Genomic DNA, 72,089 nt, shown 5'->3' on the forward strand with positions numbered 1-72,089 from the left:
TTTTACCCTTTCTCTTGCTCTCTCCCCTTCCCATTCCCACACATAAGTTGTATAGTTCATTTTCAACATAGTGTCCCATGAGTCTTTGTGCCTTTTATTATATATAATGTTATTAATATATACTTATGTAATATATACTAATATAATATATAACATATACTAATATGATATATTATATAATAATATATATATAATATTATATATTCCCCCCCCCCAAGGAATTTCCTTAGAAGAAATAGTTTGTGGTCTCAAAAGAAAAGAAGTGTCTGGAAGGTGGCTTTGGCTGCCTCTGGCTGCTCTTCCTCTCGGTGAGTGATGGCAAACCTCTCCCTCCCTCCAGATGACCAAGGCAGCCTGGAGGAGGTGGGGGGCAGAAGGCAGAGTCAGCTGCCAACCTGGTGTTGATTTGGTTTGCAGAGTGTTGCATTTGGGGCAGTTTCTTTTCTTTGCAACTTTCCCCCCCTAGAAAACGCATAGTACCAAGAAATCCAATGGAACCTTCTCCTTTCTTTCCCCCAGTGGCGCATCTGTAGTGCAGTATGGTGACAGGTTGTTTTTCTGAGTTAGTTCCCCAAATGAATACGATCCAAGTAAACATCACTAACCAAAGCATAAGGCCTTCGTGGGGAACGTGGAGGAGCGGGTGATGTGATTGCAGGACAGCTGATTAATGGCTGCCCGTGGTCAGCAGGCCAGAGCGGTCCACATCAGTTCTGGTCCTGCCATGGTGGTGGTGGGTGGGCCTTGGCCCAAACTCTGGGAGGCCGAGTTTGCGTCTGCGGATGCGTTCATGGTACTCTCCAGAAGGGGAAGTTCTGAATGACCTTGGGGTACCTCTGAGTGACCTTGAGGATACCTCTCCAGCACCTCCTCTTGAGTGTGCAAGTACATGGCGTCACCTCTACACACAGCTCGAGGCCCAACCACAAATGGGATTCTGAACAAAGTGCAGATCCCTCTTGTGTGGGATTCAGTGACTCCAAACCTCTGGCAACTTCCAGTCTTTCCGAAGTGCTGGGAAACTGTTGCGTCTCTCTGACCCTGGGAAATTGCAACAGTTTCCTATTATTTTATTACTGTGCATTTTCTCCTCTGTGGTTCACCTCGAACCTTCCCCACACCTTGTTCTTCAACTTCCTTGATCTTTTCTTAGTTCCATGAAGGAAAGAACATTTATTCCTTCCCTGCCCTCTGCTGTTCCTCTCCACTCCCTTCTCATTTTGATCTGATTGCGGCGAACTAGATTCCTAGTTCTCCATTCCCTGATGACCCAAGATCTGCAGCACGCCCATCACCTCTGCTTAAATGGAACAGATAGACACTGGAAAGGAAATTAAGGCTGAAGAGAGACTACTAACAAATGAACTAGGAAGCCAACAACCCATCCATTTTAAAACCTGGATGTCTTCTCTTCTCTCTGAGTTAGAGCCAGACCATGGTACAAGTTTCCTTCTCCCCTTTTCTTCCTGCAAGAGAGAATCTTAAAATCTACTATCAGCACAGATCTGAGCAGTTGATTGAAGCCAAATAGACATCAAAGGAAAAAGCCAGGGTACTTTGGGATTAAGGGTTCAGGGATTAAGAGAGGGAATAAGAACAACATGTTGAGGGAAAGCTTTCCTTGTAAGGAAAGGGAGCCCCAAATATTTAAAGTGACCCCCATACTACTAAGAGGTTGTGGGTTGCCAGGCACTGGTGGCTCATGCCTGTCACCCTAGCTCCTCAGGAGGCTGAGATCTGAGGATTGTGGTTCAAAGCCAGCCTGGGCAGGAAGGTCCATGAGAATCTTTCTCCAATGAACTGCCAGAAGTGGAGCTGTGGCTCAAAGTGGTAGAATGCTAGCTAGCCTTGAGCAAAAAAGCTCAGGGACAGCGTCCAGGCCCTGAGTTTAAGCCCCACCACCAACCCAGAAAAAAAAAAAGAGAGAGATTGTGTGCAAGTTCATAGATTATGGGAGTATTCCACAGAGCCTGAGAACTGGCTTCTATTTGTACATGAAGGCCCTCAGAACATACTTCCTCCCCCCACATTAACTCAGCCTCCAGCCGCATTTCATCTCCTCTTAGCCCCAGCTGGTAAATCCCTGAGATCACTGCTCTTCTAATAGAGAGTCTAGAAGGTCAGGGAGGCAGCCCCGGCTCCCAGCTGGGCCTTTCACAGCTGACCTTTTGTTTCCACAGTGTCTCTGTGCCAAAAGCAAATCCTTATTTCCCAAGGATGTCCTTGGAATTGGGTTTAACACAATGCTGGCAAGATGGAAACCCAGACTCAACTTTTGAGGAGTTTCCAGAAGCTGCCCAAAGCCACGGTTCATCCCAGTGTCTGCTAGTTTTCTTTACATTAAAAATGTACTGTTATTCCCCCCACATTCCAAGTACTTTGCACCAGAAAGACAAGCTTTCCTGGAGAGAACCCTTTCCTGTAACCCTCTCAGGCTTCTTCCTGACTCCCAATCAGGGTCAGAATAAATAGGACCAATTGATTGACGGCTCAGTAGTTCTTCCCCACCCCTTCTCTCCCTTTCCCTTCCTCTTCTCTTCCTTTCCCTTCCCTTCCTCCCCTCCCCTTCTTTCTTTTCCCCTTTCCCTTCCTTTTTTCCTCTCCCCTCCCCTTCCTTTCCTTCCCTTGCCCTCTTCTTTCCTCTCTTCCCCTTCCTTCTTCCCCTTCCCTTATCTTTCTTTCACTCTCTTCCCCTCTGCCTTTCCTCCTCCTCTTCCCTTCTTTTCCTTTTCTATCCTCTTCTTCCCATCTGCTCTCCACTCAGGCGACTAAGACAGTGGCAGGGGTTGAGTCTGTGAGTTCACAATCAATTTGGACAGCATAGAGGGGAAAAAAACCCATCTCAAAAAAAGTATAAAGATTACTCTCTTAGCAAATTTCAAATACATACTGCACTACAATGCTATAGTTGCATGGTAAGCACTAGCTCCCTAACTTGCTCATGTTCAACTCAGAGTCTGCCCATTTCTGCCATTCCTGAGCCCGGACTACATTTCTAAACCCAGCTACCACTTGTCACAGTCTGAGACCAGGCTGAGCGAAAAACAGTTCTATCTGACACACAAAGCAAAAGGGGCTGGGGGTGTAACTCAAGGGGTAGAGCTCCTGCCTGGCCAGTGGAAGGCCCTGAGTCTAAATACTTCCCTCCCTTCCTCCCTTCCTCCTTCCCTCCCTCCCTCCCCCCTCTCCCTCTCTCTCTCCCTCCCTCTCTCTCTCTCTCCCTCCCTCCCTCTCTCTCTCCCTCCCTCCCTCCCTCTCTTCTATCTCTCCACTTTCTCTTCCTCCCTCTCTTTCCCTCTCCCTCCCTCTCCCTCCCTCTCTCTCCCTTTCTCTTCCCCTCTCTCCCTCCCTTCCCCTTTCTCCCTAACACCCCCCCTCTGTCTCTCACTCACTCTCTCTCTCTCTCTCTCTCTCTCTCTCTCTCTCTCTCTCTCACACACACACACACACACACACACACACACATACACACACACACACAGCATTTCCCTCTGTACTATCTGTCTATCTGTGTCTGGTTTCTATCACTTAGTACAAGGGCCCTCTGATGTGTCCACACAGAGCAGGATTTTAAGTGTTTGCTTTCTGAAGTCAGATGTCCCAGGAATGACCCACATTTCCGTTGCTTTCTTTTAAAGAAATCATCTTTGGTTTTCTCATTAGCGAGTTAGGGGTGATGGAGGTGGTAGAGGGCACCTCATTTTGTGGAGCAACGAAGACAGTAATTAAGTTGGCGTTTAGTCTTTTCTTTCCTAGGCTAACTAATCCCAATTATTTTTAACCTTTTCACATGGACCTCCCCCTTCCCCCCGACTTTTAATGAATTTTCAGTGCTTCTGTTCAGTCCTCTAAGGTTGTACACATTTCACAATTTGCAAAAGTTTCTCAATAGCAATAATGAAATGATTACTATTTTCTCCTAGCTGTAACAGCATACTTCTCTACATATTTTTTTTGAGAAACATCTAATAACAATGATACACCTAATTTCCAGCTACATTTCTACAGTACATTTCCACCCAAAGCATCAGCTATTTCCTCTCCTTTTGCAGCTTTAGGGCTTTATCTACAAAACACACTGAATATTTAAGATTTGTTCAAATAGCTTTTGTGGTTCTTCCCTAGATGAGAGCATGCTGGTTATTGTAAGAGATTAGAAAATAGATTCTCTCCTGTCCTTGTGATAGAAACACTGTAATAGTGAGCCGGATGTAACTGGTTTCTCTCTTTTCAGAAGCTACTTTGTGCCTAACACATACTTAATCTCTTTGAATCCTCCCAGGGTCTGCAAAAATTACCATTTCCACTTCCTCCCTGAGTGAAGAGACAGAGGGCCTTAAAGAACAACTTCACACTTAATTAAATGGTAGAAAAGGTGCTATCAACCCAGACATGTCTTCTTTTAAAAACCAGTGCAGTCAGTGGCCATGGATACTGGTTCCAAGGTACCCACAGACAGGAAATTCTGAGCCCCCTCTGTCCCTTCTATAAAATGGGGTTGTGTTTCCATATAACCATCACATAACTTTCTATAGACTTGAAATCATTGCTAGATGGTTTAGATGTAAATCATTTTTCTATTATATTGCCTAGAAGAATCATGACATGTAAAAAAAGTCTATATCATTTTTCCCCCAAAATACTTTTTTTTGGTCAGTTGTGGGGCCTGAACTCTGGGCCTGGGTACTGTCCCTCAGCTCTTCACTCAAAGCTAACACTCTACCACTTGAGCCACAGCACCACTTCTGGCTTTTTCTGCTTATGTGGTGCTGAGGAAATCAAACCCAGGGCCTCATGCATGCAAGGCAAGCACTCTACCACTGAGCCACCTTCCAAGCCCCTCCCCCAAAATATTTTTGATCCCTGGGCCTCACATGGAGTTTCCATTCTTCTAATCTCAGTTATTCACCAAGGCAGAAATGGGAACATTGTAGTCCAGTGCTAGCCCAGTAAGATACTAGTTCAAACAACAACCACCTAGCTAGGTATCATCCCTGCTGCATAGGAGGTGGAGGTAGAAAGATTGTAGTCAGAGGCCAAAACAAAAGAGGAAAAGACCCCCTCCCCTTGAAAAATAAAGGCATAAAGGTCTAAAAGCGTGGTTCAAATGGCAGAGCGCTTGCCTGGTAAGCATGAGACCCTGAGCTTTAAATCCATACCACTACCATAAAAGAAAAGAAAACAGTTTTTTAAAAAAATCTGGGGCTGGTTGAAGCTGAATATGGGGAGCCTATAGACACTCGGGGGGTGCGGGCTAAACAAATTAGCAATGCTGAAGGCTTTGTTCACAGACATAACCCTGCATCCCTTTCCCCTCTGAGCCAAGAATCACTTGACAAAGACCAGGCTGATATTTGACCCAACTTCACACATGCTGTGTCTCCCGGTAGCCAGTGGAGATGTGCAGGGAAGCCCATCAAAACCCATCCAGATCTGAGCAGGTCAGTTGCTAGGACCCTGTTCAATAGGGCTCTTGGGGTAAAAGTGTGGAAGGGGATGGGGAGCCCCTGGGCCAGTGGTGCAGCCTTTCACCAACAACATACTCTGCTTTCCATTCCTTGCTCATTGAGTCCCTGGAGCTCTTGATAATGCCCCCCTTCCCCCTGCCTCCATGCTAGATGACTGAGTGTCTTGATAATAACCCCTCTCCCCTTCCTCCCCGTTAGATGGCTGAGTGTCCAGTTATGTTTAAAGTGCTTCCAATTGAGTCTGGACCAGATAGATGCTGAGTGATCCGTGTACACATCCTGCTGGAGCAGGACAAGGAGGCCGGTTAAAGTCCACCTCTGGGCTGCCCAGCGGTTCGTCCAGTAACCATAGCAAACAACATCTCCAGATGTTACCATGGCATTCGCTTTTCCTTGAGCGGAAAACAAAGGTATCAGAAAAAAATTTCTTTTTCCCCTCCACCAGAGATTATCCAGGTTTCAATCAGAGCTGAGGCAAGGCCTTTAAGCAAGCCTAGGAAGGATTAGCCCAGATGTCCCAAAGCAATTAACTACACAAATGGGCCAGACAAAAGGCCTCTCCGTCACAAGTTCAAGGTCATTGTCAGCAAGACTAGAAACTGACACGGCAATGGGAAAGCAGACAGAATTCTAAAGTGTCCTTGCTGATCTCTTCTTTCTGTTTTTTTCCCCCTCCCTTTAATATCAAATTCATATTGAAGTATAACAATACAACAAAGCCACTGACTGAAATGAATTTTTACAAATATGCACACAGGTGTGCTGGGAGATGCAGGCTGGGCAGAGATTTATCACTTAAGTTTTGCTTTCCATTCGCTTTCCAACTCACTGCCCCTGATGAAGAGTGACAATATCTAAATGTTTAAAAATAAACCATCTGGGCTTTGAAGAGTCAGGGAGGAGGGGGCATGTGGGATTTTGTCTTCATATTTGACCATGTTCCCCCAGAGTCAGGGTAGCTGGTGTATTAAACCACTCACTGGCATCTACCGTTTTCAACTATGTGGCAATGAACACGAAATGTTTAGGGACTTAGAGCTGGTGGCTCACCCCCGTAATCCTAGCCATTCAGGAGGCTGAGATTGGAGGATTGTGGTTCAAAGCTAGCCTGGGCAGAAAGCCCATGAGATGCTTAACCTCCAATTAACTACCCCAAACAAGAAAGTAGAGGTATAGATTGAGTGGTAGAGGGCCCAGCCTTGACAGAAAAAGCTAAGGAACACCACTCAAGCCCTGAGTTCAAGCCTCAGTACTGGTACGCATGTGCACGTGTGCACACACACAGCATCTCATGATGGACTAGATATCACTGGCTACCAATTAGAGCTGTCAGACATAGCTTTCCACCCTTCCTTGTGACATCCTTTGCTGGCATTTGCCTGGTGCTTTGTTGAGGAACGTGGCTGTGTGAGTCTGTTTTATCTTCCTGAGCACATTTCAGATTCCTTGAGGGGAAGAGTTCTTGTTGAACTCCTTTGAAGTGTTTTCAGTTCTCCTGGTCTCATGATATATTCTTATCTCAATTATTGATTCAAAGAATGGGTCTATATCTCTCTTCGCAGGCAGTAAATATTGTTAGAATAATAGAAGCTTCACTACAGAAAACAAAAACAAAAGCTTGGTATGTGTCTGCAAGCGGGTGTTTTCATTAATTACCATAATGAATCCGGTAAATAGAAAAAAGAAATTATGTTTGAAAAAAAGAACAAATACCTACAGGGCTGAAATCTTGTCTCACAACACATGTGCAGTTTTAATGCTTTTTTTTTTCATTTTAAAGAGGGATTATTAATGAAGCCCCAAAGGCATTCTGTGCTTACAGTATATTTTGAAAAATACCAAACTCTTCCCAAATGGAGGAGAGTCGGACTTCTTTGAAATCACATGAGTGGCTTAAAGGGCTGGTTCCGTGCTACTTAGAGGTACGTAGGTGATACTCTGCTTAGAACCCAGAATGGTGATTCCTCTTCCCCTTTTTTTCTTTGAGACAGCATCTCCCTTGGTAGCTTAGGCTTGCCCAGAACTCCAGATCCTCTTACTCTAGTAAGAGGATCTGTGTACTGGGACTACAAGCATATACACCACACCCAACCTGGCAACCAGTTCATTAACTCAAAAACCACAAATGGTGCTGTGGCTCAAAGTGGTAGAGCCACAGCACCATTTGTGGGTTTTGAGTGGTTAATTGGAGATAAGAGTCACACCAGGATTTTCCTGCCCAGGTTGGCTTCAAACCATGATCCTCAGATCTCAACCTCTTGAGTAGTTAGGATTATAGATGTGAGCCACCAGTGCCTAGTGTCCTTATAATCTTGTTTTTCTTCCTTACTTTCACATATCCAGAAACACAAACCTTGTTCTGTTTGCTTTCCCTCTCATGCACGCACTAGGTCCATCATCTTTGTTTGTTGGCTTCAAATGCCTTTCTTAAAACCATCAGCAAACAAACAAAAAAGCCCTGATCTAAGAGACCGAGTATGTTAGATTGTTGGATCCTGTCCATCTGAGGGGGAGGGAAAAGAAATGTCTTTTTCGTGTCCCTCGAGCCTTGTGCAGAATGCAGATTCTAGAATGTCGCCCTCCATGCCAAACATTTCACAGCAGCTCAGCCCCCAATTTCCTTCTTCCTCGCTCAACCCCCCCTCGCCATAAGCCATTCTTGGAAAATAATTCTCACTTTCCATTCCAGATGTGCAACATCTGTATATTTGCAAACTTGCAAAGAGTCACCTGTCCACTTGGCCCAGGGGAACAGCTGCTGTGCTTAGTTTAACAACAATATGGGTGTCCAACATTGTCAGGGCAAAGAAGAGGAAGGGGGAGGTCAATGCTTTTTTGTCATTATTTGTGCCACTTTGTGTCCTTTCAGAGACTATGAAATAGATTCCTAGCATGAGACTTCACAGAAGTGGGTGCATTGTGAAGACAAGTTGTTATTTTGACTTGGTTGTTTGAGTCGGTACCTATTTCCCGACAAGGCTTGATGTTCAAAGATGCTGCCTGTGCGCTCAGTGTGGAAAGACGGGTAGCTGAGTTGGTTGGGAAGCCGTGGTTTAAGATGATGGGCTCTCAGATGGGCCGATCAGTGGGCAAAACCCAGTCTGCCCATCAAGTGAGCCAGTGAGCATTGCATTGAAAAGCAAAAACAAACCCAAACCCTGGGAACTGAACGTCAGGGTTTTGCTGCTGTTTCTCTCTCCCTTGCTTGCTTCAAGCTGTTGCTTTGAAGCTGGTTGTTTGTCCTGATGAGGCCTGGGTAAAAATGAGTTGCTTACTGGAAAATAGCACAAAAGAAATTACATATTTGAGTTGGTGAACATTTATAGATGAGCAAATTCAACTCCTTTCCCCACAATCTCAAATCTCTCTCTCTCTCTAAGTTTTTAAATGAGACTTGTTTGCACTATCATTTGTTTTTATGTTTTGTGTGTGTGTTTTTTTCTATCAAGACTGGCACTCTACCATTTGAGCGACGGCTTCATTTTTGGCTTTTTGGTGGCTCATTGGAGATAAGAATCTGATGGACTTTCCTACCCAGGCTGGCTTCAAATTACAATCCTCAAATCTCAGCCTCCTGAACAGCTAAGCTTTACAGGCATGAGCCACCAATGCCAGATCTTTTTTTAAAAAATTGAATTATTACTATTTTCTCCATTTGATATCTGAGTATTTGCTCTAATCCTGGCATTAGCAAACAAAATAAAATATTTACCACCTCCTTTCCAGGGGTTCCTGTGTTAACCTAACTACTTTTCATTATGACTTTTACCCTTTAAACAATTTTTTTGAGATAGTAGATTTGTTTGTTTTTAACTCCATTTCACAGATAAGAAAATGCAGACTCAGCAAAGGCTTACCCGCCCAAGTAACAGTAATGAATGGCTCTTTGGGAATTGTCCCTAGCAGAGCTCCACTCCCTCCCCTTTGCCCGGCATTCTAAAGTCTCAGGAAAAGGCATGCTTAAGTGATGACGATGCCAACTGCTAAATAATCATTCCCTAGATTTTCAGAACCCACAGTTGGTGACCTTTTGCTAAGATAAGGACCAGTGAACCTCTCTCCCTCTTCTTTAGTTCTGTGCATCCACAGACAGAAAGCCGGCCAGCAGATCCAGGGCACAACTTCGCAGAAAAGTCATGTTTGTGATCAGCCTGGGGTGGGGGGAAATGAGGTCAGTGGTGCTGATCCAGCCAGAATTAACAACAACAACAAAAGAGAGACCCACATCCTGGGTGATGAAGTCCCCACTCAGTGTGTAGACATCCTGCTCATTGTTTCCCACTTTCCCTCCCTCTCTCTTACCCCATAAGGTCGCCCCAAGTTATAGAAGATGGGGTGCTGTGGTTGTAGCATCTTCTCAGGATGCTGGTCCTTGAATTATTTTGACTTCCTTCCCATTCATGCTCATCTTCCAAGTATTGACTTTTTTGGAATAGAGAACAGTGGAATCTGGGTCTAGTAAAAAATGCCTCTGTGACATCTGGATTTGCAAATGATATATATATATATATATATATATATATATATATATATATGCACACACACACATATATATGTATATATATTATTGTTAAGGTATTGTACAGAGGGGTTGTTGCCATTTCCTAATTCAAGTAGTGAGTACATTTCTTTTTTGGACAATGTTACCTCTTCCTTCACTTTCACACAGGTGCTAGATTTTTTTTTAATTGGTCTTGGGCTTGAACTCAAGGCCTAGGTGCTGTCCCTGAGCTAGCATTCTACTGCTTTGAGTTCCTGCCTGGGCTGGCTTTAAACCAGAATCCTCAGATCTCAGCCTCCTGAGAAGCTTAGGATAACAGGTGTGAGCCACTGGCACCCAGCCCAGATGCTGGATTTTTTTTAACAGTTTATTATTACTTCCTTTCTTACTGCTCTTGTTAAAAAGTTCCCTGACAAAAAAACTTAGGATAGCTTTGGCCGGTTTTTCACGGAGGCAAAGCATTACACCCAAGTAGTAGGAAGCACTGGAACCCATTAAGAAGACAAGAAGGGAACCCTATTACAACTCTATTTGGCTCCCATGCTCCACATTCCAAGGAGGGAAGAAATATTTTGACTAGAAGAACTGTGATGTAATTGATGCACACCTGTGGAATCAAAAAGTGTGAAGCGTCAGATCACAGTTGGATCTGCATGTGATCCACAGGGCACATGGTGTGCCAAACAACCCCAGCCACCTCTGTCCAAGCCAGTCCCCCCAAATGGCGCCCTCCCCCTATGGCAGAGACCATGCCTCCACTCCTGGCTCCCAGTATGTAGATGTCATTAGGTTTCCCTTCACCTTCTCCCTTCCCTTCTGTGAAATCAACATGAATAGTTGCATCTCTTAGGAGGAATCATTCCATAGAAGGTAGATACCTTTGTCCTTGGGTAGAACATGGCTTCTGTCTGGAGACATCTGGATGCTGTAGACACCTGCCCAGCAGAGGCCAGGGGCACTGTGAGACACCCTGACAAGGCAGCTGTGCTGAGGCTGAGATCATCCCCATCTTCTCCTTCCCCCACCTTCCACCCCATCGAAGTACCTCTCCTCTATCCATCTTCTTTCCCTTCTTGATGACAGAGAGAAATGACACGTGGATCTCCTCAGTAGAGCACGCATGACATCGACACTCCTGAAAGGGCAAATTGCCAGACACCAAAGCCCACAGTGACATTTCAGATGCCAGGACTGGCTCAGGGGAGGTTCTCTACCCATACTTCCTCTGAGCTCGGGGCCACCTGGAGCTTGAAAACCAACACATCATAGAAAGGGGCACCAGCTGTGGCCTTAGATAGAATAAAACTCCATTACAGGGAAACGCTCCGTGTCCCCCATTCCCAAAGTGTTGGCTCCTGGCCCGGTCTCTCCTAGTGCTTTAGATAACTGACCATCATTCCGTTATTACAGGGCTGTATTCGTCTGTTGGGACTGCTGTGACAACTTCCCATAAACAACGGAAATGTTGATGATGGAGATGCCATCTAGGTGTGGCAGGATTGATTTTCCTGAGGTCTGTCTACTTGGCTTGTGGGTAGAGTCTCATCTTAATCTCTTTTTCTAAAGACACAAGTCATCTTGGATTAGGGCCTATGAGAATGATCTTAATGATAGCTCTAACAACACTATCTCTAAATACCATGGTCAGGGTACTGGGGTTTAGACTTCAGAATATGGATTTAGAATGAGAGAGGACACAGAAATTCTATAACTGTTTTTGGAATTAAACGAAGATCTATATTAGCTCAAAATTTCTACAATAGAAATCCTCCCTTTCCCCCCTCCTCCACCACGCCCTCTCTGTCTCTCTTGCCTTTCTTAATTTTTTGGAGATACTGGATTCGAACTCAGGGCCTTATCCATACCTGTTAGGCAAGCGTTCTACCACTGATGCTTCGCTTTGTAGTTTGCTCTTTAGATAAGGTCTCACACTTTGACCCAAGCTGTCCTTGAACCATATCTTTCTACTCTGCTCCCCAAAGTAGCTGGGATCACAGCCACGTGATCACAACCACACTCTGCCATCTCTCTCTTTGCTGACAATTCTAGGAAGAAATAATTGGCTTCATCCTGCTAGGTTAGGAGATGTGCTAGCACCAAAAATTACTCATATCAAATAAAAACAGTTCCATATGGCAGACTCGTTCTCCACAAGACAAGCCCAACCTTGACCGCGCTGTTGGCACAAGTATTCTATCTGATTTCTTCTTGGCTGTTTGCCAGCACATTGGTGTTGTTTGCCTGCAGTGACAAAATTCAATCTAGAAGATTCTTGTACTTAAGATTTCAAGTAGTTCTTCCCATTTTGTCCTCGGGGTAAATGCTTAAACTTCTTCATATACACTCCTCCTGGAATTCATTCAATACAAAAATAAATATTTATTAAACACCTACAGCGTGCCAAGCACCCCATTAAAACTCCAGAAATGCTATAATTCCATCAAAGATGAGGCTTTTGACTCATTATTGAGTGGGTTTGTGCCTTCAGTGGTATGAATAATAGCCTTATGTTGGGAGAATAAAAATCATAGTTTGCTGCCAGCCTGGTAGTTGCCTCTGCTCCTTTCTTATCCCTGCTGACTTCCAAATTCCCTAGTTCAGCCGAGCCATCTTATGAATCTGATGTATCCTGCTGTCCCCTGTCTCTCTGCTTTTACATGTTTTTGTTGTTGTTGTATAAGAACTGGATCTTGAACTCAGGGCAGGGTCACTGTCCCTGACCTGAGGGTTGTTGCTGTGTGTTTTGCTCAAAGCTGGTGCTCTACCACCTGAACCACACCTCCACTGCCAGCTTTTTGCCGGTTAATTAGCAATAAGAATTTCTTGCCTGGGCTAGCTTCTTGGAACCTCAATCTTCAGATATAGGTGTGAGCCACTGGTACCTGACATTTATGCTTTTATTCCTGGGTTGTCTTTTTGTATCTTAAAAAAAAAATGAATTCAAGCTATCTCTCTTTGTGTGGGAGGGTGGGGTTGGGTGTGAAATATCTACCTTTCCAATTTGAATTATTCATTCCTTACAATTCTTTTGAGTGCTTGTCGTTGTTGTTTATGCTGCAACTGCTTCTTAATCTATTTTGCATTATAGTAAAACCTGCTTACACGCCTATCATAAAGTCAAATCTTGGCTCAACATTTATCTCGCTGTATAAGTTCGGATAAGCTCCTCACGTCTCTTTCCCCTTTTGTACGGGGAAAGGATAATAACATTTGCCTTCTAGCAAATATTTCATTTCTTTCCCTTTTGTATGTGAATCTGGCGGGTAAGTTTGTATAAAAACAATATGTGACAAGGTTTCAAGTTCCAACCAGACAGGGAGAGCAGACAGAATATTCCAGAAAGTTACAGAATGTTCTATCCTGCTGCTCCCAGAGTAACAGCTAACTATAATAAGACTTGTAACATGAACAAAAAAAAACAATCTTTCCAAGATTCCAGGAGGCAGGGTTGCTTGTTACTGCAGCAATGCCTGGACTGCCCAAGGTAATGCGGACATTATTGTGATAATTCATCATAATCATGTCGGGTGACATTATGTCATGCCTGGCAGATGGGAAGTGTTCATCAAGCAGGCAACGAGGCAGAGATGATGTCAGGCCAGACTGGCCGACGCACAGCCTTCCGATTTCAGTGTTATATTTTGATGTGGTCTGAGAGGTCCCACAAGCAAAAAAGTAAAAGGCTTTATTAAATTCCCAGTGTGGCACTTATGTCCTGCTGATAGGTTGTTCTGTCTGAAAGGAAGCCCTCCAGCCCGTCATGAACTTATTTACTAGAGACAATCGATAGCAGTACTTTATTAAGTGGCTTTGGGTCTTGTGAGAAGGTCAAAGCGTTTGGTGGCGTCCTTTATGAGTGAGGGTCTTTTCCTCCAATTGCCTTGTGGAGGGGTGGTGGACAGAGACAATGCATGTGGACGGAGAATCAGAGGAGAGGAGCTGAGTCTCTGGGGTGCAGAGGCCCTGGGGTGCCAGGTTTAGAAGGACTCTCCCCATCGAGTCCAGATCCTGTCACTCTCTGAACCCAAGGGAGCCCATTAACCTCTCGACAGGGTCATACGCCATGCATAAGATGGCACAGGGAACAGTAGAGCCTCTGTCAGAACAGTGGTGAACATTAAATTGAGGTGACATGTATAAAACGCTTGGCAAAGCACCTGGCGTGTAGTAAGCTCTCAATAAATGGTGGCTGTTATTGTGACAGCAAGTTTCATTTTCTGCCAAGAAAACCCACAGCTCAACAGAACCCATTAGCCGGTGACATGCTCGCTCTAACAGAAAGGGAGAAAAGGAAGCAGGGACTTTTGGTGTTGGCTCGCCAAAGGAGGACCATTGTGGAGTGTGCTCTGCGTCCTAACCGCTAGCTTTCTCCTAAAGCACGGCTGGTAGAATGCAAGGCGTGACTGACTCGACTTTACAAAGGGCAGGACTCCACTACAGGACCAATACAGCAACAAATAACAACTTTCATTTCACTAGCAAACCGGATGTCGAGTGTGCTTCTCCACCATAATGGACGACCCAGGATGATGACCAGGTTCAGGGTAGCGGGGGACTAAGCGGGTCCACGTGAATGTGATGGACAGGGCCCTTTGGAACACAGAATTTATTTGGATGTTACCTTATTTTTATCCTTTTCCTTTGCTGGCCTGGGATGGGAGTCCCCTTGAATTTGGAGACAGGAGCAAGAGATCCAGTTGTCAAAAGAGTCTAAGCCATCAGCTAGTACTGTCTTAGAGATCAGCCATCAGCTAGTATTGTCTTAGAGAACTGGGGTTACCCCATCTGCTTCAAGCAATATGGGGTTGGAAAGCCAAGAAAGGGACAACATTGGAATAGCAAACACCAAGGGAGTGGGTTTCTTTCAGTAACTTCATTAATTGCTGGAGTGTTTTTGGTTGATCACACCTAGCTCTTGAGAACTTAGGGGTGATTTAAGTAAGGGATGCATTCTACTCAGAGATCCTAAAGACAATTCTAAACATGTGTCTTTGGAAGATAAAGTAAATTAATTATAGGTGTTATTTCTTCCTCCCCCTCTTCCTTCTTCTTCCTTTTTCCTTCTTTCCTCCTCCATCTCTTCCTCTTCCTCCTCCTCCTTCTCCTCCTCCTCCTCTCCTTCTTTTACTTTACTCTCCCTTCAGACTTGCCTCACTTTTGCAAGAGTTTTTTCTTGTAAATTAGGTAAACAGCTAGGCTCCCAGTGGCTCAAGCCTGTAATCCTAGCTGCTCAAGAGGCTGAGATCTGAGGATCTCAGTTAGAAGCCAGCCTGGGCAGGAAAGGCAAGACTCTTACCTCCAATAAACCACTGAAAAGGCAGAAGTGGTGCTGTGGCTCAACTAGTAGAGTCTACCCTTGAGCACAGAGAGGCTTGGGGACAGCACCCAGCCCCTAAGTTCAAAAAAATAAAAGAGCAAAGCAGTTGGCAGGCAAACACAAGGCACTTATGAAGGGGTGGCTGCTGGAGAATGGTGGACTTCCTGAGAAGCAGCTACACAACATTCTCCATGCAACTGTCAGAGCGAAGCCTTGAAGCTTCTTAGGCAGGCATTCAGATACCGGCCCTCCTGGATGCTCTCACGATGCCCAGAGTGAGCCCGGCCTCCTGTCCCTGACTCTAGAGCAGAACTCCTCCAGCCTCTCCTCTCACACACAAAGCAGACCATTCCCAGAGACCCAAGGCATTTAGCCAAGATCATGCAACTGATTCACAGAGCTGGAAGGCTGGGAACTCGGGGTCTATGTGCAGGACCTACATAGGCGGTGTCCTTTCTTCCCAACTCCAACAATGGCCACAGGGAACTTTGGTTTTAAAAGCAGTAGAAGGAACTCCCACCGTCGCCGTGAGGGTATGAAATCCCTAGGTAAAATCATTCTCCAAGATCATCCTCTGGGTAGTAGAAACAGCCTGGGGAGGGGGAGAATTTCAATAGTAATTATTTTACCCCATGGTCTTCTGTCCATCTTTAGTCAGGAAATGTGAGTTAACTCTCCCACACCCATACTGTATCACTGTACCTGTCTGCTGTCCCAAACAGGAGCACACATGTAAGGGTTTCATCAGACTCCAGGGTGAGTCCTTGAGGATGAACTAGGGCTTCCCAGTGAAAGGTACTACCAGGGATGGGGCGGGGCTGAGGTACCTGAAGTTGTCCGGCCTCCACAGGTGCAGCTGTTGGAAAGGTGTGAGCAGAGCTGTCTCTGCAGGGGGTGGAGGCGTGGCTCCGTTGGTAGAGTGTTAGTCAGTGATTGAAAGTGGCAAGTACAGAATTCAAGTCCCCACCTCGACCCTAAAAAGAAAAAAACAATTAGCTCTGCATAGTCAGCCATTGGAGAGTAGAGGATGTAGGGAGAAAGAAAACAAAAACAAAACCGCATGCGGGTCATCAGACATTTATTTATCTGTTCTTCTGCATTCTGTCCATCAGACATTCCTTTCAGTGCAGCTGGAAAAAACCGACTCCAGTATGAGATTTGTTTATGTCGCTGCCCCCAAGGCCTCTGGTGAAGTGGAATTATGGCCCATGAGGGTTCTCGTGAGATTTCAGGCATGAATTGAACAGCATAATAGCCTGGCAAAAGACAGAAGAGACCTAATACTCGCCAATATCCACTGTGTAGAAAGTACTGCACTGGGTCCTTTTACATGGAACAAAATAATATGCATTAGATCTCGCCAAATGTGTGTTGTGTTCTGCCGGAGGACGAGTCTGCAGGAAGTAGATGGGAGTTTCAGGGACTGAATTAAGTACTTGTTGTCAGTAATGGCAGGAAAAAATGTCTCCACCTCCGGGTACTCTGGGTACAATGGGCAAGAGATGGAGGGTTCCAGCCAAGTTATGTATTCTGAAGGAAGAGAAAAGACCCAGGCTCATGTCCAAGTGCTCACTGGTTTGTGTTAACTAGTGTTGAAAACGATGTGGACTGGGCCTTTCTCCTTGCATGGTGCATGGCAAGACTAGATGACATTGGAAAGAACACACATTGGGTTATTGTTCTTCCCAGATGCAAAGTTTAGCTCATTTTGCATCTTGCAGCAGCCAAGATTTCAGCCTTTGTCGGTTCCCAAACAAGGCTGGTTATGAAATGTCCTGTGCTGCAGGAGAAACGAGCAACCCAGAGGCAGAGGCAAAATAAACAGATGTTTCTTCCACATGGAACATTCCTGCCCTCTTTACCTATCTCTCCCCACCCCCCCCCCCCCGCCCCAGCCTCACAGCTTCTTCCACAAAACATCTGTGCTAGGAGCAAGCTTCCTCCAGTCCCTGTCCCTCCTCCCTCCACGAAGGGGATGCTCACAGAATGGAAGGGACCGTCTACATTGGAGCAGGAGTTGGGAAGTTAGGGGCTGAACCAAGCTGTCCCTGCTTTTGTCTGTACAGTTTTATTGAGCACGGTTAGAGCCACTCCTTCCTCCTTGTGGATGCAGCGGCCACACCAGGTGAGGGGAGAATTCATTGATTGAGAAGCACCTAGGAGTTGGTGAGAGTACAACTTAGTGTCTCAGTCTCCAGGGAGGATTAAATAGGGGAGACCTGCCCTGGATTGGGGTGGCTTCCTCCTATAGAGGGGAACTGGGAACTGTAGGTCCTTTCTCCTCCCCTCTCTCCCTCCCCCCTCTCCTCTCCCTTCCCCTTTCCCCTTCCCCTCTCCGCTCTCTCCCTCTTCCCTCTCCTTCCTTCTCCTCCCCTCCCCTCTCCTGCTCTTCATCCTCCTCTGTTTTCCTCCCCATCCCTCCCCACCTCCCCTCTTTGTATACCCTCCCTTCCTCTTCTCCCCTCTCCCCTCCTCTGTTTTACAACTCTTCATCCTCCTCTCCTTTTCCTCCCTCGACCCTCTGTTTTCATCAGTGGCTCTGCCCACCATTCCCTCCCCACTGTGAAACTGTGAGCTGACAGCCTCTTTGCTTCCTCAGTTGATTGTACCAGGGATTTCCACACCAGAATGCAGAAGTAAATACCAGCACATCCAAAGGCACTCACCGCCACACCAACCCCGTTCCAGACTCTGTTTTTGAGTCTAAGAAAAAACATGTCTACAGCACTCTACAACACTTTTACTTTGGTCCTTCCTTCTTTCCTTCCTTCCTTCCTTCCTTCCTTCCTTCCTTCCTTCCTTCCTTCCTTCCTTCCTTCCTTCCTTCCTTCCTTCCTTCCTTCCTTCCTTCCTTCCTTCCTCAAAAGGGTTTTATTGTGCTCTTCCCATGCATGCAGATAATGTGCTTGGATCAAATTCACCCCCTCTGTTTGATTTTTTTTTCCAGATCAGATCTTTCTTGGATCAAATTCACCCCCTCTGTTTGATTTTTTTTTCTAGATCAGATCTTTGCATAAATCTTCAAACCCCAAAGTTCCAGACTAAAAATGCTGCCAAGGCTTATACATCATACCTGTTTAGGAGAAAATCTCGGGCCCCAAGTCATGAAAATTTGTGGTTTTGAGATTCCTTCCACTTCCCTGACTAATTATGTTGCATCAACCTTCCAAAGCACGGCTCCTTCTCCCGTGAGCCCAGCCCAGGTTCATCCCAGCTCTAAAACTTCTTCCTCATCGGCCTTGCCTAGAAAACTGGATGTAGGGGCCCTGTATGGAGGGCTGCCAACGGCGGATATAGATGCCTTTGCCTTTTCCCAGTTCCGTGCTTAGCCCCCTGAGGGTGAGGTCATGAAGTCCCAAGCTGGAACTAAAATGTTAGACAACATAGCCCCATCCTCACACACTGGTGTATACACATGGGCTTATGTAAGCCTAAGCATCCACATTTCTTTAGTTGTTTTCTTAAACATCTACTTACTGAGAACTGGGAGGCACCTAAGTGTCTCCTTTGTGCTCATTGGTCAACTCCTGCCTATGGCCACCGTGCATTGGCTATTGGGTCCTTCTGCTACTTGGCTGGGGACCCTGGGTGGTTTATGTTGCTTCTTGCGACATCGGGAGGGTGTCTCCATGTCCTCATCACAGCAAGCGTGTTGGTTCCCAAGGTGGGATTGTGACTTTGCAGCCTCTCCGGGGTGCTAACATCACATCGGGAAGCTGTGAACTCATGCAGGAGGTGGGAAAAAATCACTCACCCCCCCCGTGTGCTCTTTTGCTATCTAGGGGCCCCACAGTGTTGCTACCTGGACCAGTCTCACCAGACTTCCTGCGGCTTCCACCCTTCCCGTGGGCCTGGCCAAGAGTGGGTAGTGAGGTCATTTGGAGGGAGAGCGATGGTGGTCAGCGTGCACCTGTTCCAGCTTCCTCCGCCCAGCCACCAGGCAGGTAAGAGAACTGGCTATCTTGGATGTGCGAATTTTCAGTAGATGCCACATTGTGAAGAACAAAGGTGCTGGACCTACAACCAGTCACTCCCCATCTCTTCCTCCTCAGTGGACAGTGACTGCTTTTATATATATATGTATGTGTATATATATATGTATGTGTATATATATATGTATGTGTATATATATACATACATACATATATATATACATATATATAATATACACACATATAGTTATTGTAAGGGTGATGTTATGGAGGGGTTACAGTTACATAAGTCAGATGATGAGTACATTTCTTTTTGGACAATGTCACCCCTTCCCTCGCACTCTCTCCCAGTTTATTTTTTTCTTCCCGAGCCCACCCACAATGGATATTATTCATTTTCAACACAGCATCCAATGAGTTTGCCCTTTGTTCCACCCTTTCTGTGCTCCCCTTCCTCCTCCTCCCCACAAGCAGATCAACTGGCATACAAGACAAAAGGTACAGAAAAACGACAACAGCAACAAAGAAGAAAAAAAGGAAAAAAAATAAACCCCTCTTGTTTCCATTTCTATGTTAGGATACATTCCAGTCACTACCTTTTAAGTTTCTTTCCTCTTCTACTTAAACCTCCTGCAGAATACCCATGGCAAGCAGAGGAAGTCAGCTTCCATCCTGTCTAAACGCCTCTACCTCCAAAACAGATCCTAAAACACGAAAACACACATCCTTCCCTCGGTCCTTTGGGTGCTGATGGGCCACAGGTGAACAGCCCTGAAACTTCCTGAAAATGGCAGCATCCATTAAAGTCTTCCAGGGCTACCCGTAGTGATTTATTCAGAGCTCTCAGTAAGCTGATAGAGCCCTGGCGATTTCCCCTGTGGTTGTCTTTAAAATTTTTTTTTTAAATAAGTAGGTCTTCTCAATCCCTGTTGAACATTGGGTCAAGGCAAACAATTTTCTTAGACTCCAGGAGTATGGCTTTAGGGAGTGGATTCCATGTTCTGAGGTGTGTAAGTGATTTCTCCAGGAACAAACGGGTGAATCAAAGTGCTCCTGGGAATCCTTAGGTCTTACTGGTATGGGAGATATGGCAGCCCAGGGTGGTAAACTCAGAGGTCCCTGGAGACAGGCTGCTTCCATTTGCACATGTGCTATGTGGCTTATCTGTTGTCCGGTCTATTTTGTGTCCCTTCCAAGGGTGAGCTGACCACTGTGTCCTCTAATGCCCTAAAAACATAAGCTCAGTTATAAACTCCTATGGACAAATCGCCAGCATAGCCTTCAGCTGGCTTGTTTTTTGTTTATGTTTTTTTTTATAACTTCGCTGCACATTGTATTTTCTATTTTTACTTCTGAGGTTTTATTCATGTATCTCGTGTCTACAGAAATGAGCGCCTGGGCTCAAAGCGAGGTGGAAAAGTAAGCACAAATCAGTCAGTGACATAATCAGCCCCAAGTCAATACACAGAATAAAAAGAGTACTGAGTCAGGTACCAATTTGAGCCGGGCACTGGTGGCTCACTCCTGTAATCCTACCTACTCTGGAGGCTGACATCTGAGGATTGTAGTTCCAAACTAGCTCTGGCAGAAAAGGCCATGTGACTCTTGTCAGCAATTAACCAGCAAAAATCTGAAAGTGGAGCCGTGACTCAAGTGGTAGAGTACCAGCCTTAAGCAAAATGTGAAGGGACAATGCCCAGGCCCTGAGTTCAAGCCCCACTACTGGGACACCAACACCAACACACACACACACACACACACACACACACACACACACACACGCACGCACGCATGCACGTATGCACACACGCACACACACACACACACACACACACACGCACTCAGGAAGTTTCTGCTATGTCTCATTTTTGTTACTAAATGCTCTTCTGGCTTTCAACACTATGGCTTGATTTTTTTTTCCTGTCTTTGAATTTCACATAAATATAATCTCTTGTCCATTATGGATAATATGCCACTCTGTGAATTTATCAGTATATCTATTTACTCTACTGAAGTGAAGCAGGCAGCTTCCAGTTTAGAGATTCTAGAGAGAGGGTTAAGAATGTTCATGAAGCTGGGCACCTGTGGCTCCTGCCTGTAATCCTAGTTCTCAGGAGCCTGAGAACTGAGGATCATGGTTCAAAGCCACCCTGGGCAGGAAAGCCCATGAGAGTCTTAACTCCAATCAACTACTCAAAAAAGCCAGAAGCAGCACTGGTAGATAGCTCAATGGTAGAGTGCTAGCCTTGAGAAGAAGTTCAGGGACAGCACCCAGGCCCTGAGTTTAAGCCCCAGGACTAGCAAAAAAAATTTTAAAAAGTTCTTGAACTTTCCCCTTGGTGGACTTGGGGTACCTTCCCCTCTCTGTGGGTAATGGGATGGGGTGGCACCTGGAGCGTGTACATATGTGCCAAATGATTTCTCAAAGCAATGGCACTTCTTTGTGCTCCCACCATCTGCAAAGGAGAATTCTAGTTGGACCTGCTGCTGCTGCTGCTGTGTTTCTCCTGTTTTGGATGTCTTGATTGGTGATTTGGTTTTGTTTTTAAAAATTAATCTGATGAGAGAGAGAGAATCAGCTTTACTGAGATTTACATATCCATATCCACTCGGTAGACATAGTTTCAATTCTCTGCACTTTCCTCTCAGTGTTTAAAAGGAGCCACACGAGGGATCCCAGGGAGCCAGAGCCCTGGTTTCCAGGAATGTTGTTTGGGTATTTGTAAACTCCCACCCCGTCCTGTTTGAAAGTCCAGTTGCTTCCCGTCTACTAGAATTTACTCATTGGCAGTGGTGGTACACCCATCATACATTGCAATCATTAAGTCCAGGTAATAATTTCTGTGGTTGGAGTCACAGCTTAATGGTTCCTGTTGTGTTAGCAACAGGCCTTTGGAAGACAACATTATGACACAGAGAGGTGGTATAGGGTTTGTTTTCCTCCTGTTCACTCAATTAAGGAATGAAAACAACCCACAGGATAATTTAAAACAGATGCATATACTTTTTTTTACACCTAACTCCCTCATCTATTGGCTGAGTGGGATGACCAGAATTCAACTAGGGGAGAAAAGACATGTCTGTCCAACTTTCTGTCTGTCCACCCGTCTACCTGTCTGTGCATGTACATATGTACTTGCAAAGCATAGCACATTCTATTAGAGTTTGGGATTCAGTCGTTCTCACTCCACCTTAAATCAGAGAGCTGATTGAAGTCAAGGACCCTAAGAGGTGACACAATGATTATTATGAGGGAAAAGGAAAAAAGGAGAGAGAAGAGGAGGAGAGAGAGTGTAGAGAGAGGAAGGAGAGAGAAGGGTAGACAGCTGATGTTTATGTTTACATACAGAAAACCCACAATGCCTTCTGCTCTCTCCAGCACCCCTATTGTTGGATTCAGACATCAGCTCTCCCCACTCCTAGCCCATGAAACTTGTGTGGAACTGACCTCACTATCTTAGAACCACTATGCAGAGAGACCCTCCTCCCACTGGTAGCAGAGAGATAGGCCAGCTCTGCCAGCCACAGTCTTGTCCCCTAGAGAAGTGATAACCCTAGCAAATGAAACTTATTCATTGGAAATACCCCCTGGCGCTAGGACCTGAGCCCTTGTAGCCAGCTCTGCACAAGACTAACCGATTTATTAATCTGCTCCTGTGAGCCAATGGATTTTTCTCCCTGTCCTGCTGAAACTGTGGCATTTGGGCTTCTTACATTTATAGTCAAGAGAGCATTGGTTAATATAAGAGTTATAATCAGATAGATAGCTGGATAGATAGATAGAATCATATAATAATATATATCCAGTTAATATGAGTTATGAGAGCATGAACAAAGGGAAAAAGAGAAAAGCCTCGAGGGCTCAGCCCCGTGGGCCAAGTAGAGCTGGCATAATACCACAATCAATAAAGCTGATCAATGAGCTTTCTTGTTAGGCAGGAGGAATAGATTTAGGAGGCACCCCAGTCTGCCCCAGAGTGAAAATACCTTTGGACAGCAGCCCCTTTGTCGCCCATTGAAATCATCTATCTACCTGTAGGTTTAGAAACGCTTTCCCCTGAGATAGATCTATTTCCCCCACGTTGTGATACTCTGCAGCTTTTCACCAAGAAGTGAGTCTATGGCCTTTGCTATCCAGGACTGCATTCGGGAGGCGGGGATGACCACCCATCCTTATTAGGCAAGTGACTCAGGAGACCTGACTAAGATCTTCCAGTGGCTCAGTGATGGGATCTGGTATGAAAAATCCATCTCTAGACATCCAGGGCTAGATCTCTTCATCTATGCATCAGTATGGCAAGAGCATGACGGCCTGTGCCAGATACACCCAGGTCCAATACTTCTCTAGGAGAGAGAGAGAGAGAGAGAGAGGAGAGAGGAGAGAGAGAGGTGTGTGTGTGTGTGTGTGTGTGTGTGTGTGTGTGTGTGTGTGTGTGTGTGTGTGTGTGTGTGTGTGTGTGTGTGTGTGTGTGTGTGTGTGTGTGTGTGTGTGTGTGTGTGTGTGTGTGTGTGTGTGTGTGTGTGTGTGTGTGTGTGTGTGTGTGTGTGTGTGTGTGTGTGTGTGTGTGTGTGTGTGTGTGTGTGTGTGTGTGTGTGTGTGTTGATGTGCTGGTTCTAGGTGTCAAACTCAGGATCCCAAGCTTGTGAGGCAAATGCTCTGCTACCACTTGAGACACACCTCCAGCCCTTTTGGCCTTTGCTATTTTTCAAATAGGATCTTGTGTGTACGGCCCAGGCTAGTCTGGACTGTGATCTGCCTATTTACTTCCACACATAGCTAAGATGACAGCCGTGCAACATTGTATCTAGGCACTGCTTGAGGTGGGGGGCGTTGTCCCGTGTCTATGCTCAGGCTGGTCTCAAAACACAAAGTTCCCCATTTTCTACCTCCTGAGTTGCTAGGGATACACGGTAAGCCACTGCGTCCCTGACTTGATAGTTTTGAATACACTGAGAAACTCCATCATGCATTTCAGAGCCAGAGATGTTGAAGGTAGGCACTTCTTTTGAATTAAGATGTATCTGATGGAAGAGTAATTGTTAGTTAAAAATAAATGAAGCCATGGTCAATTTCAGACGCCCCTCCCACAGATAGTTATCTTTTCCCCCAATAATCCTATTCACAGTTTTTGTTTTTATTCAGTGAAAGAGAATTTAAGCACCAACTCTTGAGCAAACAAATGAGCTAATTCAGGCACAACCTGTCCGGCTTTGTTTACCAAAATTTAACATTATATAATTCCTATAATCGAGTTAGCATCCTTGGAAGAGCCAACTTTGCTCCGAAGTGCTGTTTCTGATAAGCACTCCTTTCTCTCTCCCTTTTTCTTTTTTGTGTATTTTGTGAACTGTAGGTTCTAATTCTGTGTTGCAGTTAATTAGTACAAGCTTTAATTTTAGATAACCCATATCAGTGAAGGCTCCCAAAATTCCCATCTTTGTTTCCAAAGGTGTCTGTTTGTTGTGCCAGAAGGTACTCAGCTGCCAAAATAAATACATGACGTATCGTTTATGAGAAGCATCATTGTCTCATTGGGCAGATGTCTCTTGCGATGCTGACTAAATATAGCATGCCAGTTTTTAGGGCAAATGCTTCAACATTTAAGGCATAGCCACAAAACAATTGATTGCAAATATGTCACTTTGATTTCCTTGTCACTGGGTTTAAGTGGACATTATGTACCATTTAATCTCCGAAAATCAAAGTCAGTCTGAGCAAATTTCAGGCGGAAAAGCCAACATGGGAGCCAGGTATGGTGGCACATGGCTGGAATCCCAGCACTCAGGAGGCTGAGGTGGGCAGATCATGAGTTTGAGGCTCACCCGAGCTACAGAGTGAGCTCCAGGGCCCGCCTCGATTATGCAGCAGGAGCCACCCATTTGGAAAATAAATTCAAGTACTGTGGGATTGGAGATTCTGTAAGATGTCAGCATCTAGAACCTCAACATAAAACTCCTATCTTCCCTTGGCCTCACCATTCACAGCCTTCTTGACTGTAGAAGATGAAAAGTGTAGTCCTACGATATAGAAGGGGTCACAGAGCTCCGTGTCAGAGCCAGGGTCAAACAGAAAGGAACAACATCCCCCCCCCAGATAATGACAAAGCTCTAGCTCTGCTGTTACAATGGATAGTTCCCCTTTGTACAAGTTACCCAAACTCCCAGACCCGGCTCTCTCTCTCAAATAGCCATAGTGGTTATCTGACCTACCTAGATGAGATGTGCTCTGTTCCATTCAATAAGCATTTACTGAGCACTGACAAGTCAATCATTCACTTGATAAACATTAATTGACTCCATCTCTGCTGTATTTCAGTTATTGTATGAGGCTCTGGAGATAGCACCTTTGCAACCCAGAAACGTCCCTGTTTCTGAAATGGTATGCTCTACCGGGAATGACAGGGAATGAATGAAAATGGGAGTTGTGCGTTCCAAACCTTGATTTGTAAGGATCCTGGAAATAACAAAAGCTATGTCTTGTTAGTTTGTTGAATGGAGCTCTGTCCCCAGCCTCCAGCACATCTGCATGGCGGGTAATGCCATCTCAGGCTGACTTTGGGTTTCCCGTCTTTGCGTGGCACTTGACCAAGCTCCTTGCTTTCAGCCTTGTTAGACACTGAGCAGAGATCTCAGAACCAAATGCCGAATTTGGGTTGCTCTAAGATCGGTGATGCATGGTGGTGATTTGCTGTGTAGCAACAGGAACGATCACTCTATAGGTTTACTTTCTGCTGGAGACTCTATTGGCCAAACCTGGATGGTTCTTGAACTTTGGTGGAGCTCGTGTTTCTTGGAAATCTAAGAAATAGGCTTTTATGTTGCCTGGAAAACCAGAGACTGGGGGCCTACGCCCTTCTTTGCTGTGTCAGGAATGCCAAATATTGGTCGTTATTTTTGTACTTTTTTCTGTCCTTTCTTATTCTGGGGAAGTTTTCCACTGCTGCACTTCAAAGCCACAATGACAGCAGAATGGTTCAGGGTTTCATAAGAAGGAGAAGAGAAACAATAGATTCTGCTTCTGTTTGGAAATGGTGTGGTGGCAGAGGGTCTTCCAGCCCTCCTGGGATTTGTGGGCCCAGAGGCCAGGGGAGACGGTGTGGGAGGAAAAGCATTGATCTCTCCCCTTTGTTCTGCTGCTGCTGCTTCCGCAGGAAAAGTGAGCCAATGATCAGCTCCCCGTGTCCCATCCGCACCAGTCTGGAGAGCTGTGACACAGAGAAAGCGGAAGGTGCTGAGGGGCCCTTAGTACTTCCTAGTGAGGCATAAGGAACTTTGAAATGACACAGAGATTGAGAGCCACACAGCAGGAAGGAGAGGACTGGGGCTGTGGGGTGAGGAATGGAAGGCAAAAACAGGCTCAAAGACACCGAAGGACACTGTGGCCAGATTTTGGTGACTCATACCTACCTAATTAGGAGGCTGAGATTTGAGGATTCTGATTTGAAGCCAGCCCAGGTAGGAAATCCAGCAAAAAACAAACAAACAAAAAACAAACTAGAAGTGGAGCTGTGACTCAAATGGGTAGATTGCCAGCATTGAGTGAAAAACCTGAGACAGCACCCAGACCCTGAGTTCAAGTCCTAGGACTGGCACAGAAAACAGGAAGTGTTCAAAATGACAGCACTGGAGGGCTAAAATGAGCAAGGTCCCATGCAACCGTGCAGGTCACACACCCGCGCAACTGGACCTAGTTGGGCACTGCAGTTCCCCCTGGTAGTGGATACAGTGAGCAGAGAGAGGTCAGGATCAGCCACACGAGTGGCTGGTTTGGAATCAGGGTTGGAATGGGGGCAGCTGATTGGCTCAGAGCCCATCTTCCTCAGGCCGTAAGTTTCCATCTGTTCCAATCAGTGGGCAGAAATGGTTCTCTAGGCTGGGCAGCCTTGCCTTATTGGTTTGGGCTGGAACTATACCACAAAATGGGGGCAGAGTCTTGCAAACATCATTTATTGTCTCAGGGTTCTGGAGGCCAGAAGTCCAAAAGCAATTTAGAAAGTGTCTTTGGTAGAGTTCATTCTTTCTGTGGTTCTGAGGGGGAATCTGGTCTTTCCACATGGCTTCCTTCTGGTGGTTTGCTGTAAATCTTGAATCCTGCTGGGCTTCTAGGAACAATACTCGAATCCCTGCCCTCATCCACACCTGGGCTTTTCCCTGTGTGTAGTCAGGAGGGCTTATTCCATCTGCAATGACCCTTCACACACTGGAATTAAGACTTTGACACATGAAGTTCGGGTGATACTTGACTCCACCCATAACAGGATCGGGGGCATGCCCTGGAAGAGACACCCCTCACCTGGCAGGATGTCTCTCCTCTTCCTCTCCAACACTGGCAACAGCTGGCCAAAAACACACACCAGTGACCCAAGGCCATCAAACATCTGGGGCAGACCACATGGCAGGAGATGAGGATGTCGCATTTGAAGAGGATCCGATTGTTGGATGAAAAACCGTATCCTCTCCAAACAGATGGATTTTTCATAGTCCTGTGACAGCCTCTGGACCATTCTCTTAATTACCCAACAGGTGCAGACATTTCTTGCACGACTTGACTCATCAGTCGGTTTGCAGAGCTCAGACACACCAACTTGATTGATGGAGGCATACAAGATGGGAGTTTGACAACCTTGGGGTCCACACTAGAATCACCCAGAGTGTTTTAAAAATAACGACGATGGGGTGTCCCACCATCATTTAGTAGGTCTCGGGTGCAATCTAGGGACTGAGAGTTTTTTGGTTTTTTCAAGGCACCCAGGTGAATACAGTGTGAGTCTAAGATTGCAAACCACTGGCTTGGAACTCTCAGAACCCAGCCATCTGTGTAATTGTAATGATGCATCATGGCTGCAGATGGCATGGCGTGGATTGGTTGGGGAGGATGTTTATTGTTTGTCACTTCCAAATCAGACGCCTCGCTCTCTCTTTGCTTTATCTCTGCAAATGCCCTGTGCTGTGTTTGACTTCCCGTTAGCTCAACTTCTTCCCATTAACAAGGGGCCGCAATTGCTTAGAAAAGAAATTCCCCTGTTGGAAACTGAGACATGCAATATGATGGATTTTTTTTAAACCATGACTGAATGGAAGAGATAATACATGCATACTGTTATCAGGAACAATAACTAGGATAGGTCATCACATAAACCAGACTTATCCCACCATCTTGTTCTCACCGATTGTCGTGGTAAGAGATGAAGAGCAGATGCAGCAGCCCGTGGGTTATAATGATCAGGTTATGGTAGGTACTCAAAGCACTCTGCAGTTTTCTGAGATATCTCAGATTGCCTCTTGCAAAAGATATGAGGAGGAACCACACAGCCTAGAGTGTAACCTGGGCCTTCATCTCCTCTTCTACTCATAAAGTGCCAGGTCTTGCAAAGTACTTGGAGAAGCTAGCTACACACATAGGAGGAATATTAAAGTAGGTAGGTAGGTAGATAGATAGATAGATAGATAGATAGATGGATCGATTTGAGAGGGGGGGGGCAGGCAACATGTCTGTTGCCTGCCAGCCAGTCTCCTAAGCACAGAGATAGGTAAAGAGACTGAGGACCTATATAGGAGAGGCTTTGTGGAGAAGGCCTCCAACATGGGTCCTGGGGAGTCTGGCATTGTCAAGTTTGGAGTCTGGAGAAAAGGTGAATTTTCTTCTTGGAGCAGGTTTTTCACTAGATGAACAACATTTGGTTTGATGCTAATGGTTGAGAATGATGGAGATCTGGGGTGGCAGAGAGCATGGAACACAGTTAGCTTCCAAATTTGGACATCTAAAAGTTTCTTACTGAGTCTTTTTCACCTATAAAAATGAGCCATCAAGAATAATACTAGTCCAACCTTCACATACCATACACAGCAATGTAAATAGTGCAGCCTCTATGGAAACCAGTATGGAAATGCCTCACAATCTATAAAAAGGTGAGCTACCATACAATCAAGCTATACCATTCCTGACCAGACCAAAAGGAATTAAAGCCAGAACATAATGAAGACACCTGCACACCCTTGTTCATTCTCTCTCTCTCTCTCTCTCTCTCTCTCTCTCTCTCTCTCTCTCTCTCTCTCTCTCTCTCTCTCTCTCTTTCTCTCTTTCTCTTTCTCCTCTCTCTCCTCTCTCATCAGTTGGACTTGAATTTGGGCCTGTGCACTGTCCCTGAGCTCTTCAACTTAAGGCTAGCACTCTACCACTTAAGCCACAGTGCCACTTCTTGTTTTCTGGTGGTTAATTGAAGATAAGAGTCCCTGGAATCTTGATCTTAAAAAAATGCATGAATGCTGCACACTGGTGGTTCATGCCTGTAATCCCAGCTACTCAGGTGGCTGAGACTGAGTTTTGAAGCCAGCCCCAGCAGGAAAGTCCATAAGACTCTCATCTCCGATTAACCACGAAAAAGCCAGAAGTGGAGCTGTGGCTCAAGTGGTAGAGTGCTAGCCCTGAGGACAAAAAGCTTAGGACCAACATCTAGGCCCTGAGTTCAAGCCCCAGGAGAGAGAGAGAGAGACAGAGAGACAGAGAGACAGAGAGACAGAGAGACATACACACACACACGATGAAAAAATTATGCATGTAAAAGGAGATGTATTATTGGAAGGGAGACAGTGAGAAAAGAAAGAGAGGGTGACGGAGAGTGAGCATGTTTGAAGTACATTGTATGCACCTATGAAAATGAAACTCATTGGAAAAAAAATAATAGCTGGGCATTGGTGGCTCATGCCTGTGCTCTAGCTACTCAGGAGGTTGAGATCTGAGGATCTTGGTTTGAAGCCAGCCTGAGCAGTAAAGTCCATGAGACTCTTATCTCCAATTAACTACTAAAAAGAGCTAGAAGTGGAGCTGGGTCTCAAGTGGTAGAGTGCTAGCCTTGAGCAAAGAAGCTCAGGGATAAGTACCCATGGCCTGAGTTCAAGCCCCAAGATGCCGACTACCCCTCACCCCTTCTACCTTCCAGTATCAGACTTCAGAGTTTTCCTGGGACCAGCACAAAGCATTAACCGTCAGCCCACAAAGGGGGCTTGCTGGGATGATGGAAATGTCCTGAAAATGTCTTTTTCATTTCCTGGGGCTACTGTAACGGAAGTACCACACACTCGACCAGCGGTTTCACAGAAACCCAGGCTCTCCAGAGTTCTGGAGGCAAGAAATGCAAATACAAGGTGTCTGCAGGGCAGTATCTCTCTCTCTCTCTCTCTCTCTCTCTCTCTCTCTCTCTCTCTCTCTCTCTCTCTCTCAAATCTATCTATCTATCTGTCTGTCTGTCTGTCTGTCTATCTATCTATCTATCTATCTATCTATCTATCTATCTATCTATCTATCTATTGTTAGCAGTGGGAAGGTCACAATTTCACCTATAACAACTCCAATCATGATGCTGTTTACAAAAGTTGTATAAACGTTCAGGAAGGGGAGAGGAAGTTTTTAATAGGTGAATTATACTTCAATAAAGTAACTTTTTTTTTTTTTTGGTACTGGGGATTGAACCCAGGACGTTGCGCTTGCTAGCCAAGCGCTTTGCCACTGAGCTACATCCCAGCCCTAAAGTAACTTTTAAAAGGCAGCCAGGGGATTGTGAGGGAGTCTGAAATTTACACAGGTGGCCTCAGATCCCCACATGGTACCTGAAAACATCAGTCATATTCCATCAGCCAGTGGTGCTGGGGTCTCATTCCAACGCTGAGACAAATGCATGTGAGCTCAAATGGTGAAAAGTTAGAGGCAGATCTCCAGCCTCAAGGAAAGGCTAAATAATTTCAATATAACTGCCTTTGTAAACTACACGATAATCCCAGTGCCATTAACATTACAACAGCAATTTAAAATGAGATAGCTTGGCACCTATGACATGGGAAGAAATCTAAGACATGCTCGCTCTGGGGAGAAAATTACAAATAATACAAATTACAAATAATAGACTGTTTCTATTATTCTTTCCCTGTGTGTTTGTGAGTTTTGTTTTGTTTTTTAAAATAAGGAAACCAGTCTTATGGGCTCTCAGTTCCTCCTATTCTATTTTGTGTCTTCAATTTAATTTATGTATCCATGAAACAAACCTATTTTCAGATAGGGTCACATTTTTGTATGACTTACGCATTTAATGTATATTTTAGGAGGTGAGACAGGAGTACTTCAACTCATAATTGTAGCCTGTTTTTCCCAGGATAGCATAAATAATAAGAACAATATCAATCATTGTCTATGCCAGACATTTTTATTATAGAAAAAAGCCCAAGGCACAGAGAAGAAAAAGTTATTTCCCTAAAAGGTACTATTGTGATCAAGGAATATATTCTCATCGTCTTTCTCAAGTTATCTAACTTTATGTTTTCCTTGGAGTGAAGAGTCACCTGGTTTTCCACTTGTTTAGCTTTCTACTTATAAATCTCACTTTACCCTTTCCACAAGAACACTCTACTTGTAACACAGTTAAGTGACTCTGGTCATTTGGTTTCCCGGGGGATAGTCTATCCATCTCTCAAACTCTACCATGTTTTCTCCCCTGCGTTCAGTTGTTTCAGTTACCCTCTAGGCCCATTTCCCAGTTGTGACTGCTGGACAGGACTTTCCCTTCAAAGCCACTCTTGAAATTACCTCAACCTCTGTTCTCTGCTTGGAATCTTTCCTGGGGACTCTTACCTTCCTTCTTCTTTTTGGTGTGATGTCGTGTCTTACAGCTTTTCAAACACATATTTGGAAAGAGAGAGAGAAAAAAAAAACTCAAACCCAAACAGGCTCTCTCTCTTACTTGACCTATTACTGTTTGAAAAGGAATAAAGAACAAATCTGGAAGCCATTCCAGTCATAATTGGAAAGAACCACTCTAGTGTCTTCCTCCAGTGTCACTGCTGAGAAATTTAATATCAGACAGAATGTCATCTTCTGTTTGCTTTTTTAAAGTATTTTAATTTTTCCCCTCTTTACCTCCCTTGCTTTAAGAGCGTAATGGTATGTCTTGGTTTGACTTTCTATCATTTTGTTCTTGGCACTGGAGTAGAAAGAACATCGTTTAATCTGAATGTTTTCCACGAGTGAGAAATTTTCTTGTGTTTTTCTCCCGCTCTAATTTTTTTTCCTCTATAATCTTTGTGTTGAGGACTCTATTTTAGTGAAAATATTAACCGTCTTGGATCAGTGCTCAAATTAAACATATGTATGCACCTCTGGGCATCTATAGCTTTGTTTAGTTTTCACTTTCTCTGAATTAGTCTTGATTTTCTCCTCCAGTGCCTAAGTTTATTTAGATTATTTTTAAGATTGTTAAGATTTATTACTTTTGAGAAGAGGTTCATGAATTCAGAAAATTCCTTTCTTGTGCTATCTTTTTATTTTTTAAGGGTATTTCACAAATTCTAGTAGCAGAATGTCACATTAGCCATCATGATGGTTAATTGAGCAAGAGGGGTATTTTTAAGAACATCACAAAATTCCCTCCTTGAATCCCAAGAACCATATGGATTGAGAACCATGTGGTGGTGGTGGTGGTGGTGGTTTTCCCAAGACAAAAGAAAGGCACTGGCTATTAGAAGAGGGAATGTCTGGCACAGCCATAAATGACAGATGCCTGACTCCAAGTGTCATGTACCTACCATCTCTGGGCAGTATTGTTAGGCCTAGAGGGTGGAAAAGGAGCCAGGAAGAAGGCACTCTCCCTGATGTGTTCAAATCCTTTAATACAGTTGGAAGCTAATGTCATTGGCCACTTGTCTGCCCCTGATGAATTCCCTCTCCACCACCTCCCCCAGTGTTTTGAAGCAGCCCTAGGCTCTGCAGGAAAAGGCAGGCTGAAGCAGGAGGAGGGAAGTGGAGGGGGTAGGAGGTGGGACCTGAGATCTGCTCCTTCTTCATGGAAAAAAAAAAAAAAAAACATCAAAAAAAAATCCTCTGATGGGGAAATTGTCAGCTGTACTCCCACTCCCTCTAAAAGTCAGGACGCCGCTGTGTTCGCCCTGGTCCCCATCAGCGAGAGGGAGCAATTTAATAAGCAACATTATTCACGAAAACTTAGTTCTCTTTTCCCACTTCCTTCCAAAATAAGATCGACGTGAACTTGGGGTGAACTCTTCCTTTTGACTCCTTTCCTGCCTCTTCTCTTTTATTCAAACCTACAATCTTCTCACCCAGAATCTGCCCCCCTCCCCAACTTCTGGACTTCCTCTGGGTACCAGTGGCTGGCCAGCTGGAGGGACGGAGGATATGGCTGGGTCCCCTAGACAGCAGAGCTCATTAGCTTTAACACTCTGTGGTGGAACTTAGAGCTCATTCTCTGAACCATTTGCATTCAATAAGCATTAATTTGTCACCGAGTGTTTACCTCGCGTAATTTCTGTCCTAAGGGGACATAACTGCTGACATGTCCGATGAATCTTTTTGAGCTATAGGACAAAGCTGCAGCCTGGATGATTAAGACTGCACAGGGCCCCTGGCCTTCGTTGCATTGTTATTGAAAACCCATCCTGGAACTGAGAATCCCTGTGCCTGAAATACTATGCCAGACCCTAGTCTCATGGAGATGTAGCATCATGAGTTCAACCATGGTGCTGTTTGGAGTCCAGGAGAGAAGGGAAGATATATAAATGCATAAAGCACATCTCCATGAGTCAGGTGACAGGCCCCACTCTCATCTCAGGGAGGGCCGGGAGCCAGGGCCGGCCAGGCTGCGCATGGCATCTGCCTGGTAATCCACCCTGCTCCTCTCCAAGCTGGGTGCCTGACTCAGGCAAGGGCTGTTACACAACCGCAGTGGGTGCTCCATGCGTGCTGGGGTTGCTTGGTATGTACAGTCATCTTGCTATCATGCAGAGAGACCTTTCTGAGAATAAAGCCAAAACGCCAAATAAACTGGAGTCAAGAGACAGAAACTGTATTAGCCCATTCTTTTTTTCTTTAATTACATGTTTGTATTTTTACAGCTATTATTAAGGTATACAGAGTGGTTACTGTTTCCTAAGTCAGATAATGAGTATATTTCCTTTCTTTCTTTCTTTTTTTTGGTCAGTCGTGGCGCTTGAACTCTGGGCCTGGGCGCTGTCCCACAGCTCTTCAGCTCAAGGGTAGCGCTCTGCCACTTGAGCCACAGTGCCACCTCCGGTTTTCTAGTGGTTTATTGGAGATATGAGTCTCACGGATTTTCCTGCCTGGGCTGGCTTTGAACTGTGATCCACAAATCTCAGCCTCCTGAGTAGGTAGGAGTATAGACGTGAGCCACTGGCGCTCGGCTATGAGAACATTTCTCTTGGGACAATGTCACCTCTTCCTTTGCTGTTTCCCAATGTTCCCCTCCCCTCCCTACCCACAAGTTGTACAGTTCCTTTTCCACGTCGTGTCCAGTGAGTACAAGCCTGTTTTCCAAATCACAACCAAGTCACAGAGCTGGGTAAACTCAGAAGTAAGAGAGGTTGATTTAGGTCACAGTTTTGGAGACCGACAACCCCAACAGCATACAGCAGGCTGTGCTGAGGTCACCTTGACCTGATGGCATGGGGTGGAGGAAGGGACCCTGGCGGGACAGGTGTCTCTGAGAGGGAGGGGCCAGGTGCATTCTTTTCTAACATCCCCTCTCCTCTCGAGGGAACCAACCTGGCATCTCGTAGGATGACTTGAATCACTTTTGAGGGCAGGGGCCCCCAAGTGACGTCACCAGCTCCCCCTCCCCCCATCACAGGTCCCATCGCCTGTGAACATTGCCACCCTGGGCACCAAGCTGGTGATGTGGGATTGTGGCGCCAACTTTATGGGGCATAAATACTCCAAGGTGTCATGACATCACCTGAGGGGGCTGGAAGTAGTCAGCTTGGAAGTGGGATGGCGTCAGGATTGTCCCTCGAGCCTAAGGGTGAGTCCAATCCTGCCTTGATCCACGCCAGGTTGACTTGCACCCGCCTGTCCCTGTCCAGCAGGCCTTTGAGAGTCAGAATGTGGAGATGGGGCAGGGATTATAGAATGGGGCAGCTGAGGAAAGCAGTTCCTTTATTCAGCCAAACCGATGTTTGCCAAAGTTCCAGAAACCCTCACTGACTGGTTTTATTTCAATAGGTGTAATCAACAGAGAGGTCTTTCTCGAGGTTCTAGAGACTGAGGTAGCCGTGATCCAGGGCTTGTCATGTGGTCAGGGCCGTCTTGCTCTGTCATCCTGTGATGGGAAGCAGCAAGGCACAGAGAGAGCAGGACTGGACACGTGAGGGATCCCCTCGTCCTTACTGATGGCCCCGTCTCCCCCACTCCCCATGGGGCTGGGGCCCTCACAGTTTAGCCATCTCTTAAAGATCTCACTTTATTACTGTTAAAGTGGCAATGCAGACCCTGAATAGGAGGAGGGAACACTCCATCCATGGCAACCCAAGGTGGGTGCGCCATATTGGTTTCATGCATCAGCTCTTGGTAAGCTTTTGTACACAGCAAGGCACTTACAAACCAGCTGCCCAGGGCCAAGCAGGTCTAAATCCATCTCTGCATGGAGAAAGACGCGTTTGTAGGATGGATACCCCAAGGATCACTCTCTGGCGTCCGGTGAAAGGATCTTTTCTTCCCTTCAACGTGGATTTCCCAACTGCTTCTCGAGGAAGCCGCAGCGTCTCCCGTACCTTCGCCAGGGAGCCGGAGATCTCGCTTCCCTGTGCTCTCACCCACACTGGGTTTGAGCAAACATTTGCATTTTTGGCAGTTTGATAGATCAATTATTTGATCTCTTCGCTGTTTAAAATCGCATTTCATTACTCAGTGAGTACAGCCGTGCTCTGCAGTTCCTGGAAATGGTTCCCTGGTTGCTAGAGACGCAGGAGCTAGGCCCTTTCCAGAAACAGAGGCTTCATGTTCGCGCCTCTCCCCCGTCGGAGCCCGGCTGCTTCTCCCACAGAGCCACCAGGAAGCACGAAGAAGACGAGGAACGTATACCTACTTACATGGCCGTGTTACACGGCCGTGTGTTTCTCAGGACTGCCTGCATACAGAAAGTCGGGTGGGGAGGGCTGAGGACACCTTCCCTCTTCTAGAACGAACCCAGGTCTTGCTTCTTCCCATAGATCTCCGAAGAAATAGAAGTTGCAAGTGGGGCTGGATGACCTTCTCTTATTCTGTAAATGACGGGGGTCTTTGGTTTTTTTCATTTTTGTCGGTTGTGTGGCTTGAACTCTGGGCTTGGGCATTGTCTCTGCGCTCTTCAGCTCAAGGCAAGTGCTCTACCACTTGAGCCATTTCTGGTTTTCTAGTGCTTTATTGGAGATAAGAGTCTCATGGACTTTCCTGGCTGGGCTGGCTTTGAACCATGATCCTCAGATCTCAGCCTCCTGAGTAGTTAGAATTACAGGTGAGAGCCACCGGCGCCTGGCTTGATGGGGGTCTTTGTATCCAGAAAGCAAATGTCTAGAGGGAGAGGAAAAAAAAATCGGACTAGTTTTTGGGGACACTCCTCTCTTCGGGGGAGGCAGGGAGAGAGAAGGGTGAGGGGTCTCACCACCACCCAGAGAGGGCTGGCATTCCAGTAGTGCGTGGGCTTAACCCCCAACTGCTGGCCCTCACCTGTGCTTAGCAACGTGGACATCATCTTCTGGTACGGGCAGCAATGGCCAAGTCTTTACACAGCTGGGCACAGATGTGCGGTCGATCAGGTACCCATGGGGAGAAAGCTAGAGGCCGATGCTTTGACAACTCCTGTGGAGTCTTGAGGGCCTGTCAAGAATGGGTGCTCTTATCCCAGTGCTTTGATGACTGTGCTGACAAATGCCATTGGTTTCCCTCCATTTCCATTGCATTTGCCGGCAGGGAGGGAGAGAGCAACGAGAACTGTCCAGGTGCCATGCTTGTGTTGTGACGGGACTGCGGATAATGCCAGCCCTGTGGGAGATCTCACTTGATTGCTCAGAACACTCACCGCCTTTCCCTAGGGGAGGGTCACATATTTGCAGCCATTGAGATCAGGCTCTGTCACAGAACCTGCGTGTGACCCAAAGGGACAGGGGTTGCTCTGACACCAGTGTAGGGTGTCTTACCTCCTCTTGTTTGGTCCTAAGCCATATGATCATCAGTTTTCTAAACAGACTTCTTCTGTCGGCCTGTGGGTACCCGTTCTGATGGCTGTGACTTCTGAAAGTAAGGAAATACAAGTCCTCTGTCCTCTGTCCTGACCATCTATGGTGTTTTGTACTCCCATAGACATTGTAAGAATCAGTTCAGTAACTGTTGCGAAGATGGGAGCTAGGCTTTCCATAGGTACTGAGTAGAATCTTTCAGTTGATTCAGGGTGTGTTAAAATCTTGGCACTATGCAGTGTACTTATCCATGAATATAGGATGTCTTTCTGTTCCATTGGAATGTCCCCTTGTTGCTTCCAATGATGTTTTGTATTCGCCAGTGTACAAAATCTTATACTGCTTTTGTTAAATTTCCTAAGCACTTTGTTTATTTTGGTCGGTTGTGGGCTTGAACTCAGGGTCTGGGCACTGTTCCTGAGCTCTTCTGCTCAAGGCTGTCACTTTACCACTTTGAGCTACAGGTTTTTGAGTGGTTAATTGGATTAATTCAGGTTTTTGAGTGGTTAATTGGAGAGAAGAGTTTCATGGGGACTTTTCTGCCCTGCCTGGCTTCAAATTGTGATCCTCAGATGTGAGCCTCCTGAGTAGCTAGGATTACAGCATGAGCCACCAGCACCCAGCTGTTTTATTATTTTTTATAGCAATGGCTAATGGAATTGTTTTCTCGTTCAATGTTAGTGCATGGGAATAGAATGATTTGTTGTTGAATATTTACCCTCTATCTTGCTGAAATAATGGATTAGCTGTAGCAGTTCTTTTTTAAAAAATTGTACAATCTTCTGTGTCCAATATCATGTCATCTATTAGCAGATGTCTATGTTGTTTCTTTCCAATCTGGATGCCATTGATTTGTTTTTCTTGCCTAATTGTCCTAGCTAAATGGTGACTAGTAACAAGTAGAGCAGACATCTTTGCCTTGATCTTGATCTTAATGGGAAAGCTGTCGGTCTTTCACCATTAAGCTGCAAGTTATCTGTGGGATTTTTCACACCTGTCTTTTACCAAGTTGAAATTGTTTCTCTCTATTCCTCATAGATTATTATTTTTACCATGAAAGAATGTTTGACTTCTCAGGCAGGCGTGGCACCACACAGCTGTAATCTTACCTTTGTGAGAGGCAGTGGTTAGAGGGAAGGTCTGAGGCTGGTGTGGGAAAAAGCTTTAAAGAAACTAAAATTTAAAAAGGATGAAGGAGGGTATGGCTCAAGAAGTAGAAAGCTTGCCTAGCAAGCACAAGGCCCTAAATTCAAACCCCAGTATTACCAAAAAAAAATTTATAAGACTTCTCAACTGCTGCTTTTCAACTCTGAATAATCATATTGCTTTTGTAGTAAATCATGCATTAATTAATATTCATATGTTTAACCAACCTTCCATTCTTGGAATAAATCCACTCGGTCATAGTATAAAATCCTTTTGAATATTTTGCTAATTAAGGCTTTCTGTTGAAGTTTTCAGATCTGCATTTAGAAGGAATAATGATTTATGGTTTCCCATTTCTGTTATATCTTTATGTGATTTTGGTGTCAGAGTACTATTGACCTAATAGAAATGAAAAATACTACCTCCCACACTCTTTTAAAAATCTTCTGTGACAGACTTGTTGTTGTTATTTCTTCTTTAAATGTTTTGTAGAATTCACCAGTGAAAGCAGTTGAGCCTGGGCGCTCTCTGTGTGTGTGTGTGTGTGTGTGTGTGTGTGTGTGTGTGTGTGTGTGTGTGTGTGTGTGTGTGTGTGTGTGTGTGTGTGTGTGTGTGTGTGTGTGTGTGTGTGTGTGTGTGTGTGTGTGTGTGTGTGTGTGTGTGTGTGTGTGTGTGTGTGTGTGTGTGTGTGTGTGTGTGTGTGTGTGTGTGTGATTTCCTTTTGCCATTAAATCCTTTTTCTAAGTCAACATCAGCTATTTATCTGTCTAGGAGTTTGCCTGTTTCATTTAAATTCTTAATTTGCTTTTGTAATATCAGTAAGAGCATCCTCATTTTCCTTCTTAAATGTAGTTATTGGTGTCCTGTCTGTCTCTCTGTCTCTCTGTCTCTGTTTCTGTCTGTGCCTTAGCCCTCACTTCTTGCTTGTGCAGAGTCAAAGGTCAGCTAACATTAAAGGCTTGGGAACTTTTTCATTCTCAGTCAAGTATTTGTGAATCTCTGGGAATTCACACAGCCTTGCACCACATTTGTGTGGCCTTCTAGATGTTTTAGGAACATGTTGGAGATTTCAAAAACTGCCCACAGAAAGCTCATTCTTTACCACTTGCTTTTGAGTTGTTTTCAACGACTTTTTCTTCCCCTTCCCCTCACATTTTTATCGTGGCCTGGGGCAGCTGCTCCATTTAATAACTGTCCTGGGGAAAAGTGAGTCACGTGGGCCCAGAATCCATTCAAATAAATACAGCCCTCGGGAACTACACTGCCAGATAGGTGTCATGACAATGGCCTGAGCCTCATGCTTCCAGAGAGCTCCAAACTTTTGCCCCTTCCCATTCCTGGGAGACTCTGGTTCTCACTACATTTTCAGGCTGTTGATTTCCAAGGCTATCCCAGAAGTGGGAATGGGTGAGTACAGACACCACAGGTATTTCCTGTTCTCTATTCAGTTCTACTTCTATTTCTATTTATCTATCTGCTGTGCCTGTCCTGGGGTTTGAACTCAGAGCTTCACACTCCCACTTTTTTTTCCCACTTGGGGCTAATGCTCTACCACTTAAACCACAGCTCCACTCCTGGATTTTTGCTGGTTAATGGGAGAGAGGAGTCTCTCGGATGTGTCTGCTTGGTCTGGTTTTGAACCTCGATCTTCAGATCTCAGCCTCCTGAGTAGCTATGATGACAAGACATGAGCTTCACCTTGTCTCTTAGGAGAGAGAGAGAGGCAGTGTCTGTTACCATAGTTAAATGCAACAGGCTCCAGTGTCAGAGGTTCTTGGTTCCAATCTGAACACTACCACACTTGACCATTATCCCTGCCTCCATCTTTCCTGTCATATGATAGAGAAGAAAATGATCTAAACCTTGCAGCATTTTGCGAACATTGAATGAAGTTAATTTATTTAGTTGAGCCAACGCGATTGGCAAAGATAAGGAAATCTACTGTGAAATCTCAAAAATGATGCACTGGTCTGGACACTGGAATTTATCCTGGCGTCAGTGTTTTCCTTTGCTCACGATGACACCCCTAACACTTGGAGCACAGGAGAGTGCGGCAAGTGCTAATCAGGGTGTGCTGCTAGGACTATTTTATTGTACTACTGAGTCTTCTCAGTGCCCAGCCTCTTGGATTAGAGAGTCCTTCAGAACCTAATTAGCATGGCTTCCAATCATTTTAATGCATGCAAATTCAAACCGAGGGTAGATTAGAGCTTTTGCATTGCTCACCAAACACTCCCTCAAACGTAAAATAAAATTTATGTTAAAAACAGGATTCGAGTGGGAGCAGTCAAAATAGTTAAGTGAGCATGGGGTTTTGCTGACCCCCCTCCACGCATAAGAAGCTGTTATTGCCATACAGTTAGAATAATTGTGTGTGCTCAGAAGAAGCTCCATCAGCAACATTTTCCTAATAACAGTGTCAACAGAGGAAAGAAACTGGGGCTTAAGCTTAGTGTTTTGCACTTTTGGCTTTTATACTCAAAGCGGCACTCTACCAACTTGAGCCATATGTGCACTTCTGCCTTTTGGGTGGTGGTGCATCAGAGATCAGAATCTCATGAACTTTCCTGCCCAGGGTAGCTTTTGAACACCAATCCTCAGATCTCAGTCTCCTGAGTAGCTAGGGTTATAGGCGTGAATCCATTGCCTGACCCAGAACTCTTATTTCCGAGATGGTGTTAGGAAAAGGAGTGTATGAACATGAGATCCACGACGTCGTGTGTCTTTGGCTGTCATTTCTCAGTTCTGAAAATACAGCCACCATACACATAATCCCTGCCAATTTCCCCTTCCCCATTTCACCGGGAGGCTGGTGTCTGACCATCTTCAGGATGGGTAAGTCAAAGCAGATGTACAATCACAAGTTGCATGGGTCATTACCAGGTCAGAAGAGTCATTCATGGCTGCAGGGTGCTGGAGCGTACATTAGGGGTGCGCCCTCCCCCCATCACCCAGGAACTGGGGAGGCAATGCTGCAGGGGGGTGGGGAGAAGGGAGTGTAGCCTCAGTGTGCAAAGGGCGGGGCCCAGGCACATTAGGCAGCCACAGGGTTGTGAATCAGTGCTGGTGTCGAGAACCACAGTCCCGGGGTACCCTACGGGCTCAGTGTCCATTTGTATTCTCAAGCTCACCCCAAATCCTATGACGCAGCGCTTGCAGGATCACATGCCACACTGCTCAGGACCACTTGGTTCTCGTGGGCATGTGGCTTTGCTCATAACCGTGCAATTAACGGAAGTAGGCAGCAGTAGGGGGTTTTAGCAGCAGTCTGGTCTTTATCCTCTGCTTCTGGTGGCTGAGCCCAAACTAACTTTTTAAGTGAACTTAACTGTAGACGCTGACATCTTCTGAGCTGTCACCCACCCCATCCAGGAAGCCTTCATCTCGACTCACTGATGTAGCTCCTTTGATTTCTTTGATTATTATGGAATACTTTGAAGCGACAAAAGAGTATAGTCATTTAATAAGCAAGCAAGCAGCCATCCCCACCTGCCAACTCGATCAAGCATATTTTGTTGTTGTTGTTGTTTCTATCTTCTTCTGTAGTTTTCCTTCATCTTGGGACCCGCAGGTTCTCTCAAGAATTAGCTACATCAAGATTCTCTGTGGTATGGGGGCTGGGAATGTGGCTTAGTGGTAGAGTGCTTGCCTAGCATGCACAAAGCCCTGGGTTCGATTCCTCAGTACCACATACACAGAAAAAAAGCCAGAAGTGGCTCTGTGGTTCAAGTGGTAGAGTGCTAGCCTTGAGCAAAAAAGAAGCTCAGGAACAGTGCTCAGGCCCTAAGTTAAGCCCCAGAACTGGCAAAAAAAAAAAAAAAAAAAAAAAACAAAGCTTCCCCATGGTGCTCTGTGTGAATACAGTTTCATTGTGTTTTGAAACTATACATAAACAGAATGACAGCAAGCTCCGTGAAGCTTGCTCTTTTCACTTGACATTTGTTCACGATTTATCTAAATCCAGCCATTCCGTCTGAACAGCTGTCTAATGTTTCCTGACATAAATATCTAACACGTCGGGTCCAGAGCACTCTACCAGGCATGCCTTCTATGAGCTTGCTACTTAGGATATTTCCAAAAAACCACATGTATAAAGGATCTCACCAAGTCAGACAGCCCACCTCTACCAGGAAAAATGGATGATACCCTTTGGTAAATGTATATTCACGTACACATTGTACACACAGCCTCTGCCAATCATAACACGAAGAACCAGGAAGGCTTCATTTCCTTCTCAATTTCTCAGAAGTAAATAAACATTATCAAGGTGTCCTAAAATAGTTTTCCCATAACCCAAATGTTTTTCATTTTTCTTTTCTTTATTTATTTCTGTACACAATCTTGATTGGGAGGATTTTTCTAACCGGATGCATTTTCTATATTTAGTAGTTAACCAAGATGAGAATTGACAAGAGAATTTACTCCTGATCAAAACAACTCATCGCTTTTCCACCAGCTCCCCGGGTCTCATAAATGTCTTTCCCCCACTCTTCTTCTCATTCCCATTCCTACAAATACGGTTGGAGTGTGTGTGTGTGTGTGTGTGTGTGTGTGTGTGTGTGTGTGTGTGTGTGTGTGTGTGCGCGCGCATGCGTGCGTGTGCATGTGTGCAAAGACATTCCATTGTCCTGCTCATTCAGTGCCTTCTGTGGGTTTTTACTTCCTCTTGTTACTATTTTCCTTCTCTCTCTGTGAGGAGATCAAGTGAAAAGAATCTGTAAGAGCTCCTGTCACACCATAAGAGCTTAGTAAATGGCAGCCCAAGGGTGGCCAGTTCCCTGCCTTGTTTTATGTGTCTACTCCGCCTGAATTTAAACCCCAGCATGGCTGTGCTCCATAGTGGAAACTCCGCATGGTGCCCAACATTAACGCATGATAGCTGTGGAAAGCAACGTCGCTAAGTGGTGGTTTGCAAACATTGTTGGGTCCTTTATGCAGACACTGGATTATTTAACCCTGCATGTTTCATCCTTTGAGTTTAAGTGTTGCTGATTGTGCCACCATATTGCACTCATTTCACAAATGAATTCTGAGGGTCAGCTCTGAGGAAGGGAGTGGATTTGTAGATTTTTTTTTTTTGGTTGCTCATGGGGCTTGAACTGTGGGTCTAGGCGCTGTCCCTCAGCTCTTCAGCTCAAGGCGAGCACACTACCACTTGAGCCACAGCACCACTTATGGTTTTCTGAATGGTTAATTGGAGATAAGAGTCTCACGGACTTTTCTGCCCGGGCTGGCTTTGAACTGAGATCCTCAGATCTCAGCCTCGTGAGTAGCTAGGATGACAGGCATGAGCCAACAGCACCCAGCTTAACTCAGATTTTTGCAACATGGATCATTGCTACTCTTGGTGTGGCTGGGGACCAGCAGCATTGAGATCATCTGAAAACAAGTGCCCAGTCTCAATACCCCTAGATTGACTGAATCAGAATTTATAGTTTGGGGTTGTTTTTTCTTAATTTGGAGCTATCCTGGGATTTGAACTCAAGGTCTCACACTTGGAAGGCAGGGACCCTACCACTGAGCCATACTTCTAGCCAGAATTGGTGTTTTAATGAAATGCCTGGGTGATTTGCAAACATAGTCAGGCTTGAAATAATAGTTATCAACTATTTATAATATACATGGAAGCATACTTCCATTCTTCCGGGACATCATGTTCTTTGTCTCACACCCTAAATGAGCAGACAACACATTCAATGTTACACTAAAGCACCAACCATTGTGCGAGGATCTTTAAATTGACACGAGCCATTTCAGCATGGTGCTGGACGTTTTTGCCTTCCCTAGTTGCTGAATGATGGCTGCAGGTTTTCTATATCCATTTTGCACATGGCTTTGGGAAAGGCCTTGCTGACAGGCAAGACGACTTGTGATGGTCACGCCAAAGCAGAAGCGCTGTGTGATTTCTGTTAGCTATTTGGACGGCTTCAGCGCAGCTCTCCATTTCCATAGGAGGAAACGTTGGGGAAACTTCGTGACCTAGGGAGCGATTCCACCCTTGTCCTCCATTTTCTTTCCCTTTCAGAGTCTCCAATCTAAGAGATGGTGCTGGGACACAAAGATACAAAACGAGAGTGACCCCTGGCTTCCATCACCATTTCTGACCATTATATGTTGTTTCCAATAATTCTATAATCCATAAAATACAAGGTATGGGTGTACTCCCTGTAGGACGGTGGGGGGGCAGGCAGTATGTTCAATGCCCAGGGCGGTGCCTGGCATGCAGTTTGGTAACCGCACAACATGGATATAGTGCCACTCCTCATACCTCACATCCCCCTTGGTGGAGGTGCAGGTGGGGTCAGACTCTCCCTAGCAAGGGGGACCTCTGGGGACATGGCTTAGCCTCTGAATCCACAATCAGAGCCAGCTTGACCAGAATACTTAGCAAGAGCCGGAAGTCTCAGCTTCCTCTCTGTATGAGAAGTGCAAAATAACTTCGCATTCTCCTCCACTGCCACCTCTGCCCTTTCCTCTTCTTCCTTCTCTTCCCTCCTTCATCCTCTGTCTCTAATCCTCCTCCTCTTGTCCTTCTTTCCTTCCTTCTCTTCTTCCTTCTTTACTTTCTTCCTTTTCTTCTCTTTTACTTCCTCTCCCTATTTCTCTTGCCTCTTATCTTCTTCCTTTCCTCTTCCTCCTTTTCTGCTTCCTTCTCCTCTTCTTCCTTCTTTCCCTCCCTTCTCTTACTCCTTCCTTGTCTCCTTCTCCACCTTTTCCTCCTCCTCTTCCTCCTCTGCCCACCATTGTTTTGATACATGTGGTGCTATCCTGAGTCCTTAGGGTGTTGTGTTGCCATCTACTTCCGTTTCCTAGTCCTGCCTACACAATGCTGGACCCATAACCTTTGTGTTAACTGCACGGAGCTCCACATGAACAAAATGAACCAAACACAGATGCCTCCATCCCAGCTACCATTCGCATTATTCAACCACCACCACCACCACAACAGCAAATGACTCATGTCTAGGGTTGATGCACTCGTTCAAAGGGCACAATTTACCAGGCACCGGAAATCGGGCTTCTTTCGGAGAATAAACACAATGGGAAACACGCTTTCAGAAGCCTCGTATCATTAAATTGTCTACTTAATAAAAATATTCCCCTGTGTTCCTCATAATTGGGTACTATCTGTTTAATATTGTCTGGATGGTATATTGTCTGTGGAATAAAGGAACTGAATGGCGTTAATTGTATTTGGGTGAAAAGAACCCTCTTGCATATTCATCAAAAGACACAAACCTCCCAAATCCTGCTCGTTGAGTGAATGCTGAATGGGAAGGCACCTCTTGTTGCTTGTTCTAAATTTGCTTCTCTCTGTTTGCTCGTGGTGCCTCTTGTCTCCTTATGATTCAGTGTCAAAGGCAAAATTGCTTTTCCTCCTCCTGAGGAGTATGTGAACATGAAAGATGAGCATGCCAATCCTTCCCAAGTCTTGTCTGTTTCGTATTTATTAAAATTCTCCTGGGGGTAGGGTGGGGTAATGGTGGGGGAGATGTTCCAGGGGAAGGCAGAGTAAATCTCTGAAGCCACTGAAGATAAGGGAAGAGTTACAGCCATATCCTTAACCTCAGTATAGATTCACAGAGATTTGTGTGGGGGAGGGATTTCGGTTGGTTTTTAGGATAGTTTCCTAGCCTGATCAATGTTCCTGGAACTTGTGCACATGTCACACATGTAGAAAGTTTGTTCACAGACAGATAGCGGGGCTCTATCCCCTGGAAGGACTGAGAATATTTCTCCCAGGAGTTCCTAGGATATGCAAATGATGCTGATCTCTGGATTTTCATTTGCATATACCTGCCCCCCCAGACCCCAAGAGATGATGGGAGGCAGCGGTCTAGCTGGCAGGAAGGAGGCCTTAGAGATGAGCACATGGTTGGGAGCAATATCCGTATTCCAGGTACCCATGTGCCCACTAGGACAACCTTGGGCAAGTTCTTTTGTCATCTGTGAAGGAGGAGAAAACAGTACTGTCCCTAAGAGGGAATGAGGGAGATAAAGCACATGAAGCTGATCTGGTGACTAATGGAGGGCAAATATCTGACAGAGGGGATAAACTGAGGAAATATCCAGGGGTTTGGTGGATGGATTCGGAGATGAGGGAGGTTACCCCAGGGGTACTGGTACTTTTCTTTTTCTTTTTTTGCTGGTCCTGAGGCTTGAACTCAGGGCCTAGGTGCTGTCCCTAAGCTTCTTTTACTCAAGGCTGGCTCTCTGCCACTTGAGCCACAGCACCACTTAGGTCTTTTTCTGAGTAGTTTATTGGAGATTAGAGTCTCATGGACTTTCCTGTCTGGGCTGGCTTCAAACCGCAATCCTCAGCTCTCAGACTCCTGAGTAGCTAGGATTACAGGCGTGAGCCACCAGTGCCCGGCACTAACACTCTTAGTTGAAATGGATGAGGTTGGTGTCAAGTCAGGTTTAGTCTAGACAAAGTAAAAGTGCTGGCCCACTTGACAGAGTATTCATCCTAAAGAAGGAAAGGAGGGGGATAATGGAGTGGGAGTTGTAGAAGGAAAGAAGATGATGGTGTACATTCTCCACCCGTAGTCAATCATCCATGCAGGAAATGAAGACGAAAGATCTTGTCCTGCTGGGTCCATCTGCAAATCAGGTAGAAGGAAATTGGGTTGTCCCTGAAGACTGGGGCATTTCACCTCTGAACCCATCTCCCAGCTGCTGTGGAGTCTTCTGCACTTCCACACTCCACCTGCGTGGGGCAGGAGTGAGCTGCCTCCATTTTCCTATGGGGGTGAAACTTTGTGGAGACTTGAGTTGGGATGTTGGCTGTCGCTGAGTCCCCAGTTGTTAGTTAGGGGTGACCTGGGGTGGGGAGTGGGGTTCTAGCAGTTAATTCTCCAGATAGCCTGGGACTGACCTAGCCTTCCCTCTTTCTTGATTTTAGTTCTCAAGAATGACAGTAGAACCAGACAGGAATACAACATTTCAGAGCTAGGCAGGAAGGAAGTGGAACAGGCTCAGCTTCCCCCCCCCCCACAATGGGATGTCCTTCAGCGCATCAGCCCAGTGACTTGAGGGGCAAAAGTGAGGGTCCCTCGCTTGCAGTGGAAGTGGGGTATGCACAGGCTGGCTTCTACTCCAGACAGCCTTGCTCAGCTCATAGCTTGCTGTTGAGTCCTAGGCTTCCTTGCTCCCTCCTAGTAACTTACCCTGTCTCTCTAGACACAGGCAAATTGGTAATCAAGCCCCCCCACCCCAAGAGAAAGTGATAACTGCACATCCACAGAATCTGCCACACATTCTCTCCCTCCCTCCCTCCTTCCCTCCCTCCCTCCCTCCCTCCCTCCCTCCCTCCCTCCCTCCCTCCATTTTGGCAGGGGCTCCAGAGGCGCACACTGAGAATCCCAGCTACTCAGGAGAGGCTGACATCAGAAGATCACAGTCCCAAACCAGGATGAAAAGTCCATGAGACTCTTATCTCCAATGAACTACCAAGAAAAACCCAGAAGCGGGGCTGTGGCTCAGGTGGTAGAGCACCAGCCTTGAGTGGCGAAAAGCCAAGAGAGTCAGGTGAGGCCCTGGGTTTGATTCTTTAGCACCACATAAGCAGAAAAAAGCCGGAAGTGGTGCTATGGCTCAAGTGGTAGAGTGCTAGCCTTGAACTGAATAGCTGAGGGACAGCGCCCAGGCCCAGAGTTCAGGCCCTATGCCAAAAAAAATAGCCATGAGTGTGAGGTCCTGAGTTCAAGTCCCAATACCAACACACGCAAAAAGAAATCAATATATCAATATTTGATTAAAACCCCTGAAATCTATTGATATTTTCTAATGCCAGGTAACACAACAAGGCTCAAAGAGGTGAAAGCAAGGTGGTAAACGGGGGTTTTGAAGTCACTGGACAGAATCTAGAACTTGTATTTCCATATATCTCCTTGCATCCAGCCATTAGCAAAGAATTCTATCAAAATGAGAATAGAAACAGTACTAATGGTCCAATTCTGCCCCTGGTACTAATTATTGGAATTTCGCTGACTTACTATTCTGCAGGCCTAAAAATACACTCACTTAATAGAGAGGCTTGGGCCACAGGATGAAGAGGAGAACCACAGAGACTCTGAGATTGAAAAAAAAAAAAATCCTTCTCCAGCTGCAATCCAATGTCTGGGAATTGCATTTCTCAGTCCAATCAAGAATTTTTTTCTTATTTTTTTACCTCTAGGAATAAGGAGCTATTAAAGTTCTGGGCTTCTGGCCCCTGAGGAGGAATTCCAAAAATTCCATCCATAATTTCCTTAGCTCAGCATTGTGTACCATGTCTCCAGGTACTTTTCTCTGCCCTCTTCTTTCTGACAAGTTGTTTTAACGCTGTTGGTTCCGCAAACACCTTGTCTTCAGCCAGATCATGCATGTCATCTTCTACACCCTTGTGGCATATGGTGATGAGGTGTGTGGCAGGTGCTGGTGACATCCGAAGTGTGACTGACACAGACTGACACAGCACAGCAAAGGTGGCAGAATGGCTCCCACCCGCCCCTCACCCAGGGCCATAGGGCGGTGCTGGATGTGCTCTATGAGTTCTGGAGAAAGAGAATGAAAATCTTCCTCTGTCTGGGGGTTAAAAGATGGAAAGGAAAGGAGAGGGGATGTGAGGAAGAGGGGAGGGAAGGAGAAGGGAGGAGAGAAAGGAGAAAGAAGAGAGGCTAAGGGAGAAATAGACCTAGCATCTATGATGCCAACTACTTGTCATTCCCCACAGGTAGGTAACAGACTAGGTAGCTGATGGAAAGGGCGAGAGAAGGAAGGAGGAGTTTGTAAGTTTTAAAAGCCTATGTCTAAGGCTCGTGCCTGTAATCCTAGCTACTCAGGAGGCTGAGATCTGAGGATCTCCTAGTCGGTCCGTCCGTCCGTCTGTCCGTCCGTCCTTCCTTCCTTCCTTCCTTCCTTCCTTCCTTCCTTCCTTCCTTCCTTGCTTCCTTCCTTCCTTCCTTCCTTCCTTCCTTCCTTCCTTCCTTCCTTCCTTCCTTCCTTGCTTGCTTGCTTGCTTGCTTGCTTGCTTGCTTCCTTCCTTCCTTCCTTCCTTCCTTCCTTCCTTCCTTCCTCCCTCCCTCTCTTCCTTCCTTCCTTCCTTCCTTCCTTCCTTCCTTCCTTCCTTCCTTCCTTCCTTCCTTCCTTCCTCCTTTCTTTCTCCCTCCCTTCCTCTCCTCCTTCCTACCTTCCATCTTTTTTTGTGCCATTCTTGAGTTTGAACTCACAGCCCAGGCATTGTCCCTGTGGGGTTTTTGTTGTTGTTGTTGTTCAAGGCCGGTGGCTCTGTCACTTGAGTAACAGCTCTTCTGTTTTGTTTTGTTTCATTTTTTAGTTGGAGATAAGAGTCTCATAGACTTTGCTGCCCAGTTTGGCTTCAAACTGTGATCCTTAGATCTCAGCCTCCTGAGTAGCTGGGATTATAGGCGTGAGCCACTGGAATCTAGCAAGAATGGTTGTCTTTCTTTTTAAATAACAAAATGATTTTGTTATTATTAAGGTGTTGAACAGAGGGTTTACCATTCATAAGTCAGGTAATGAGTACATTTCTTTTCTGGGGGTGCCATGTCACCCCTTCCCTTGCTTTCCCCCCGCGTCCCCCTACCATCCCTGGCCACAAGCTGCATAGGTGAATGGTTTCATTAAAGAGATATAGGATATAAGTCCTGTATTCAAAGCGTGACCGGTGGTGTGGGGTAGGAGGAAGGTTTAGGTGTGAAGAGTCTGAAGGTTTGCCATTCTCTCTGCATTTCCTCTCTGTGCTCACAGTTGACACTCACATCTCCAGCCTCCTTTGATATTGGCAAAGCCACTTGGTGTGTGTGTGTGGTGAGGCCACAGGGGAAGGACCCTGGTCTGTGGACATCTCCTGGCTATCCCCTCCCTCCCCGCTCCTTCACCCCCTCCCCGCCCCCTTCGCTTGCTGCAGCCAGGAAGCGTTGTCGCTGGAGAACACAGTGTTTGCCATCCTGCTGCCGGTTCCCAGGTTTGATCTCATTGCTTCTTGCCTGGAGCTCTTATTTCTGACTCAATTATTTACCAGTGTTAGCAACCAAGCCTGGAGTTATTCACAATATAAACCTGAACTATAAGCCTCGCCAGCTGACGCTATGTATGCACAGCAGATACAGACAGATCAAAGGATGATTCATTATTATCCCAACACGGTGACTTTTTTTTTCCAAGTAGAAAGAGAGAGAGAGAGATGCAGTTTCTCTTTGGTGACTCCGGTGCTTAAGGAAATGCACAAACAGCTTTGGCAAGCATTGGATTCCTGTCCTGCACACTAGGGCTTACCTGAATATGATTCCAGAACTTTCTTTCCATTCCCCGGATCATACTTTGGCCTGGGTCAATGTAATGCCCTTTTCTTCCGCCTCTTCCCACCTTCTCTGATGCCAGTTCATGAGCTCCTGGAGTTGGGAAAGCCAGGTGGCATGCAAGCCTGTGTTGCTGTGGAAGCAGCACCCACTTGCTGGTCCTGGCAATCTCCCCATGTCAGGAGGCCTTGGGTTAGCTTCTGGGCAGCCTCTTTGGGATACAGAGGACCAGGTGGCTAGAGGCTGGCCATGGGGAGGGTGACTAGGAGGTGGGGCTCTGGGGTGACACGGCCATGGGTTTGAGCCCTGGCTCTGTCAGCATTTGGTCTCTGACCATGGGCAAGGCCTGATTCTCCATCTCCTCTTCGATTCCAAGGGTTGTCATGAACAAGGATGCATTTATCCAAGTACGAGATTCTCCAGAGTCAGAATTAGTAGATGACAGCTAGTTAGCTTACTAGCTAGATGATAGATACATAGCTAGATGATAGATAGATAGATGTAGCTTACTATCTAGATAATAAATAGATGATGGGTAGATAAGTAGATAAATATATAAGAAGGAAAAGAGATTTCCCAGAGAGCGCTACTAAAAATAATAGACCGTTTAACTTTGATTCATCTTCTGATGCTCTCTAGGTCTGCCTGTATATGATTTAGTTCCTGTCTTCTAGACCAGAGAGAGATTAGACCTCTTTATCTGTGTTCATCTAAACAAATTAACCAATCACCTGACATTTATTACCACATCCAGATGATTCTAAGTTGCCATACAAGACATCGCACTTATCTCAGCATCTTTCTAGAAGGAACACACACACACACACACACACACACACACACACACACACACACACACACACACACACACACACACACACACACACACACACACACACACACACACACACACACACACACACACACACACACACACACACACACACACACACACACACACACACACACACACACACACACACACACACACACACACACACACACACACACACACACACACACACACACACACACACACACACACACACACACACACACACACACACACACACACACACACACACACACACACACACACACACACACACACACACCCCCCCCCCCCCCCATTGAAAACTGGCCGGGCGCTGGTGGCTCACACCTGTCATCCTAAGTACTCAGGAGGCTGAGATCTCAGAATTATGGTTCCAGCCCAGGCAGGAAAGTTGGTGTGACTCTTATCTTCAATTAACCACCAGAAAACCCAGAAGTGGAGCTGTGGCTCAAGCGATAGAGTGCCCGCCTTGAGCCGAAGAGCTGAGGGGCAGTGCCCAGGTCCAGAGTTCAAGCCCCACGACCTACCAAAAAAAAAAAAAGTAGAAAGTGGTGTTCACTGAAAGGGCATGTTGCTACAACAGAAATCTCCCAGCAGTCCAAGTGTCACGGCTGGCTGTGCCTCGTAAGGCCCTTGTCTGTCCAGTCTCTATTCTGAGCGGCCCAGGAGCCTGGCACCTGCCCACAAAGTCTGATTTGTGTCTGTAAAGCCAGTTCCCCACCGTTCCCATCTCTCACTGTTTAGGCTCGTTTTATATTTTCTAGAGAACTCGGAGCTAGCTCCGGTCTCCTGTACCTCTAGCTCATCCTCTGTGTCTCTCATGTGGGTTCAAATGAACGGAGCACCAGGCCACAGGAAAGTCAAAGCCGATGGCTCCCTCACAGAGCTTGTGGCCCGTGCTCATGACATCCTCTCCATGCACCCCAAGCCCTTGGGGCTTCCATTGCTTGGGATCGCTCAGAAATTGCTTCAAGTTTGTCTGTCAGCACACTGAAATGACCTCGTGTTTTTATGTCAGTCATGGCACCTAAAAAATAGATGAAGTCACTCATGGATAATATTCTGCAGAATTTTAGTGGAACCGAGTCCGTGGTAGGGAGGCATTCTTGCTCCATTCAGACATGCAGTGGTGTTTGGAAGAAGTCCTGGTTTCCTTGTTCATCCCTTCCAAACAGCCATTTTCTCTATACTATTACTTGAAAAAAAGAGACATTTAAGTGCCGAATATACTCATTTATTCTCCTACTGCCTGTGAGTAAATGTGGGCGCTGGCCTTGCACTGTGAGATTAGATTTGAAATTAGGTTGTAGACAGACTTGAGGAAAGATAGATTTCTCTCCTAGCTCAGCCTCCTATAAACTCTGGAAATGCAAGCAAGATATACAGCCTATAGACCGAGGGATGCAGGGGCAAAACTGCATCTCACCAGGAAAAGAACCAACAGGAAACTAAGTGCAATAGATTCCTTTTCTTGGATTATTTGTTGAGACAATGAACAAAGGCAGAGACTAGAAGAGGAGCAGAAAACCAGAGACTTGTGAGACATACTACATAAAATGGAAAGAATAAGTGTGAACGAAGGTAAGAAACAAGTTGGGATTTGTGGCACAGGATTATTTATGCAAATTAAACACACACACACAGACATAACACACCGTATTTTTCCACGGGTACAGGTTATGGTTTTTAATGTGTATAAAATATGGAAGGTAACTTGAAGGTATATATTTGGTTCACTAGTGTGTATGCCTGGGAAAGAAAAAGGGAAAATAGAATCAATAAACTATAATAAAAGAGGGCCCTATCATTGACTAGGAAAGGGAATACAGCCTGGGTAGGGACCAGGGTCCTATAAATCCTTTGTACTGAGGCCCTTTATTAAGGTGCTTGACAACAGGGCATGGTGCTGGCCTTCTGAAGCTATTTCTTAGGGATCGTCAAGCAATGATATACTTAACAGTATGATTTAGTAGGTCTAGGGACCTGCAAGGATTTAGGACGGCACCGACCACCAAGTCTGCCTGCTCTTTAGCTCAAGAGCCTGATCCTCCTGTGCTCTATGAAGATGTGAGGGGGCCGCTGACGTCACTGTTGATGTAACCTGTCACTTCTTTCGTTGTGCCTTGAAATATACCCAAGCCAGCAATGGGGTGACTCACTAAGCAAGTTACAGCAGGGAGATTCACTCAAAGGCCGCGGCATTCCTGCGGGGAGGGGGGGTCCCCTTCCACTTCCTGCTGGTTTCAGGCATTAAGGATACGGTACTTCCGTGGGAACTTTTTCTCTGTGTGTAGGATGGAAAGAATGTCTTCCCTTACCTCCTTACTGATGGGGTAAGTGCGAGAGGAGGACTGGCCCCTTTGAGATCATTCATACCAGGGCCAAGAGCCACTGGCGCGGTGTCTGATGGGCGTGGATCGGCGTTGTGTTTCCTGGGCTTCCCTGGGGTTCTGTCATGCACTGGCTGTGTGCTATGGTGTACACAACTTTACCTTGGTATGCTTTCCGTCTCTTTAAAGAAATACGAAGAATAATAGCATCTAATGGGCATTGTGCCTGGCTGATTGAGTTTGAGTCCACGTGCAGTACGCACGGTGGTTCTAGCTATTTTCATTCCTGTGTGGCTTGCCTGCCAGCATCATGATTGTATCATTCTAATAGGAAACACATGCACCTTGATCTTTAGAAACTGATTTGCAGCCAATCTTGAAACCCTGAAGATGTAAGAGTTAGGGCACTGAGAAGGAAGAAGCATGCTGGAGAAAATTAAATGTACAGGGCTTGAAACCATTTCTGTATTCTCCATCCCTCTCTCCCTATGTTTTCTTCCCTCCCTTCTTCCCTCCTCCTGTGTATATGTCTTTCTCTGCCTCTCTTCCTCTCTGTGTTTGTCTGTGTCTCTATTTCTCTATGTTCAGACAAATGTGTACATACCACACACACACACACACACATACACACACACACACAAATCCTTTGATCCTTTTTTAAAAAAATTTTTATTGTGAAAATACTGTACAGAGGGGTTACAATTATATGGGCAAGATAATGAGTACATTTCTTATCAAGCATTGTAGCCTCCTCCTTTGTTTCCCCTTCACATCCCTTCCCATCCCCCCTACCCAATCTTTCCCCCCCCCCAAAGTTGTAAAGTTCGTTTTCCGACATAACAACTTGTACATCTCATTGTTACTATAGGTCCACCTGTATCCCTATTTAAACGATTTGTTTTTCCCCTTCCCCTCCACAAATTATACCAACATTAAATACAGTGAAAGCAGGGGTTCTACCATGGGGGAGGGACATACAAAGCAACAAAGAAATAATCTTATAAATATGTTAGAAACAATTGCATGAAAGAAAAAAACATTTGGATACATATCTTGGGGTTCATTTCCCTAACATCAACTTATCTGACCTTTTCTGCTTGACTCAGACATATACTAGTTATTACAAATAAGGGAAACCATGGGACCTATATTTCTTTGGGCCTGGATTACTTCACTTAATATAATTTTTTCCAAGCCTTTCCATTTCCTAACAAATGGGGCAATGTCATTCTTTCTGATGGAGGCATAGAATTCCATTGTGTATATACCACATTTTCTTGATCCATTCATCTACTGAGGGGCATCTGGGTTGGTTCCATATCTTAGCTATGGTAAATGATGCTGCAGTAAACAGTCGTGCTGGTAGCTTCAGTGTGGTCTTGTTTGTGATCATTTGGGTAAATGCCCCAAATTGGGATTGCTGGGTCATAGGGGTGCTCTATGTGGAGTCTTTTGAGGAACCTCCATACTGCTTTCCAAAGTGGTTGAACAAGTTTACACTCACACCAACAATGCAGTAGGGTTCCCTTCTGTCCACATCCCCTCCAGCATCTGTCGTTATTCGAGTTCTTGATTATAGCCATTCTAACTGAGGTGAGGTGGTATCTCAATGTTGTTTTGATTTGCATTTATTTTATGGCTAGGGAGGTTGAGCATTTCTTCATGTGTCTATTGGCCATCCTTCTTTCCTCTTCAGAGAAGTTTCTCTTCAAGTCTTTAGCCCACTTATTTATTGGGCAGTTGTTTTTTTGAAGATTTGTTGTTGGGGGATTTAATTTTTTGAGTTCCAGGTATATTTTAGATAGGAGACCTTTGTCCTTTGTATGGCTAGTGAAGATCTTCTCCCGTGGGCTTTCTATTGATCTTGCTAGCTATGTCCTTTGCCATGCAGAAGCTCTGCAATTTTATGCAATCCCATTTGTCCAACCTTTCTTTGATTTGTTGTGTTTCTGGGTCTCTATTAAGAAAATTTCGGCCTGTGCCAACGAGACCTAGGGTTTCTCCTATTCCATCCTGTAATGTTTTCAGAGTGTCTGCTTTGACTCCGAGGTCTTCGATCCATTTGGAGTTGATTCTGGTGCAGGGTGATAGATAAGGATCTAGTTTTAGTTTTCTACAAGTAGTTAACCAATTTTGCCAGCACCATTTACTGAAGAGGCTGTCTTTCTTCCATTCTATTTTTTAGCTCCCTTATCGAAGATTAAATGGCTATCAGTCTGTAGGTTCATTTCTGGTTTTCAATTCTATTCCATTGGTCCTGAGGTCTGTTCTTGTGCCAGTACCAAGCTGTTTTGATTACTATGGCTTTGTAGTAGAGTTTGAAATTTGGTATTGATATTCCTCCAGCACTGTTCTTTCTGTTGAGGATCGTTTTTGCTATTTGGGGTCTTTTATTGTTCCATATGAATTTTTGGATTGCCTCTTCTATTTCCTTGAAGAATGAGGTTGGAATATTGATAGGTATCCTTTAATCCTTTGTAGATGAATTATTATAAAACCAAGAACTTATATGCTGGCCAAATTCAGCCATATTGCCTAGATCTCCAGGCCTGTCACTTCCCTTCTGGGAGAGAGGGGAGAGAACAAAGTTGGAGAACAAAGCTCTGGTTTTGTTCTGTGATTCACTCCCATCCAGTTTCTTGGGTGTCATCATTGGAAGCCAGATCACTCCAGGGTTTTCCCTTGAGTAATTGCATACACTGGTGATGAAATTGTCATTTGTCTCTGTCGTTAGAAAGACATGAACTGGGAAATAGAGCGTGATCCTCAGGCTCAAGCAGGATTCATCTGAAACTCATCTTTTTAATTTGTATTTTGGCTTGTGTACTTCTGTGTTGCCCAAACACCGGTGGCTCACATCTATCATCCTACCTACTCAGGCGGCTGAGATCTGAGGGTCACAGTTCTAAGCCAGTGCAGGTAGGAAAGCCCATGAGACTCTTACCACCAGTTAACCACAAGAAAACCAGAAGTGGCACTGTGGCTCAAAGTGGTAGAGTGCTAGCCTTGAGCAAAATTGCTCAGGGACAGTGCCCAGGCCTTGAGTTCAAGCCCCATGACCAACAAAAGAAAAAAAAAAGTACTTTGTGCTGTGACAGCAATGAAACAGATTGATCTCATCTCCATTCCCTTTTCTCTCCTTGCTGCGCTTTTCTGAACACTTCCTCCTGAATTAGTATCAATGCCTGGGCTCCTTGGACAGCCCAGTCAATGCTGCAGAAACTTTACATGCTGTTTACCGATACCCTTCTCCCATTGATTTAATTAAAGATCATGATGCCTAAATATAATTAGTGTGGCTGGCATTTCTGTCAGGGTATTTCTTACACTTTTGGACGTGTAAGCAATAGAACTAGATTGCCCTGGGATAATGAATTGCAATGCTGAAGGAAAACGGCTTTCAGAGTACAAATACATGGATCAGCTAAGACTTTAATAGTGGGATTTCTTTATCATGAAGTAAGTGGATGCTTCTTGTCCTCTTAGATCAAATCTTTCTCTATCTAGAGGTTAAATACCACTATTTTGTCAAACATGCATTGAATTCAACATAAAGAGGTTGTCTTATGGTTGGGCCATAGGGGATGGTAATATGTATGTTGGTTCAGAAGTTGACTAGCATTCTGTTTATGACATAAAGGATGAAAAAAAGAGAAAATGGTAAAGCATAGAAGTGTTTAAAAAACAGACAAATATATATGATCTAAACCATGTGTTGAGCAATTAGCCTTGGGAAGATAAAACATGCTTGTGTGTGTGTGTGTGTGTGTGTGTGCACGCGCATGCATGCATGCACACATGCACACATGCACATGCGTGCACATGTGCACACAAACTTGCATGTATGTGCTGGTCCTGGAGCTCGAACTCAAGGCCTAAGTACTACCCTTGGCTTTTGTGCTCAAGGCTAGCACTCTACCATTTGAACCACAGCTTCATTTCCAGCTTTTAGGTGTTTAATTGGAGATAAGAGTCTTCATAGACTTTCTTGCCCAGGCTGGCTTCAAACTGTGATCCTCAGATCTCAGCCTCCTAAGTAGCTGGGATGACAGGTGTGAACCACCAGTGCCTGGCCAAGACATGCTTTCAAGAAATGAAGAAGTTAAGACACTGGGAAACTTGGAGATGGGGTGTGGGTTGCGGGGAAGCTGGGAAGTTCTCTTCAGATGAGAACTTCAGTTCCCCAGTTTCTTAATGGAGTAGGAGATTATGGTCACCAATTGAAAGGCGGATGGGTTCACAACAATGACCAGAACAACAGCAGTGCTTAGTCAATTATTAGCCCCCAAGTGTCAGGCCATATTTACATCAGCTTGCATACATGAACTCAACCTCCCAACAGCTTGCAGAGGTCAGATTCAGTCTTAGAGGGCATACAAGAGACTGAGTGGGAAAACAGCCCAGGATACAAAAATCAGTGTCCTGAATATTTTTCTCTCTGGTGACTTGTAGCTTCTCAGGTATAGTTGTACCTCTATGAAGGCCTACACTTGGTGACATCTAGGTTTTCAAGGCAAATATGGAGGAGAGAGAAAAGGAGACAGGGACATAGAGTAAGTGGTATTCACAATCGCCTGATCGCAAGTGAGCACTGTGTACCCTAAGCAGGGTCATGAGAGGAGAGCACGGATGAGAGGACTAGCAAGCGGGGACCGGAGTGTGTTAACACAGTCAGAGCCAGGTGGAAGAGTTATGTGAACTTTGGTTTGTTACCTTCAAACTAGGAAGAGCAGGGGTTTGCAGCCCTTAAAGCGGGGAGCTGGCATCTACAGTGTGGGCACCTGGGCAGAAGGGAGTGAGTGTCACACAACAGGGCAGCACTGAAGAGCAGGGGAGCTGCCACAGAGAGCTATGAAATCTGTGTTTGCAGATACAGCCACTGAGCGGGGGCAAGCCTGGGGAAGAGTCCCAGTCATCCTGGAGCATGGCAGCCTGGCTAGGATTTGGGAGACGCAGGGCTCCCTGTGTAAATGGGCTCCATGTGTATGATGGTGGTCATTAATGAAGAAGGAAGAGGAGGAATATATATATATATATATATATATATATATATATATATATATATATATATTCATTTCTAGTTGGGGCCCCTGTATGGGTGTGTGTCACAGAGAAGGCTTCGAGAGACAAGGGACAGTGAATCCACAATGGAAAGGCGGAGTCTGAGCTACTTATTTATCTAAGATAAATCAAACTTTGCATGGTAAATCCTGATAAATGCATTGATAGCTGTGTGTGTGTGTGTGTGTGTGTGTGTGTGTGTGTGTGTGTGTGTGTGTGTGTGTGTGTGCGTGTGCGTGTGTGCGTGTGCGTGTGCGTGTGTGTGTGCGTATGGTTGTGGGACTTGAACTCAAGGCCTAGGCATTGTCCCTCAACTTTTCTACTCAAAGCTAGTGTTCTAGCATTTGGAGCCACAACACCACTTCCAGTTTTCTGGTGGTTAATTGTAGATAAGAGTCTCATGGACTTTCCTGCCCCAGCTCACTTCAAACCACAATCGTCAGATCTCAGCCTCCCGAGCTGCTAGGATTACAGACATGAGCCACGGGGTGCCTGGCTTTATTGACAGGATCTTTATGTGATATGTTCAGTCCTTCATATCCTGTAAGAAGAGATTCGAATTTCACTAGGTGACTAATTAACTCCAATAGGGCTTGTGGGAGGAAAAGGGAGAGAAGAGAGTTGAAGATGGAGAAATGACAGAAGGGTAAGAAAAGGCATACAAAGTTAAGAACTAAAGATGAACCAGGCCAGGACAAGAAATAACTCTAGTGGGTATTTCCTGGCCAGGCCGGGGAGTCTGCTGAGCCAGGATTTGAATAACAGCGGATATGAACTATAAACATCGTCTTTCTGGGAGAGGCGGTCATTTTCATTAGCAGTGTTGTTTGTCCTCATTTTGAATTGTCTTGGAAGGAGGGGAAAAAAACCCTCAGGGTTTTCTTAATCTTTATAACATCAGCGGGAAAGATTTGGTTGGGTTGCAGAAAAGAGAAATCCACTTAGAGAAGATGAAACAAAACTTGGGGGGTTCAAGACAAGCGTATTGAGGATGGAGTCTTACTGGAGCTACAGAAAATTCAAGGCAAAATGCTCTGGGAAGGGTGGAGCTGGGGAATCAGTGGAACTCTATGATCTGAGCAGCCATGCTGGGGACTCTCAGCTTGTAGCTCCAACCTCTTGGTTCTCGTTCATTTAATCAGTACATATTTATTGAGCAGCTACTATAGGGTCAAGCATTGTGCCAGGTGCAGGGCACACAAAAATAACAGTCAAGACAGGTTTCTTCCTGGTGGGGCTTGGGGTCTGCTGTTAAAGGTAGTCATGAGCCAAATGACAGCACACGCGCAAATGTATCATTGCAAGAGTGTTTAATGCGATGAAGGGAAGATACACAGTGAGGTATACATACACACTGATTGGGCCCCATTAGGGAGATTACAGGACTCCCTGGTACTCCAACGAGGGGAGCAGAGAGGCTTTGCACTTGGAGACAGCCCCAAGAGCATGCGCAAAGGGCCTGCACCTGTTGTAAGGTGCACCCAAGGCCAGCACAGATCCAGCTCTGGAATGGAAAGTGAGAAGATGGGTGATGGTTTCAGGGAAGATGCAGTCCAGGGGTCGTAGGGAGCCACAGACAGCACATGGAGAGGGTGACTTGTTTCTATATTTGCCTTTGAAATGGATGGCTGAATCACGGTGTATGGTTTGGAAGAGCCCAGCTTCGGCTTCTGATCTTCCTCTCTGGCCCCAGTTTGGATCAAGTGTCCATTCTGGGCCAATCACAGATGTGACTTGGCAGCATCCTTCGCTAAAAAAAAAAAAAAAAAGCAAAAACAAAAGCAGGCACTGGTGGCTCATGCCTGTAATCCTAGCTACGCAGGAGGATGAGATCTGAGGACCACAGTTCAAAGCCAGCCCAGGCAGAAAAGTCCATGAGACTCTTATCTCTAGTTAACCACCAGAAAACCAGATGTGGAGCTGTGGCTCAAAATGGTAGTGCTTTAGCCTTGAGCAAAAGAGCTCAGGGACAGCACCCAGGCCCTGAGTTCAAACCCCATGACCAACAGCAAACAAAAACAAATGTAACAATGACAACAAAACCCACTGACTTCTCCCTTGGCCTGCGTATACCCATAGGGTAACTAAAAGCAGGATACAAGCTTGGCCTCTGCCTTCCTCTTCTAGTGTCCTTCCTTTGGAGCATCCTTTCCTGGTGGGCACCTTGCAGCCAGCCCAGGACAGATGGCAGCAATGATGACTGGACCACTTCTCACCAGACCCTGCTATGGCCTGGACAGTTTAATAATTATGCATCAAGATCCCCACCTCCATTCCCAATTCTTCCTCTATTTAAACCGATGGCCTGTATCTGCAGGGGGAAGAGAGGCAGAAGTGCTCACTTTGCCTGTTTCCCAGCATGCCTGTGCTATATTCATAAATCTCCCTCTCTACCCTTCACTACCAGCTCCCCCCAGTTTGGCTGGACCTGACATGTGGAGTAAGAGTTAAAAACTCCAGTGACAGCAAAACAGGAAGGTGGACCTGTCTCGTGGGAGAGATGTCCCATCTCACCGGATGTTATTCAAAAAGATGAACCCTGCAGAGAAACAACCCTCAAAATGCCTCCATTCATCTGGTCCAGAGGCTGCAAAATGGTACCCCAGATCTTTTTTTAAAAATCACCGTAACCCCAAGAGATGGCAACTACTCTCCTTATGTGGCAGAAATAAGAAAATGAAGAGTGGAGCACAATTTCCATCAGGAATGACTGATGCTTCAACCAACACTTTCCCCAGCCTTCCCCGCCCAGCGCTGATTCACCACCCTGGACACTCTGTGAGTGATGTATCATCGTCATCACTCCTGATGGAAATGATAACTGTGCGTATGCGGCGACACTGTGGTCGCTATGGACAGCTGAGGTATGTGTTACAGTATTTGCCCTGCACTGCTCTAAATAAGTCACATAGCTCCCTTTAACTCTTACTGCAGCCCATGGGCTAACCCTGGGATTGTCTTCCACTCCGCAGATCCAAAACTAAGGCTCTGAGAAGCAAAACGGCTGAATTAGGGTCCTAAAAAGTCTGCTGGCCTCAGAGTCTAGACTGTTAAACATCATATTGTTCCTATTCTCTGTCTGTCGGTCAGTCAGTCTGTCTGTTTCTCTCTCTGCTGGCTCTCTCTCAAAAGAAGCATACTTCCCAAAGGGGGAAATTACTCCACATTGACAGTCATCCATGAAAGTATGTTGAATGGCAGTCTGAACACATTTTTAAACAAATCACAAGAGTAACAATCCTGCCATCATGAGGTCCCTGTTTAGCTGGAAACTGAGGCTCAAGGAGATGAATGGTCTGAGGTAACAGGTTGCTACTGTTAGAAGAATCAGAGTTCAAACTCCTGGTGTCTCTGTGATCCCAAAGGCCTTCATACCTGGATGTGAACACCATATCCCGTCATCCTCTGCCTACCGGTTCCACCACAATCCTTGAACGAAGTGTTGGGTCCCTACCAAGAGGGTGATATGAAAGGGAAACACGGTTAGAAATCCTATTAGCCGTGAAGTCAGACCTTCTCCCACTCTGTGACACCCATGCAGATGAGACTGTGCCCTGTTTAAAACAAATGTCATAACGCAGGATTGATGGCCTGCATTTTCTGCCTCAGTTATCATTCCTGCCATGGAAATGAGTTATTTAGATGGTTGGTAGCTGACAGTCCCCATGAATTGCAAGAGGAAGCTGAGCAATGTGACAGGTGACACCTCTCTCTCTCTCTCTCTCTCTCTCTCTCTCTCTCTCTCTCTCTCTCTCTCTCTCTCTCTCTCTCTCTCTCTCTCCCCCTCTCCCCCTCTCCCTCTCTCCTCCCTCTCTCCTCCCTCTCTCTCCCTTTCTCCTCCCTCTCTCTCCCTCTCTCCTCTCTCCCTCTCTCTTTTCCTCTCTCCCTCTCTCCCCTTCCTTGTCTCTCCTCTCTCCTTCTCTCTCTCTCATATTAAAATCACTCACTGAACTTCCTAGTACCCAGCAGCCATGAATTATACCTGCACTCTAAATTTTGATGAGTTCTCCCACCTTTGAAATCGCCACGTTACCAGGTCTAACATAAATTGAATTCAAACCCACTTAGGGAAATAGGGTGCCACGTGTTCTATTGTGTGCCTTTGCCTGGTCACATCCTGTGCGCCCAGGCCAGGAGAGCTGCCTGCTCTAGGTTTGACGGGCGATGGCAAATGAGTGTCAGGCACAGAGAGGTCAAAAATCCTGGGTCCCCTCATTCTGTTTCATCATCTCCACTTTCTCTACTTCCCTGAAAGCAACTAGCAGGGATTTAAAAAAAAAAGTCAGGGAGAGAAGCCAAACTTCCAACTGAAAAATTACTAAGACCAAGAAATCTGGAACCATCTCTCTAGCCCTTGGCTGGCTTGTGATTACCTACGGGTGAGGGAAGAAACTTTCTAAGAAATGTATTTAGGTTAGTTATGATAAGGCTGCAGCCTATCTATGCAACTTGCTTATTATTTTAGCCATGACTAACATGAGCCAGTCCTTGGCATTCTTTCTAAGCATTCTGTAATCAACTATTTATGAATGACCCCAAGGTCCTTGAGTGGATAAGGATGCTTTTCCTTTTTCCTTGTTTTGAACCAGTTGTAAGCAAAAGAACTGTTGTAAATGGAAGAATCATAGGTCAGACTGACTGAAGCAATGTGAAGTGATTTTTTTCTTGACAAGAACTTCCTTGAATGGCTGCAAACAGTCTGTCTATCCTTGCAGCCAAGCCATGAGGAAGTAAGAATACAGAGTTGAGAAATACTAGGGAAGCTTGAGTGGTTATTAAAAATTTGAATCATGAGAGAGCAGAACGTCACACGTGAATATCACCTGTGAGAGAAACTCAAGGGAGATCCATTGATCGGGGCCCTTATTGGTAAATAGTAACCATGCTTGGACTATCTGGGGAGGTCTCTTTGATACAAGTCATATGCTCTTCAGTTATTGATCCCTTCTCATTCCTTCTATTGTCTTTCAGGCTCCAGAGCCAGACGTCAAAGAGCACTGATCATCATGCTTTCACAGCTGGTTTTCTTTTAGAAAAGCAGAGTTATCTATAAGAAAATAGAGTCCATTAATGAACACCAAGAGAGTCACGTGCCTCTTCCTGTCCCCAGTCCATGCCAATTATGTCCGTGTGAAGGTCTGACGGTTGATTTTAACTGTCATGGTTGTCTTCACGACCCATCATCATCATCGTCATGATTATTTACTTGGCCCAGAGAGGACGCAGTTGCGAACCCTTTGAAACTTCAACAAGGGTAAGTAGTATTCTTCAGCGCTGGAGTTGGTAAAAGCTGGTTCGATGAAGGTTCAGTGCATGCCTGCACACGGCTGGGCAGTCTATGCACAGTGCGTGCGGTTCCTCCTGATAGCTACCAGAAAGGGGGAGACAAGGGGACTTCTGATCTGAGAAGGCTCTCACTCCCCCCCCTTCAGTATTTAACTATAATTAGCGAGAACCATCCATATGGCGACTTTTCTCAGGCCAGATGGGTGGTTGTCAGGCGGCACATGATCTTTGCTTTGCTTTGAAAGAGACATGAGTAATCCTGGGGATATTAATCCAACAAAGGCTATATTTATCTTCATTTCTTTGGTTGATAGCACATCTCTATTTCTTCCGCAGGTGTCGGGGAGGGGGTGGGGGTGCAGGGGACAAGGACCGAGTGCGTCTTTCCCAGAGCCTAAGGAAACAGGATCCCTCCTCTCTGTGGCTCCAACTGGAGTCAGATGCCACTCTCCCCGGGCCTCCAACACCCTCGAAGGGCATCGGCGATGACACGCATCCTGGGAGGTGAGAGACTTACAGGCTCTCCTTGGCCGTTGGACGCACAGGGAGACTGAGGCGTGGAGGCAGAGGTACAGTCATGTGACTTGTCCTTGATTTTGTTTTCAGTGTGAGGGTGACGTCCTATTTTGCATCTGCTGTAGAGACGGTGTGAGGTTTGCAGTCTCAAAAGATGACAAAAATTGCATGCTCATCCCCTTTTGGTTGAGATGACAGAGATAGAAAGTAAAGACAGAGAACAGAGTGATAATCAGGATTCCAGCTAGCTAGAGATAGACAGACAGACAGACAGACAGACAGGTAGGTAGGTAGATAGATACATACATACATACATACATACATACATAGTTATTTGTAGAACTATCTATTTATCTGTCATCTATCTCCATGCACAAAATCTAAGTATTATTTGCCCCACTCTACAGAAGAGAACAGAATCCCAGAGAAAACCTTCTCTGCCAGAATGACTTGAACTCAAATAAGGAACAGGAAGCTATTTCCTCCTACCATCAGCCACAGGTGCCCCGCAGGGTTGGCTGGTGACCGCCCCCTCCTCCCCGCCCCCACCCCAGCTCAGACATCAGATACTGGGCCACTGCTCTCAGGGGTGGCGGAAATGCGAAAAGTCCCTAGAAGAAACCAAACAGTTGGTTGACTTACGATGAGCACCTAGGCCTCGTGAGAAGAGAGGCCTTTCCTATTTGTATGCTCACTGTGCAACTCACAAGTAGTATTGGCCTCACTAATCAGCGTTTCACCAATCTCAGTTTCCCTCTGCCAGCTGGACCCACGAACGTGGCTGAGAGGATCAGATAGATGGGGCGCGTGTGGAGACAAGGGAACATTAATGAAAATGTTGATTCTTTTCGTTTCCGTGGCCATAGTTACAGCAGAGATGGTTTGGAGCTAGACAAGGTGACCTTTTCCGTAAGACAAGATCTCTTTATCCTTTGTAACAAGGTTGTGGGGTTTTTAACAAGGAAGCATAAAGCAGAAATTATGTCTGCATGGCAAGCAGACTTCCTCCTGCCCCCCTCCGTGTTTTGCTGCTAAGACTGAGATGGCCATCTTAAGCCAAAGTGGTTTATGCATCACATGCTTATTTAATCACTTGTCTTCTCTGCCTAATTGTTCTTGAACCTCCCTATGGATCACTGTCATCCAGCCATCTAATGGGTGAATGAAAACCTGGGTTAGCAGCTAGGCACTGATAGCTTACCCCTATAATCCTAGTTCTTTGGGAGGCTGAAATGGGGAGGATTGCAGTTCAAGGCCAGCCCACACAGAATAGGCCATAAGATCTCATCTCAACGGAAGAGGCTTTTTGACAAGTGCACGCTTGTCTTCCCAGCTGAGACAGGGAGGACTAGAGTCTGAGCACATGTGGGTGCAGGAGGGGAGATCCCCTCTCTAAAATGAACTCATACAGAAGATGGCTGGAGGGGTAGCTTCTCAGCAGAGCCCTTGCCTGCCAGGCGAAATGCCCTTGGTTCAAAACCCAAGTACAACCAACACAAAAGTCCTGGAATATCACCTCTTCCATCCCTTCGGAACCAGGGGGTGACTCTTGGCTCTAGAAAGCCCTGAGATTGTTACACAATGCTGAGGTTCCGTTACCTTGCGTGCCCAGAAATAGGCAGACTTGAAAAGCCCTCTTCCCTCTTGGATGTCAGTTAGGGCAGGAGATGGAGGGGATCAGTGGTCCTATCAAAGGTGACCTCGCTCACACCAGCTGCTTCTTTCCCAAAGAATCAGAAGCATCTCGGGTTGCAGCTAGAAAGGCTTTGAAACCCAAACGCTCCTCACGTGTCCCCAGCTGTGGCTTTTCATTCCCTCCCCTTGGAAGAGGGAGGGTGAGACAGCCCGTGTTGGCATCATAGGGGTGCGCTGATGAGCTCTGACTCCCTGGCGGTGGGAGCTAGACCAGAGAACGTGATTTTTTTCCCCTTCTCCAATGCAACACAGTTCAGGGGTTGGGGGGGGAGGTGCTCAGACTTCTGAACACAAAGACAGATGACCACGTGCTGAAAGAAGGATCACAAAACCAGTTGCCTTTATTTTTTAATGTCAATTATATACACACACATATATAGCATGTGTTTATCATGTCAACATGTTTTTCAAGTATGTGTACTTTGTGGTAGAACTACATTGGGTGAAATTAACATGTGCATTACTTGATATTCTTAGCATATCACGTGCTGGGAGCGCTTCACCTCTGCTCTCTTAGTGATTTTCAAGAATACGATCCCTTGGCTGTAGCTCCACTCGCCATGTTGTACAACAGCACCCCTTGCTCTCAATTCCGTCATCCTCAACCTGCTCCCACCGCCCCATTCCTATCTACTGACACATTTCTGTGTCTGATTAAACTTTAGGTGTTCCATTAGCAAAAGGGCATGGCTTGTTTTTATCTCCCCAGTTCCTCTTTTATTCCAGGGTTTATTATATTTTAAAGGACACACAACAGGCTTCAAAAGAGAAGCATGTTGGGGGGGGGTGAATATATAATCAAAATACATTATATGCTTGGGTTATGATGAAACGGCTAACTAGACACAACTTAATCTATGCCTAGGAGGAAAAACAAGAATCTATTTGGAGAGGGAAGAACATCTCCCGAAGCCACTCGGTGCCTGTTGAGCATCCTTCTTGCTATGGTCAAGGGAGGAACTGAACATTCTTAGAAAGCCAGCAGGTAGGGGTAGATCTTCATTGCTTTCCTTTCTAATCTCTTCCAAATTGCCTCAGACTCTACAGAGGCTTGTGGGGATTGAGAAGAGGATGGTTAGAGGCACTCACACCATGCCCAGAAGTACCTTGGGAGGTGGGGTGCAGGGCTGTCCCCAACGTAGAGCTAATGGGTGGACGTGATGTTGTTGTGAGTTTGGTGGACTGTTTGGAAAAACGATATCCAAGTGTCCAAGCGTAGTCCTGAGGCTCCAAGAAGGAAGGGCCGTGTCTTTGTCTGAGCTTGCTGATGTCCTGACTCCAAAGAGCAGCTTCTGTCCTTGCTACTTCCTGCTGCAGGCTTTCCTCCTCCTGCTCAGCCCCTGAAGTGGACTGGGCATGAAGGCGGCTTGGGAGGGCTCTGGTTTGGCATACTGGGAAGATAACCCAGTGTATTACCTCACACTGATCATGCCTGGTGTTTTCTGGAGGCAAGATTTTTTGGACAATATGTAAACAGCATGGCAAGAGCTGAAATAGCTGTTATCAGGCTCTTCCACACCTAAATTGCATATATTGTTGCTGGAGGAGAAGAAAATTTGGTGGGTGTTGAGGAGGTTGTTTTCAGGATAACTGGGTTGCAAAGATTCTGAGATGATTCACTGAGTTACTGATAATATAAAGCACAAAGGCAAAAATAATAATAGATACAATCCATACAACACCTATTATATGCCAGGGATGGCCACCAGCTCTCTACTCACTAGCCTAGGACAGTAGAGAGGGTCACATGCTCTAAAATCGGCCAATCAGATTCTGTTCTGGTACTCTGAGTCTTGAGGGAAGGGAGTTAAGGAAGTGGGGACTATGGTTCTTCGTTTATTCTGAAACTGAGACCTAACTATGGCCACTGTGACTGTTACATGTCGGGCCCAAGAACATTCTAGATGTATCCACGAGGGTATTCCTGGATAAGATGAATATCTGAATGAATAGACTGATGTAGGTGGCCTACCAGTCCATTGGAGGGCTAAATAGAAGAAAAAGGCAAGGGAAGGAAGGGAAATGCCCATCACCTGTTTCTTTTATATGAATGGGACTGGGCCTCCATCTCAGTCCTTGCTAAGCCAGTGCTCTACCGCTTGAGCCACGCTGTTCTTCCTGCTTGACTCTGAATTGGAACAACAGGCTCTTCTTGCCCTTAGACTAGAACTTGTGCCATTAGCTCTGCTGGTTCACAGCCTGGAGCTTACTGTGACCTCATCACCAGCTCTGCTGGGTCTCCAACTTGCACATCATAAGACCTGGGACTTTTCAGTGTCTATAACTGCATGAGCCAATCCTCATGCTAGATGGAGAGGGGTCAGATGTTAGAGCTACAGATAATCCCCTAGGGATCCTGGTTTTTGGAGAATCCTAATAGAGTCATCCTTGGAACTTGTGCCAAGGGCTTTCAGAGATGCCAGATACTCTGCACGGGCTGCTCCTTGAACTGGCGGCCACCCCTTATTTCTGGAATTTATTTTCATTATTAAAAGAAATCACAGCCAGATTCTATACATTGTGATCAAAGAGCCTTAGGTGATCAGGTAACCCTACTAGATAGATAGGTAAATACTAGTCTCATTGAAAGGTTTTTAAATAAAGTCCATGGTACAAATGAGTGGTAAGACCAGAATCGGAACCGGTATGCTGCTATCTAGAGCCTGAGTTTTCCTCTTCTGTCTTTGGGGTTGCGGGAACTGGTCTAGGATCCTAGATGTGGGTGTTTTTTCTTTTTGTTTTTTAACTACCTCTTGAGCTAAAGAACCTTCCAGAGCTTACTTCCTGGCTCATCCTGGAACAAAGAAGTTGCTAAGCAGTTGAAGACTGATAGACCAAAGGGTGGCCAATTCTAATCTAGAGACAGGCAGCAAGCCCTTGACAGCCACTAAATGGCTGGGAGGAAAGGGGTATTGCCATTTAAGCAATGGTGGGGTACAGAATGCATCTCTTGACTCAACTCTGGGTCCATACTTCATGATAGTTCATTGCTAGGTTGACTTACAGCCAGAAGACTGATCACATTTCATTTCTGAAAGGGAATTTGGTATAAATGGAATGAGGGTAAGAAGCACTGGTATTCACTGAACCATCTTTTGTTACGGAACTGTCCCAAATGTTCCTCATACATCACCGCCATCACCAAAGTCCACATTTTAGAAAAGACAAACCAAGAAGACTAACTATGCGAGAGCTGGATTTGAACCTTAAAACAGTCTGGCTTTTGAGAAAACAAAGAGGATGCTGGGACTTGTACATGACTGTCAGGAGCCCTGGCTGGTGCACCTGCTCATCACAGGAAGCCTGGGTGTGGGACAATGAGGTGCTGGGAGGTGGACACTCAGATTTTATTGTTTCTGTGGCTCCTTCCTCCATCATGGGGGAGAATTTACTTCTGTGGCCGGAGAGTTGAATGCTTTCCGGGCTAGTTTTGATTCGCAAAGATTTTATAGCTCTGACATTATAACTGAGTCTCCAACTTCCTCCACTTCCCCTAACTCTGCCTCTTTTCTAAACACAACTTTGCAATCAGCACTTCCCTCGGATGGGTTGGCTAGGAGGAGCGTGGGTAGAGGGAAGCTCATTCATGACAGACAGAGCTGGTGTACCTTGGACATTTCAAACAGACCTGACTACTCTCTGCATCCCTGCTCGCTCTCTCTCTCTCTCTCTCTCTCTCTCTCTCTCTCTCTCTCTCTCTCTCTCTCTCTCTCTCTCTCTCTCTCTCTCTCTCTCTCTCTCTCTCTCTCTCTCTCTCTCTCACACACACACACACACACACACACACACACACACACACAGAAGAAAACAGATACTCCCCCACTTAGCCACCCACAGTCTTGTTTTTGGAGGGTTTCTCACTGGCTCTGAGCCTGGAGCCATAATCAGCTAGCTGAATAGCTGCTCAGAGAGGAAAGGCTGGGACCCATTATGCAGACAGGCTGGTTACTTAGGGCCTTTGTAGCTCCAGGGCCTTTAGAAGCACTGGAGGAAGCCTGTGGATTTGAAGCTCAGTCCGTAATACTCGTTTTCAATTATCTTTTCCTATTAGATCCCAATGTAATCGTTACTATTATTCCTCAACACTGGCCGGTTTGCTGATGTGGTTGGATGAGCTCAGTTAAGGCATTTAGCTTCTTTGAGACCGTTTCTAGCACTGTACAAGAAGAATAATTGATTCTGTAGCTGGTAATATTGCTATAAGAATCAAAGGAGAGAATATTTGTCATACACTTAATTACTAATACATATGCAATATATAATTACAAGTCTATTATGCTGTTTGGTGGGCATTTATTGAGATCTATCATATGTCAGGTATTAGGTACTTTAAAAATCGGATTTAATTATCACTAATCTCTAAGAGGCAATTCTTATTATCTCTAGCTCACAGCCGGAGAATTTCAAAAGACTCAGAAGCTACCCAAGGGCCACATTAGATATTAATTGGTAGAAATTATATTATTATGACTATTGTGTTTAATTTGGTCATGCAGGACCCAACTCTAACAAGGCATAAATCCTGTCCACCTATTGCACATACAGCCATGCACAAACACACCCAAAGATCCCCAGACAGACACATCGGAATACATAAGCATTGAATTGCAGAATTCCTCTTCCTCCTCCCTTTCAGTATTCAACTAATCTGGCAGATTCACACAGGTGGGATATTAGTACCAGCTTTACCTTCCCAAAGGTAGATGTAGTTTCAGAGATCAATTCTGGCCACAAAGCAAAAGCTCCCAGAATTACTTGCTTTTACAGGAATTTCAGGACCTAGAAAGAGCCATAACTGTGGCTTCTTCCCACCCAGAGCCACCCATTGTGGATGGACATGAAGAGTTAAATTGGATCCTGAGTGACTCCTGGTACTCCTGTCCCAAAATAACCTGGAATGACAGAGGCAACACCAACCTTGGCCTCAACTGTGCTATTTCACATCTGTGTCAAGCAAGTCAGCAAACCAGCTTGAGTCTTCTGCGGTAAAGCATTATCATTTCTTATTCATGTCGGGTTTACCATGTAGTGTCACTCTGATGACTAAAATATTTTGTGGGAGAGTTCTCAGAAATGTCTCCTAGGGCACAAGGAATGTGGCTTGCCAGAGAGTTTTCTCACTGATGGCTGAGGTTGTTTTGGGGAAAAAAAGTTAATGTGGTGAAATGAGTCTGTGGGAACTGCCTGGATCCAAACAGTAACACCAAACTGAGAAAGTGCACCGGGAGCCGGACGTCAAAGGGCATGAGCTTCAGCCAAGGCATTTGGATTTGATTTAGGAGGCGATGATAAATAATGATTCCAGAAATGGCATTTTTTTGGGTGGGGGGAATTCTTTTAATCAGAAGATTGCCGTGATCTGGCTTTATTGTGTAAATCTTCAATAAGTTGCTAGGTGCCACATACTCCCCTGGGACCCACAAACTGAAGGCTGAAGCAGAGCCACACACAACCGGAGTTCATATTCACAGAGTTTATATTCATCTAGCATCGTGATTATGAGCTGGGGACTTTTGGAAGTGTCAGGAAGCAGTTTTGTTTTTCATAATGTGGGTGTGAGCTATTGGCAAGTAGAAGGAGAAGCCAGTGATGTTGTCTGATGTCCTGCAATGCACAGGTCAGCTGCCTACTGACAGAACTGGCCAAAGAGTGGTCGGAGTTGGAAAATGCTGCTCTAACAGGATATAA

Source organism: Dipodomys merriami, unplaced genomic scaffold, assembly GCF_024711535.1.
Source record: "Dipodomys merriami isolate MVZ:Mamm:240054 unplaced genomic scaffold, mDipMer1.0.p SCAF_138, whole genome shotgun sequence".
In the NCBI taxonomy this organism is placed as follows: Eukaryota; Metazoa; Chordata; class Mammalia; order Rodentia; family Heteromyidae; genus Dipodomys; species Dipodomys merriami.